At 41.8% G+C, this 72,089-nt stretch overlaps 3 protein-coding genes across 5 annotated transcripts; 2 read left to right on the plus strand and 1 right to left on the minus strand.

The window, feature by feature from the left end:
- The first annotated feature begins 17,223 nt into the window (after positions 1-17,223).
- LOC139578985 (claudin domain-containing protein 1-like) lies at positions 17,224-24,956 on the plus strand. Of its 2 annotated transcripts, none has more exons than XM_071407152.1 (5): positions 17,224-17,337; positions 17,877-18,456; positions 18,980-19,087; positions 22,323-22,460; positions 22,632-24,956. In XM_071407152.1, exons 2-5 carry the CDS (start codon positions 18,171-18,173, stop codon positions 22,847-22,849), a joined length of 750 nt encoding a protein of 249 aa, XP_071263253.1. In that variant the 5' UTR covers positions 17,224-17,337; positions 17,877-18,170; the 3' UTR covers positions 22,850-24,956. The 2 variants fall into 2 exon arrangements, with proteins under 2 accessions (XP_071263253.1, XP_071263254.1); XM_071407153.1 differs by lacking the exon at positions 17,224-17,337 and adding an exon at positions 17,340-17,736.
- A 1,319-nt stretch (positions 24,957-26,275) lies between these two features.
- Positions 26,276-36,776, minus strand: LOC139578984 (N-acyl-aromatic-L-amino acid amidohydrolase (carboxylate-forming) B-like). Of its 2 annotated transcripts, none has more exons than XM_071407151.1 (7): positions 36,460-36,776; positions 33,366-33,592; positions 32,381-32,576; positions 29,888-29,981; positions 29,654-29,761; positions 29,127-29,242; positions 26,276-26,690 (listed from the first exon to the last, which is right to left on the minus strand). In XM_071407151.1, exons 1-7 carry the CDS (start codon positions 36,526-36,528, stop codon positions 26,493-26,495), a joined length of 1,008 nt encoding a protein of 335 aa, XP_071263252.1. In that variant the 5' UTR covers positions 36,529-36,776; the 3' UTR covers positions 26,276-26,492. The 2 variants fall into 2 exon arrangements, with proteins under 2 accessions (XP_071263252.1, XP_071263251.1); XM_071407150.1 differs by having other exon boundaries at positions 33,366-33,595; positions 36,460-36,730.
- A 14,855-nt stretch (positions 36,777-51,631) lies between these two features.
- On the plus strand, positions 51,632-71,170 carry LOC139578986 (neuromedin-K receptor-like). Its single transcript, XM_071407154.1, has 5 exons — positions 51,632-52,144; positions 62,827-63,015; positions 65,588-65,738; positions 70,224-70,420; positions 70,675-71,170. The coding sequence occupies exons 1-5, from the start codon at positions 51,780-51,782 to the stop codon at positions 70,988-70,990; spliced, it is 1,218 nt and encodes a 405-aa protein (XP_071263255.1). The 5' UTR covers positions 51,632-51,779; the 3' UTR covers positions 70,991-71,170.
- Positions 71,171-72,089: the final 919 nt, after the last annotated feature.

Consider the following 72,089-nt stretch of genomic DNA (forward strand, 5'->3'; position numbering starts at 1 on the left):
GATGCACGGTGGCTAGGAAAAACTCCCTCGAAAGGCAGGAACCTAGGAAGAAACCTAATGCAGAAATAGGCTCTTAGGGGTGGCCAGTCCTCTTCTGGCTGTGCTGGATGGAGTTAAATTAACTGCCCAGTGAAGATCTCACTTTTAAAAGTGCATGTTCTCACATATCCAAATATATCCAAATAATGTTGTTTATTTGTCCAATACTTGTATTTGTGGCCAAAGCAAAAATTGGAAAAAAAACTATTCAAAATTGTATCTCAAACAGGCTGTTTAAAAAATGTTTGCTATTTCCTCATACAGTGTGAAGAACAAGTATTTGAAACACTGCTGATTTTGCAGGTTTTCCTACTTACAAAGCATGTAGAGGTCTGTAATTTTTGTCATAGGTACACTTCAACTGTGAGAGACGGAATCTAAAACAAGAACGTCAAGGTTGTTAATCCTCTTCCTCCTTTTCTGATACACTACATCAATGAACATCACTTTTGCAATATAAAAAATGCCAGAATATGCCACAGATTTGTTTATTTCATGCACTGCACTATGCCTGCTTTCAGTTTCTGTTACAGTGTCATACAGATGTTACCATGATAAAAGAAAAACCCTCTCACACACATTTTACTTTTTGGCGCAAGAAATAGTGCCTACGATTTCAACATTGATGACTAATACATATGTCTTCAAAATAAATAAAAACTTCTAACAATACTATGTTACCAATCACTACAGCTTTAACATCTATGACGTCATAGTGTGGAAGTACTTTTGCATGAAGAAAACTATAATAATCTACCATTTGGCCACCATTCACTTCTGTGGAGTATAGCCAGCATGATCCTATTTGTCAGGTGATTTCCACAAACTGTCATGACTCCTGGTACCAGTGCCATCAGATAGGCAAAGGTCATAGAGTTATAACTCTCTAACAACAACCTGCACCAGAAACCGAGCAACAATAAAAACCTAACAGCCAAGTTGTGAGTTGTTAATCACTGGCTGACTTACAATTAGGCAGAATAGGCAATTGGCTCAGGTCTCACATCATCAAGAGACCTCCTGATCTGGGCATCATAATTAAACATATAACAGTAATATTGTTTTTATATGTATATTCTCCACTTGAACCCCACCCATGCTGATATTCAATCCAAACCTCCAAAAGAATGAAGAATTGTTGAGAAGGATTATTGGGAGTGATAACAGTTTAATGAATCAGCATGACAATGTGAAGATAGTAACGTGCAGAGACCTTGACTGTGTGTGTGCGTGTGTGTTTGTTTGCCTGAGAAAGTGAAAGAGTTGAAGAGGTCACATGACTTTCAGTAACAGTAGTAAAACAACAGAGGAAACAACATTTCTAGCCCTCATTTCTGTAAAAACACAAGTTTAGGTTGAACTATGTTTATATGTTAGTGTTTTAAAAGACACTCAAATGAATGGTATCACTAATGTAATTGCTAAGCGTATTCCTATTCGATCAAAACTGTTATCGACACGTCTGGGGTAACACTAGTTCTAACCTCGACTCAGTAACCTCTAACCTCGACTCAATAGTGTCTCTGTGCTGCATTATTTGTCAAACAATGGTAACAGCGTGAAAATCCACATCAATCAATCAATCAAATGTATTTATAAAGCCTTTTCACATCAGCAGATGTCACAAAGTGCTATACATAAACATAGCTACCACTACAGTTTTCAAATCTATGAAAGGCATTGCAAAAGTAGGCTTCTCCTGACTGGCATGGAGCAACTGCGGACAATATCATCTCAAATGTTAAACCCCAGCACCTTTACCTTCGGCCATTGGAGTGCATTTGTCTACTGGTGGAGTCAGTATGTGAAAACTACTCTTCTCAAACATACATTACCAGTCAAATGTTTGGACACACCTACTCATTCAAGGGTTTTTCTTTATTTTTACTACTTTCTATATTGTAGAATAATAGTGAAGACATCACAACTATGAAATAACACATATGGAATCATGTAGTAACCAAAACAGTGTTAAAGAAATCAAAATATATTTCATATTTATATATTTCTACAAAGTAGCCACCCTTTGAATTGATGACAGCTTTGCACACTCTTTACATTCTCTCAAACAGCTTCACCTGGAATGTTTTTCCAACAGTCTTGAAGGAGTTCCCACATATGCTGAGCACTTGTTGGCTGCTTTTCCTTCACTCTGAAGTCCAACTCATCCCAAACCATCTCAGTTGGGTTGAGGTTGGGTGATTGTGGAGTCCAGGTCATCTGAGGCAGCACTCCATCACTCTCCTTCTAGGTCAAATAGCCCTTACACAGCATGGAGGTGTGTTTTGGGTCATTGTCCTGTTGAAAAACAAATGATAGTCCCACTAACTAAGCACAAACCAGATGGGATGGCATATCGCTGCAGAATGCTGTGATAGCAATCCTGGTTAAGTGTGCCTTGAATTCTAAATAAATCACAGACAGTGTAACAAGCAAAGTGTAACCACCCCCACACCATCACCCCTCCTCCTCCGTGCTTTACGGTGGGAACCACACATGCAGAGATCACCTGTTCACCTACTCTGCGTCTCACAAAGACACGGCAGACCAAATGAGAGGTTTCCACTGAGGTTTCCACCGTCTGATGTCCATTGCTTGTGTTTCTTGGCCCAAGCAAGTCTCTTCTTGTTATTTGTGTCCTTTAGTAGTGGCTTCTTTGCAGCATTTGAACCATGAAGGCCTGATTCACACAGTCTCCTCTGAACAGTTGATGTTGAGATGTGTCTGTTACGCATTTATTTGGGCTGAAATTTCTGAGGCTGGTACCTGTAACGAACTTATCCTCTGCAGCAGAGGTAACTCTGGGTTTTCCTTTCCTGTGTCTGTCCTCATGAGAGCCAGTTTCATCATAGCACTTGATGGTTTTTATGACTGCACTTGAAGAAACTTTGAAAGTTCTTGAAATGTTCCGCATTGACTGGCCTTCATGTCTTAAAGTAATGATGGACTGTCGTTTCTCTTTGCATATTTGAGCTGTTCTTGCCATAATATGGACTTGGTCTTTTACTAAATGGGACAATCTTCTCTATACCACCCCTACCTTGTCACAACACAACTGATTGGCTCAAACGCATTAAAAAGGAAAGAAGTTCCACAAATTAACTTTTAACAAGGCATACCTGTTTATTGAAATGCATTCCAGGTGACTACCTCATGAAGCTGGTTGAGAGAATGACAATAATGTGCAAAGCTGTCATCAAGGCAAAGGGTGGCTACTTTGAAGAATCTAAAATCTCAAATGTATTTTGATTTCTTTGACACTTTTTTGGTTACTACATGATCCCATGTGTTATTTCATAGTCTTGATGTCTTCACTATTATTCTACAATGTAGAAAATAGAACAAATAAAGAAAAACCCTTGAATGAGTAGGTGTGTCTATACTTTTGGCTGGTACTGTATATGTTTCTCGTTCTGTTACTTTGAAGATAAGGATTTATTTGATACCTTTAATCTGCAGGGGGAAATCTAATCCAAAGGGAATCCCCCGCATGTCCATTAAGGAACACCACCCTTTCTTTTGGTACTTTTGGCACAGCCATTTCCTGGAGTGTAGCCAGCACCATCCTCTTTGTCATGTGATTTCCATGAAGACTGTCCTTCTACTGCTACTAGAACAGGTGACAACATAACGAGTGAGCATCAACAGATCATTAGATTTGTGCAACACCTATGCTAACTCAGGTCGATGTGGCCACAAGTGTGGTTAATTTATTTTCGGAACTAGTTATTGGCCAATGTTTTATCATGAAAATGTTACCAAACACAAATGGTATATGCTTTAAATATTTAAGTGTTTATTTAATGAAGGGTGAATACAATGTCCATTCCATATATGCAGATAAAATAAATACACATATGTTTAAACATTATTTATTTTGTTCATTATCCTTCTGATTGGCTAGCCTTTTTGGTTGTCATTGAAAACATATTTCTAGATAGAAAAATAGTTGTTGTTACAATAAAGTAAGAAACACAGTAGTAGCCTACTCTTTAAACAACAATTGTATATCAAATTTATCAATAAAACCTCACAAACGGCACATTTATTGTGGTGAACTAAATCACATTGATTGGTGACCGGCTTATCGTGCACTTTGTTAGCTAGTACCAGGCAAGAGCAAAACAAGAAAAATGTATTTATAAAGCCCTTTTTAAATCAGGCAGACGTCACAAAGTGCTTATACATAAACCCAGACTAAAACATCAAACAGTAAACAATGCAGATGTAGAAGCACGGCTAGGAAAAACTCTCTAGAAAGGCAGGAAGAAATCTGGAGAGGAACCAGGCTCTGAAGGGTGGCCAGTCCTCTTCTGGCTGTGCCTGGTGGAGTTAAAGTAACTGCCCAGTGGAAATCTCACTTTTAAAAGTTAATTTTCTCTTAACTCATAACCAAATAATGTTGTTGATTTGTCCCATACATATTTGTGACCAAAGCATAAATTGGAGAAAAAACACTTTGAAAACCCCACCTCAAACTTGTACCTCAAACAGGCCATTTAAGAATCTCTTGCTATTTCCTCAAATAAATGATCTCCCTGAGGAGGATGAGCTGGCCAATCAGCCGTCTACTCACATTAATAATTTTAATGACCGGTATACGCCCACACAATTCCTACACAAAAAAAGCTGCTTTTTAACATACTTAATACCCATTTTTTGGAATGAAAACTATTTCACTCTTATTGTAAGTATTTATAGGTCATATTTTATAGAAGTATGGGAAAGACTGGACAGTTACTTTAACATAAAGAAAGGAAAGAGATGGCTTGACATTATTCATTGTGAATTCTCCCTCGGTAGGCTACAGTATCACCTTGGTTGGTATTTTAATCAATAAAGAATATATTATGTTGTGCAAAAACGAACACCGGTTATGGCTAATGAAATTGTTCTTTGTAAATTACAAAATCATTAACAGATATTGTTTGTATATTATTTCATACCAAGGGATAGATAAATGGAATCAGCCCTCCTCCACATGTATTGCTCCACGTCTACCCTCCCTGACACCTCTGAAAGGTGATGAAGGTAGCCCCATTCTTCACCCCCAGCTCTCCCAGGCTCTGGTGCCCCTGGACGGGCTTGCCGTTGTAGGCGAGGTTCAGGCTTCCCGTCAGCTCAGGCTGCTTCAGTAGGAAACTCTTCTGAAGTTTACCGATGGTGTCTGTGCTCTTGAGGACCATTGGGACTCTTTTGCCGTCTGAACCGTTGAGCACGGTGACAGTTAAACGGGAGGATCGGGTCGATTTATGGTCTTGGACAACCAGCAGAGAGGCATGAGTTGCGTTCAGGAATGTTGGATCGTACGGAACAGGGATCGGTGAGTCTCCTCTGGGACAATGCTGGCGCCTAACAGGTAAGGCCTTGGACAGAGAGAGAGGGGAGGGGGGGTAGAGAGATATAGAGAGTATGTGTGAGATGAGGGAGATATGTCATACATATAGGCTATATCATGAAGAACGTCGAGGTTGTAAATCCTCTTCCTCCTTTTCTGACACACTACATCAATTAACATCACTTTTGCCATATAAAAAAATGTAGGAGATAAAATAAGCAGAATATGCCACAGATTTGTTTATTTCATGCACTGCTTTCAGTTTCTGTTACAGTCAGTCATGCAGAAGAACAGAGTTTATACAATGCCTAACAAATATGAATTATAAAAGATTTCTCCCGTACACACATTTTACTCTTGGGCACAAAAAAAGGGCTATCACATTTTCAACATTTATGACCAATACATACAGTATCTCTTTAAAGAAACTCTAATCAATGCTATGTTACCAACCACTAAAACTTGAACATCTATGATATTATATTTTGGAAGTACTATTGCATGAAGAAAACTACAATAATGTGTAGAAAAACACCTAATAGCCTTACCATTGGCCATTGTAGCTGTGCCGTTGCCATTTTGCAGAGGGTTTGTGAAGAATATTCAGCAACCTTATGTTCCTCTTTTACCTTGAACTGTATTTATACTAAATCAATAGGGGAGGTCCAGAAGCTGCCGAAGCCAGAGGGAAGTCCCTAGCTCCCCAAATTCAAAGTGTATTCACATTTAGCCACCATTCCTCTGTCTGGAGTATAGCCAGCATGATCCTATTTGTCAGGTGATTTCCACAAACTGTCATGACTCCTGGTACCAGTTCCATCAGATAGGCAAAGGGCATAGAGTTATAACTCTCTAACAACAACCTGCACCAGGAACAGATAATGCAGAGCAACAATAAAAACCTGGTTATTGGGAGTGATACACAACATTTTACTGCATCAGCATGATAATGTGGCACAAACATGTGCAGAGACCTTGACCCGTGTGTGTGTGTGTGTGTGTGTGTGTGTGTGTGTGTGTGTGTGTGTGTGTGTGTGTGTGTGTGTGTGTGTGTGTGTGTGTGTGTGTGTGTGTGTGTGTGTGTGTGTGTGTGTGTGTGTGTGTGTGTGTGTGTGTGTGTGTGTGTTTGCCTGAGAGAGAACGGGAAAGAGATGAAGAGGTCATATGACTGTTAACAACAGTAATAACACAACAGTGGAAACAACTGCATTTCTATCCCTCATTTCTTTCAAATCACAAGTTTAGTTTGGACTATGTCTATACGTTAGTGTTTTAAAAGTCAATGAAATGATTGGTATCACTAATGTATTTGGTAAGCTTATTTCCTATTCGAGCAAAACTGTTATCAACAAGTGTCTGGGGTAACATGAGTCCTAACCTCGACTCAGTACTCAGTCCCGGTCATGCGTAATTGTCTGTGCTGCATTATTTGTCAAACAGTGGCAACAGCATGAAACTCCACAAAAACTTTTATTTGGGGGAACCCCATCCTCGTGATAGGGCAATATAATAATATGTTACCCTAGCTACTAACTCCACACAGTACAAACGTTGTACTGTATTGGGCATTGTGTTATCGAGAGACACTCCAAAGATGAAATTCAAATCAATGAAGTAAATTCCCAGAGATGAAACCTAGGTACCCATAAAACTCATGTAGTGAAACTCTACAACAATAACTTTTCACGCAGGTATTTTTTGTGCACAAATAGTCGTGATTATAAATATTTTTGGGGGACATTCTTTTCAAAACATGTATTTTTTACAAACCTCAGAACGTAGGCTACAAACTACTTGTGAACCAAATAAGAGAGCACAGAATACGCCTACCTGATTGCCATCCCCCTTAGAGGACAGTTTCTGATCAGGCGGATTTATCAAAGACAAGACCAACTTACAGACTGGACAATACAGACCAATGCATCATATCACTTCTGCCAATTGCTATTTACACCGTGAATAGTGAAATCTAAGCCAGCCTAAATATCTTATATTGAGGGATAATATGCTTTTAAATTATTTTTTTTATTTTTTTTTTAAATGTACCAAGAAAGATTATCTAATGTCATTGGCCGGTAATTTTGCTTATGTTAACCAAAACAAATTCTTAATACAAGTCATTTATCTTATAACAGCCGACTCTACTGAGGGCCGCGCCAACCAGATGGAACTCAACCTCCAGGCTGGCACAGACAATCTACTTTTACAAATCTGATCTACGTGCGCCGTTCCGGATTATGAGGGACAATCAGGATGATTGGGATGGTGAGACCCTGACCATGGCCTCCAGATTTGACTGTCAAAGGCATCCACCTGCTAATTGCTCATGGCCTATGATGGCATTTTCAATTAAACTTACACATTTTTCCATGTTCTGCAGAACAAAGTCATGGATATGGGTTTCTGCCATAGCCTGCTGGCTGCAACCTGGTCTCAGAGCATTTCGTATTGTTCTGTACGTAAGTCCGAGACACTCTATTTACTACTATATGTTACGTTTTGTATGGTATGTATTAATTTGTGCATGTCCATCACCCATTTAGTATGATATATTATATTATGAATAAGAATTTGTATTATATGTTACGAATTTGCAAAATGTACAATATGTTAGCTAGATGGCTAACTTTAGCTAGACTAGGTTTTAGAGTTAGGGTTAAGGTTAGGGTTAAGTTTAGGAGTTAGGCTAAAGGGTTAAGGTTAGGGTTAAGGGAAAGGTTAGCTAAAAGGGTTCACGTTAGGGTTAGAGGAGTGGTTAGCTAAAAGTGTTAAGGTTAGGGGAAAGGTTAGCTAACATGCTAGTAGTTGCAAAGTAACTAAAATGTAGTAAGTAGTTGAACATTTGCTAATTAGCTAAAATACTAATTGTTGTTAGTGATGCAATTTTATCTCGCAACCTTTGGGTTGCTAGATGTTCATATTATACATCTACCAATCCCCCCCAACCAACCAACCTACGTTTTTGCCTTAACTTACCATCTGTCTTATCTAACCATACCAAACATAACATATCATACTAATTTCAGTGTCCCGGATTTACATTTACTATGTCATGTCTATGAGACCAGGCTGACAAACACTGTGGCAAAAATCTGCTTTATGAGTGTGTGCGTGAGTGAGAGACGGGGACCAGAAAGTGAAAGTGCCTAGCTTGCCTCAGAACTCACGGCAGAGCTAAGATAAGGTACTTTCCACATAAAGTGAAAGTAAAGTCAAACTCTATAACAAGAACTTTTCCCAGGGGTATTTATTGAACACAAACAACAGTCTTGACAATTAATATTTGCTTGACGTTCTTTTCAAAACATTTATTTTTTACAAACACCAGAAAGTAGGCTCCAAACCACTTTTGAGCCAAATAATGTGTGGATGAAGAATCCTTATTTTGGACAGTTAGTATAAAGTAGGCTAATCATTATGGGTGCTTAGAGAGAGCACAGAATCCCCCTACCTGATTGCCATCCCCCTTACAGGACACTTTCGGATCAGGAGAAAAAAGAAGAGTCATCAGAGACATGACCTGTATCAGACCAACATATAGACTGGACAATACAGACCAATGTATCACATCACTTCTGATAAAAGCAGCAAATTCCTCTTTAATACCAATTTAGTTATTGAATATGTATTGGACACGTCTAATTTCAAATGCAGAATTGACCCCAATACTGATTTAGTCATAAACAGCTCTTACAGAGCAACCTAGTATAATGATTTGTTGTTATTTTATTGATATTGACAGATATAGGCATGTAGTAGTCTACATAATATTTATGAGCATTCCATCTTTACAATGGAGAAACCCCTGGGTCATAATAAACAAAACAAACTCAGATACACAGATTTTAAGTGCAACAGAGCACTTAACATTCACCACAGAGAGGGGCGGAGTCACCATCATGTAGATAGACCTGGTTGATTGAAAAACATGCTAAGAATATAACACCCTGTGTAAACAGTGAAATCAAGATATAGTTTGTTTCAACCATTCCATCCATCCAAAAGCATTGCTGTAAATGTAGAGTTTGAAACACTACCGCCTACTCAAGGTGACAAGAGATCTGGAAGTCAAGATCATGTTTGTTTCCATTTTTTGTATTTCCCACAAAATGGAGGTAGGAAACCCTTTCCGCATGGTGTCAAGCATCTGCACTGACCCACAGATCCTCATTTGTGTTGAAAGAGTCTGCTCATGCATTCCAGGCTCACATACCCATTGCGCTTAGCCATGTACAGCAGGCCCTGTTCAGAAACACCCTCTAGATAGACGTAGATGTGAAAGGATTAGATAGGTATGTGGAGATATTTCTTTTTTTACTTATACCTATCCATTTTCAAATGTACATAAAGTGAAGCGACTAAGGGGTAGGGGTTAGATCTGAACATCCAATCACAGAACCTGTGCACTCTGTTTACAGTGAGCTCCAAATGTATTGAGACAGTGACACATTTGTTGTTCTTTTGGCTCTGTACTCCAGCACTTTGAAACTATACAATGACTGTGAGGTTAAAGTGCAGACTGTCAGCTTTAATTCGCGGGTATTGTCATTTATATATTACCACACTTTTTGTACATACTGTAGTCCCCCCATTTTAGGGGACCAAAAGTATTGGGACAAGTTCACTTGCGTGTATTAAAGTAATCAAAAGTTTAGTATTTGGTCCCTGATTAGATCAAGCTTGTGACTCTACAAACTTGTTGGGTGCATTTGCTGTTTGTTTTGGTTGTATTTTGTGCCCAATAGAAATGAATGGTAAATAATGTATTGTGTGATTTTGGAGTATGGCACCTTACCCAAGATTTTGGGTGTGTCTCAATAGTCTGAAATGGCTCCCTAGCTTCTGTTCTCTGCTCATGCTGATCTAAAAGAACTTGACGGGTGAAAATAAATACCATAATGCTTCCACATACTGTAGCACTGTTGTATTGACTCTATGTCCCTGTCCTGTGTGTGTATGAACCAGTGATGATTCACTTACCCCTTACGATATGTCAGCTGACCAGGAGATGAGCCAAGTCCCGCCTATCTACCTCCGAGACTGTCTGGAGGGCGAGAGGTGGACATTTAAGCTTATCAACACTCTGTTGAGGGACTGGTTAGGAAGAACACTTCCACTCACAGAGAGGTGATAGGTCACATGTAACGGATGTGAAATGGCTAGCTAGTTAGCGGGTACGCGCTAGTAGCGTTTCAATCAGTTACGTCACTTGCTCTGAAACCTAGAAGTAGTGTTGCACCTTGCTCTGCAAGGGCCGCGGCCTTTGTGGAGCGATGGGTAACGATGCTTCGTGGGCGACCGTTGTTGATGTGTGCAGAGGGTCCCTGGTTCGCGCCCGTGTCGGGGCGAGGGGACGGTTTAAAGTTATACTGTTACATTGATGCTGTTGACCCGGATCACTGGTTGCTGCGGAAAAGGAGGAGGTTGAAAGGGGGGTGAGTGTAACGGATGTGAAATGGCTAGCTAGTTAGCGGGTACGCGCTAGTAGCGTTTCAATCAGTTACGTCACTTGCTCTGAAACCTAGAAGTAGTGTTGCACCTTGCTCTGCAAGGGCTGCGGCTTTTGTGGAGCGATGGGTAACGACGCTTCGTGGGTGACTGTTGTTGATGTGTGCAGAAGGTCCCTGGTTCGCGCCCGTGTCGGGGCGAGGGGACGGTCTAAAGTTATACTGTTACACACACACGACTTAGATGTTAAATATTTACATCCCCTTATCGGTTCACCGTGTAAGCAAAAGGGAATATGTTCCATCGTCTATGTTTATTTACATGTGCAAATTGTCCAACGATATTCATGTAATTTCTTGCCCCTTTTGGCTGTATGAAAGTTTATTTCCCCTCAGGCACACACATTTGTTCTTTGTTATTATGAAAGTAACTTGTGTAGAATGTATTTTTTCCTACTCATTCACCCCATCTCTTTACATTGCATATGCATATTTGGTGGGCTGATTGCATCCAGACTATATCAAATTCCGAACACAATGCATTTCCTGGCAGATCTGAACCTAATGCGAGCACAATATGATGTTTGTGCATCCAGACTTAATGCACCTTGGAGTGATCGGATAACAGAAGTCGCATTTAAGTGCCGGGTGTAGATTATCCATATCCATTACTTTGAGTGTTTTACTAAATTTATTTATTTTTGTGTTGCAGGGGCAGTCAAGAAATGGAATGGCAAGGCCACAGAACATGACTTACACAGAGCTGTGGAAAATTACCTGAAGCCTGCCCCTGGTAGAGCCGGGAGTGGTATTTACCACTGTAGCCTACCATAGGGGTGGTGTTTACCACTGTAACCTACCATAGGGGTGGTGTTTACCACTGTAGCCTACCATAGACCACCACGCCTTTAGCAGGCTTGAAAAGTGGCATTGATCTGTTTGTCTTTGTTTGATCCATTTGTTTGCTTCAGTTTTCAGTAATTGAATCCTTTGACATATTGTTGACTTAAAAATGTTTTTAAAATGCACTGGATGGGTCGAAAAGATATACTAAACTTAAATACCATGCACAATTTTGACATAGTGGAAGATACATACTGAATGTATGCTGTTTTTCATGCTAAGATAGACCAAGATATGTGTTGCTTTTGCACATACTTGTTCATTGGTTTTGCAAGTCGGTTGATTGGATTTGCAATATGTTGATGCCATTGATTAAAAGAGTAAGAATAGGATGCAATGTCCAACCCAAAATCTAAGCCTGTTTTACTCCATTGTTTGTAAAAAATAATTGTGAGAAGAAAAAAACAAATCGCAGTTGGTTGCATATATAATTACTATTACTAAATGTTACATGAAATGTAAATATTAAATATCAAAACCAAATGGAAACCCATTTGTAAATATGTATTGGCAATAACTCACTGAACCGTGATGCATGGATTTTATTTTTTTATTTTGTCAGGCTGGATGTTTGAAATATGAGTAGACATGACGATTGGAGTCATGCTTCTTCAGCAGTGGAATAAAGGCAATTAGCTCTTGAATGTTGTAAAGAAAATACTGTGTGTAAATACTGGAATGTTGTATGATTGTTGTCAGTGGCAAATTTTAGCATGTCAATCTTGGTGGGGCAAACTCCCCAATTTTTTTTAGACGCATGCCAGCAAAGCCACGTCACAACACAAAACAATACATTAATTGCACTAGAACAGTGACAAACGGTGCCCACAAACTGTTAGGGCCTACACAAAGCTGTCCGATCAGCAAAGATTTATTTTCAGCACCATGGAGTGAATCCTTACCACCTCTAAACCTGGCTATCAGCGGAGCCTTGTCTGGCAGCGAAACAGTTAATTCAGCCTCATTTACTGCCTTTAAAAAAAAACATAGCTGATATGGCTGACTTGTTTAAACAAATGGATTCTACAGACAATTGAGATGTACAAACTATGGCATAAGGGGACGACAAGCGTATAAGACGCAATCCGTAATTTCGATTAAGACATTAATGAGCAAGGTGGAACGGATGTAATCAATAAAACTATTTGTTCAGCACTTTTGAAATGTACAGCGACAGAATTCAGAACATGGTCAGAACCGTAGGATAAATAAAGGGGGCATATGAGCAGACAATGAAAGCTCTTTCAATTTTCGATGATTACATTTCTCTAAAACAGGCTATAGGCTACATGTGCACCACCAAGTCAGAACAGTAGGCTAAGTTATGAGGGGGAAAGGGATCAAATTATTAGGGTAAGCCACATGGGCTACTAACAGCTAACTACACAACATACACTTAGTATTACTTTCTTAGCTACAATATACATATCTCCCTGGAATATTGCATCATTTATGCAGCAGCATACAATACATTTTTGGACTCACCTTGTTGTGCTGTGCTCACTTGAACAGGAAGGTGGAACGGCGGTCCTTCTTGTGGGCAAATTTTGTCATCAAACTTTGTCATCAAAGTCTGGCATTCTCTGGATTTATGGTGCTTTCAAGACAACTGGGAACTCATGATGTCAGTGACCTTCAGGTCGGAGCTCAAGGAAGAGGCACGAGTTCCCGACTCGGAATTCCGAGTTGGATGAACGTATTTTACCAGTCGGAGCTAAACAGGATGCACCTGAGCTCAATTTCAAGTCACAAAGCAAATGGTCTGAATACTTATGTAAATACAGTGTTTCTGTTGTTTTTTTTATTACATTTGCAAACAATTCTAAAAACATGTTTTAGATTTGTGATTATGGGGGATTGTGTGTGGATTGATGAGGAAAACAAATAATTTAATACATTTTAGAATAAGGCTGTAACATAACAAAATGTGGGAAAAAGTGAAGGGGTCTGAATACATTCCAAATGCACTGTACATGAAAAGGCACAAAACTGTCTATATAAGGTCCCACAGTTCACAGTGCATGTCAGAGCAAAAACCAAGCCATGAGGTCGAAGAAATTGTCCGTAGAGCTCCGAGACAGGATTGTGTCGATGCACAGATCTGGGGAAGGGTAAAAAAAAAAAAAGCTGCAGCACTGAAGGTTCCCAAGAACACAGTGGCCTCCATCATTCTATAATGGAAGAAGTTTGGAACCACTAAGACTCTTCCTAGAGCTGGTTGCCCGGACAAACTGAGTAATCGGAGGACAAGGACCTTGGTCAGGGAGGTGACCAAAAGCCTGATGGTCACTCTGACAGAGCTCCAGAGTTCCTCTGTGGAGATGGGAGAGCCTTCCAGAAGGACAACCATCTCTGCAGCACTCCACCAATCAGGCCTTAAACGTAGAGTGTCCAGACGGAAGCCACTCCTCAGTAAAAGGCACATGACAGCCCACTTGGAGTTCACCAAAAGCACCTAAAGGACTCTCAGACAATGAGAAACAAGATTCTCTGTTCTGGTGAAACCAAGATTGAACTATTTGGCCTGAATGCTGGCACCATCCCTAAGGTGAAGCATGGTGGTGGCAGCATCATGCAGTGGGGATGTTTTTCAGTGGCAGGGACTGGGACACTAGTCAGGATCGAGGAAAAGATGAACGGAGCAAAGTACAGAGTGATCTTGATGAAACCTGCTCCAGAGTGCTCAGGACCTCAGACTGGGGCGAAGGTTCACCTTCCAACAGAACAACAACCCTAAGCACACAGCCAAGACAATGGAGTGGCTTCCAGACAAGTCTCTGAATGTCCTTGAGTGGCACAGCCAGAGCCCGGAATTGAACCTGATCGAACATCTCTGGAGAGAACTGAAAATTTCAAAAAAAATATTCTTTGCTTTGTCATTATTGGGTATTGTGTGTAGATGTATGTATGTATGTATGTATGTATGTATGTATGTATGTATGTATGTATGTATGTATGTATGTATGTATGTATGTATGTATGTATGTATATACAATACCAGTCAAAAGTTGGGACTCACCTACTCATTCAAGGGTTCTTCTTTATTTTTACTATTTTTTACGGTGTAGAATAATAGTGAACACATAAAAAATATGAAATAACTCATATGGAATCATGTAGTAACCAAAAAAGTGTTACTTTTGTTTTTAGATTCTTCAAAGTAGCCACTGTTTGCCTTAATGACAGCTTTGCACATTCTTCGCTTGGTGGGCTAAAAATCGGCACCTGCTGGAGGATTTTGGGCCGAGTTGAGCCTCTCCTTCGGCTCTTCCCCTCTGCCTTTACAGACAACAAGGGATCCTCCACCCTGCCTCCCACCCCTAACCCTCCCGAGAAGACTAGCATGACTGCCCAACCTGTCAAACGACTTCACAGCTCCCCATCAACAGGTAATAGAAAAATGACACTAGGCTGGTTTTAGTTTTGCACAAGAACTCTGCCTGGAAGATCTAACAGACGTTGACCAAGTAAAAAAAAAAGAAATGGGTAAAAGGAACATAGTTGGTTTCTATAGGTAAGATAGAGCCGATGGCATAAACATTTTCTTTGCCAAAAAGGTGACAGTGATTAAGAACTTGGAGGGAGTGAACCTTTTTTATTTTATTTCACCTTTATTTAACCAGGTAGGCTAGTTGAGAACAAGTTCTCATTTGCAACTGCGACCTGGCCAAGATAAAGCATAGCAGTGTGAACAGACAACAACACAGAGTTACACATGGAGTAAACAATAAACAAGTCAATAACATGGTAGAAAAAAAGAGAATCTATATACAATGTGTGCAAAAGGCATGAGGAGGTAGGCAATAAATCGAATAATTGGGAGAATCTTGATATTTGAACTTTCTTTACAATCAATCTCAATCCTTTTTGTATTATGAAATGTATTGATGTTCATTTCCTCTTTTGATCCCCCAAAAACTAGCGAAATGTAAGCAAAACCAAAAAGATATGCAGATATTTATACAACAGCTGAGTCTAATCCTGAATGCTGATTGGTTAAAACTCTGTTCCATTTGACTGCGCAATCCACTGTCTCATCAGCCCAGCCAGGCAATTTATAACCTCTCCACTATAAAAAGCATCTAGACATTATCTCACATTTATTTTAGACTAACATTTCATTTTCAACAGCGGATATTTGTATAAACCTTTCTGTCTGTCTCTCCGACATTTGCAACATTGTTTCAATATTGAAATTCGATCTCCTGCTGTTCCATAATATGAACGTGTCAGGACAAGACAGACAGGCAGAGTTTCACAGCCAGTCGAAATCATGAATCATGAACTTCCCTGGTCATCTCTACTGCCTCTGATCTGGCGGACTCACTCAAAACAAATGCTTTGTTTGTAATTATCTGAATATTGGAGTGTGCCCCTGGCTATCCGTCAATAAAAAAACAAGAAAATGGTGCCGTCTGCTTTGCTTAATATAAGGAATTAGAAATGGTTTATACTTTTACTTTTGCTTTTGATACTTAAGAACATTTTATCATTCAATTTACTTTTGATACTTAAGTATATTTGAAACCAAAAACTTTTTGACTTTAGCTCAAGTAGTATTTTACAGGGTGACTTTCACTTTTACTTGAGACATTTTCTATTAAGGTATCTTTACTTTTACTCAAGTATGACAATTGAATACTTTTTCCACCACTGGTGACTGGAACAGCCTTGTTTTCTTTGTGACACTAATCCAGCTGAAATATCCGCAGGTGGGTCTGGTTTGGTGGGCTTTGGACATACTGTACAGTACCAGTCAAAAGTTTGGACAAACCTACTCATTCAAGGATTTTTCATTATTTTTACAATTGTAAAAATTGCAGAATAATAGTGAAGACATCAAAACAATGAAGTATATAAACGATATAACCGCCATCGATAAAAGACAGTATACGTCTGATATACCACGGCTGTCAGCCAATCAGCATTCAGGACTCGAACCACCCAGTTTATAATAATAATTATATAGTTAATATAAGTAGACATGCAATCATAATTGACTGTAGTTCATGTAAAGCACACACAAGTTACCGGTGGCTGAAAACACGATCGTCGCGGGATGAACGAGTGAGAAATTGCAGGGCAAGGGCGGTCCATTAAAAAATCATTCCTTCTTCCCTCTCCCTGCAAGTGTAAACTCGTCAGACGTCACGATAAGTCATCAGAAGTGTCCACTTAATTTGAGGGCTGAGGGTATGTCTTTTAAGTATTTGGAATGTAACCAGTTTATAGAACAGCGAATGTGTAGGCATTCACAGAATCACGTTACTGTATAGAACGGCGAACGTGTGGCCAAAAACTACAAAGCCCACATGGTAGTGGTAACACAAGACGCTGTCTGATGATGCTGCTTTGACAAAAGAACCCACACCCCTCAATAGTTACCACAGCCACAAAGTCATAAACCCCTCTATATCTACAATATTCATAAAGTCAGATTTTAAACCTAACCTTAACCACACTGCCAATCTTATACCTAACCTTAAATTAAGACCAAAAAAGCAAATTTTTGTTTTCATGAATTGTTTTGCATATTTTGGACCAATTTTGACTTTGTGGTTGTGGTAACTAGTGAAAGCCTTAAATCATCCGGAAAAGGAACGCTATTGAGTGAGTTGAATAGCTATTTATTATTTGCTTTCAACGTTAGTATCGTTTAAATTCATCTGATAGCCATTACATTGGTCAATTATTTAAATGCATGTTGGTTTTGTTCATTCACAACAAATATATATTTTTTCAAGAAACATGCCACTGTCGTGGCGGTTTTGCACCAGTTAACGTTAGCTAGCTAGCGTTATTAGCCTTTGATGGCAGTCGGTAGATAAAAGGCAATATGTGAAATTCTTGCCACTTTGATACTTTCCTCATAGCAGGGAAATAGCGTTCTGTTTAGTAAGCTAGGCAGATAAATGTCATTACTTAATCATTATTACCATATGCTTATTTGCATTCGCCTTAGCAAGATACTGACAGCTATCTAACTCCGTTTAATTTGTGCTTATACAGGTAACTTTGCTGCTTGTTAGTTAACTAACGTTACAGGATCTTGCTATCGGAGCCAAAATGTGCCAGTCTAAGATCTGAATAAAAATTTAGTTGAATGACAGTTTACAATACATTTTCTTCTGATTTGTTCCCCTTCAAAGCAGTGAAGCTGGCCTACTTGGTGATGGTGGGGTTGTGAGAACCTGGACTACAAGGAAGGCACAGAAGACGACAGGCTGGGAAGTACTGAAACAACCATCATGCTCAGGAACTACACTGTCAATGTTAAGGACATTACTGCAAGGCTGCCAAGTGCTCACTGACTAGCTGACCTCTTATAGGGCCCTTTCCCCTACTTTTTGACTTCATAGGAGGGCACGAGTAGACACACTAACAAATGCAGTAAGAGGGAAATCATTTTCACCCACAAACGGACACACTCTTGAATTGAAACCATGGTGGATAACCGCTACGCTACGGCCCTGGTCATTGGCTCAGTTCTGAGTCTGCTGGCCACTGTCTATCTCTCCATTGCTGTGGGAACACAGCACTGGTACCAGTACCGAAGTCCGCCCGGCAACCATGAGGCCAGCAACGCTTCGGAGCTCCGCGAGGATTTCATCAACGGGGAGTTTGATGAAAAGACCTACAGCGACACGCTGTTCCGCCTCAACGGCACTCTGGGGCTGTGGTGGAGGTGTGTGCAGGCGCCAGGCCAGTCACACTGGTTCAAAGAGCCTGGTAAGAACCTACACACACACTAGAGTGGAGGAGCGGGGTCACTGACTAAGTCGCATTGGTTAAAAGCGTCAGCTAAATGGCATTTATTATATTACTATATATTATTGTGATTATATATAAATATATCATATTTATTACAGCGTTCATTGCAGGTGTTGGTACAGAAAGGGTGTGCTGGATACACAGGTGGACCAGCTACACGTAGCTGTGCCGGTGTTAAACACCATGCTAATATTGTATTATAATATAAAGGCCTCCATTTTTCTGATACCCACACAGGAGCAACACTGGGTTTGATATTAGTATAAATATTTGGTGCTTACTTCCAATGAGTCTGGGGTTCAATATGATCGCAGGTTGTCAACAATGCAGCTTTTTTAAAGGCAATTTCTGATTGAGCGGACATCTGCAGCGTTTAACCGTGAATGCAAACGTGTGAACATTGCCTTTAAAAGCTGCAATGTCGACAACCCACATCAGATTGAATCCCGGTCTAACTCTGTCTCTTCTCTTGTATTTTCAGATCCTAAACTGGTAACACAGTGTGTGAGCTTCACTCTGCCTCAGCAGTTTGTACCCAAGTACAAAGAACCAGGGAATCACAACACTGGGGAGGACCTGCTTCGGACATGTGAGTCTTGCCTTGCAGCCACACACACACACACACATACATACATACAGTGCCTTTGGAAAGTATTCAGACCCCTTAACTTTTTCCAAATGTTGTTACGTTACAGCCTTATTCTAAAATGGATTAAATAAAAAAAATCCTCAGTGATCTATACACAATACCCCATAAGGACACAGCGAAAACAGGTATTTAGAATTTTTTGGTAAAAAATGAAATAGTATATTTACACAAGTATTCAGACCCTTTGCTACAAGACTCGAAATTGAGCTCAGTTGCATGCTGTTTCCATTGATCGTCCTTGAGATGTTTTTACAACTTAATTGGAGTGCACCTGTGGGAAATTAAATTGATTGGACATGATTTGGAAAGGCACACACCTGTCTTTATAAGGTCCCACATCTGACAGTGCATGTCAGAGCAAAAACCAAGCCATGAGGTCAAAGGAATTGTCCATAGAGCTCCGAGACAGGATTGTGTCAAGGCACAGATCAGGGAAAGTGTACCAAAACTATTTCTGCAGCATTGAAGGTCCCCAAGAACACTGTGACCTTTCTTAAATGTAAGAAGTTTGGAACCACCAAGACTCTTCCTAGAGCTGGCCGCCCAGTCAAACTGAGCAATTGGGGGAGAAGGGCCTTGGTCAGGGAGGTAACCAAGAACCTTGTGGTTACTCTGACAGAGCTCTAGAGTTCCTTTGTGGAGAGGAACTCGGTAGAGATACTCTTAATGATCGGCTATGAAAAGCCAACTGACATTTACTCCTGAGGTGCTGACTTGCTGCACCCTCGACAACTACTGTGATTATTATTATTTGACCATGCTGGTCATTTATGAACATTTGAACATCTTGGCCATGTTCTGTTATCTCCACCCGGCACAGCCAGAAGAGGACTGGCCACCCCTCATAGCCTGGTTCCTCTCTAGGTTTCTTCCTAGGTTTTGGCCTTTCTAGGGAGTTTTTCCTAGCCACCGTGCTTCTACACCTGCATTGCTTGCTGTTTGGGGTTTTAGGCTGGGTTTCTGTACAGCACTTTGAGATATCAGCTGATGTAAGAAGGGCTATATAAATAAATTTGATTTGATGGGAGAACCTTCCAAAAGGACAACCATCTCTGCAGCACTCCACCAATCAGGCATTTATGGTAGAGTGGCCAGACGGAAGCCACTCTTCAGTAAAAGACACATGACGGTCCACTTGGAGTTAGCCTAAAGGCACCTAAAGACTCAGACCATGAAAAACAAGATTCTCTGGTGTGATGAAACCAAGATTGAACTCTTTGGCCTGAATACCAAGCGTCACGTCTGGAGGAAACCTGGCACCATCCCTACGGTGAAGCATGGTGGTGTCGGCATCATGCTGTGGGGGTGTTTTTCAGCGGCAGGGACTGGGAGACTAGTCAGGATCGAGGGAAAGATGAACAGAGAAAAGTACAGAAAGATGCTTGATGAAAACCTGCTCCAGAGCGCTCAGGGCCTCAGACTGGGGCGAAGGTTCACCTTCCAACAGGACAACGACCCTAAGCACACAGCCAAGACAACGCAGGAGTGGCTTCGGAACAAGTCTCTGAATTTCCTTGTGGCCCAGCCAGAGCCTGGACTTGGGTCTGATCGAACATCTCTGGAGAGACCTGCAGCAACGCTCCCCATCCAACCTTGACAGCTTGAGAGGATCCGCAGAGGAGAGCGGAAGAAACTCCCCAAATACAGGTGTGCCAAGCTTGTAGCGTCAGACAAAAGAAGACTCAAAGCTGTAATTGCTGTCAAAGGTGCTTCAACAAGTACTGAGTAAAGGGTTTGAATACTTATTTAAATGTGATATTTCTGTTTTTTATTTTTCATTGATTAGCCAAAATTAGAATAAGGCTGTAACCTAACAAAGTGGAAAAAGCCAAGAGGTCTCTCTGCCAAGAGGTTTTCCTAAGGCACTGTACATACACATAATGTATAAACATACTGTAGTTCAAACAAGGTTCACTAGTTTTATTTAGTTTAAGTTTTATAAAACATGTATTTTTCGTTTTTATATTATTTAGAATCCGTTTTAATTTTAGGGACAGAAAGTAGACTATGCGTGGGAGGCTAGGAGACTTGTGTTGCATAGTTTTTGTGTATTTTGAGATGTCACGTCTTGCCACTGTGGGGTAGAAATGCATCAGGTGATGGGTCAGGTCATAGGTTAGGTTAGGTTTTAAAGGTAGGCTCAGCCAGTGAGATGATGTAGATGCACAAAGTAAACAGTAGTAGTGGGTCAATTTCCTCAACAACCAGCAGCATTAAAGAGCGAGGCGAAACTTCTCAGCTGTTTTAGTCCCGTAGCTAACACGTTGTAGAAGCGTGAAGCGCACCCGTATACATGCACAGCAACTTTGTGTTAGAGCAAAGTCTTGCATCACGCTCCTCTCATTGGATGTGATCGAGTAGTAAGGCTAACGAAGCCGACTGTTCGATGAGTGAAGTCTGGGGAGGTGCATCTGTGACATTAGTGGTTTTCAAACAGCAAGGCTCAGATCAACATGATGGCAGTGTCAACATAGCTGCGATTGTTTATCATTTTTTTTTCTTTATAAATGTTGAAATTAACTTTTCTAAACCCCCATATCACACACTCACCAGCAGAAAACACAGGCCAAACGTGTACAATTAATTGGTTAGAGAGGTCTCAAAGATCACTTTGATTTGTATCCCCTGTTCTGCAGTTGCACCTCTGACTTCACTCCTCGACTTTCGTCTAGTCGGTTGCTTGAACCTTACCACTCAAACCCAATCTGTGACCAACCAGATTCAGAAGCTTGAAAACCCTGTTAGATTTTTTCCCAATTTTAGAGAGAGAAAAACAAACTGATTTTTTTTCTTCTTTTTGGAGTCGTATAATTTAAGTTTTTCAAACAGGTTTGTTAATTATTTTATTTCAGTTTCCGGATTAGTTTTAGTTTGTTTTCATTTACTATAATAACCTTGGTTCAAACTGTGTTTCATAGAAATGAGAGTTGGAAATTTGGTGGTTTCCACTGTTGATTGTTATTGTTACTGACATTCATGTGACCTTATCTCTTTCCCTTTCTCTCTCATCCAAACACACACAGAGACACAGCCACGCATTCGTAATAAACATTGGTTTGGCATTACAAAGCTCTTTCTTTAGATATTGTGTATTTGTCTACAAAACTATAAAAATAACTATTTGTACTGCACTTTTCTGACATTTCTAAATTGGTTTCTCTTGGTGTCTGAGCAGACCTGTGGAGGTGCCAGTTCCTGCTGCCTCTGGTTTCCCTAGCTTTGGTGTTCCTCAGCGGGCTCGTCGGTGTGTGTGCCTGCCTCTGCCGCAGCATCACCCCCACCCTGGGTGTAGGAGTGCTCCACCTGCTGGCAGGTTTGAGAACTACATGGATAATCACAATGCCTCTCAACTCCCTTAATCCCACCACACACAAACATTACACCCAACAACACATGTAAAAAGTACTAATGAAAGCTAAGGGATTCATGAAAGTCAAATGTACAATTGCATGAAGTTACATTCATTGTTGTCCTTCCCATCCAGCTCTGTGTTCCCTGGGCACAGTGTGCTGCTTCTTGGCTGGCATGGACCTGCTCCACAGGGAGGTGCTTCCCGACGGTGTGGACGGCTCCCTGGGCTGGTCCCTCTACCTGGCCCTCATCTCCTCACCGCTGCAGATGATGGCGGCCGCCCTCTTCCTGTGGGCCGCCCGGAGCCACCGCCAGAACTACACCCGCATGACTGCCTACCGGGTGGCCTAAAAAGACTGGGGTTTATTTTATGTGTCAGGATTGCGTTCAGTAAGAGCATAACGTTTTGAAATGGAAAATGTGAAGTTGTAGTGTTTCCAGTCACATGCAGACTCCAATTTGTAGAAGGCGAGATTGTTTCTATGAAATGGTTACGTTTCTAAACATTTTACAAACTGCATGTTTTACTGAATGTGACCCTAAACTAATCCTAAATTGCAGTCTACACAACAATGATTTATACTCCTGAGGGGTATCCTACGAAGCAGATTTGAGTAGTTAGCAAAGTAACTTTGGTCAAGTCCGAGTTCAATTCGGGATACCAGTCATACGAAAGTGGCTCACCTTTTAGCCAAATAGGTACATTTCTATGGCAACGAACCCTTCAGAACTAACCTGCTCCGGGGCAGACTAACTCCACTTACCCTGAATAAAATGACTGAGCCTTGGGTTGAGGACCAATGAAATCAGATTCCCTTCTATCAACGATTGCGTAGTCATCCCTTTCATTTGAGGAAGACGAATGATTCAATCATTTAATGAAATGTTTTGTCCGAATAAATTTCAAACTTCACGCAATGTAACACTTTTGTATAAAACGTCATACATATTTTGGGGGTGATTGGAGTGGGAAGAAAGTGCTTGTGCGTTGACGAGCACACCAAAGACGGAATTTCACGAGAAGTAATAAAACAAAGATGGCTGGTTAATATTGGAAAACCCTGAGTAGTTTTAGCTTGCTTCGTTGGATACCCCTCTGCTCTTGGAAGACCTTTGTATGTTCGCGTCTGTCTTAGCCCAGCACCTAAGCTGTTAAAGGTCCAGATCTGGGTCACGTTCAGGGGGGTGCAAAGTACTGAAACATTGCGAATAGAAATGTGATAATTAGAGCTGACATTTCTTACTCGTCATGTCAGAGTATCTGAAGGCTCCACAACCGTTGTGCCCTACTGAACACAACTCGAGTGATTTTGTGCGGAGCTGGGACGTGGCATGAAGAGCACCGGGTGGCCCAATGATTCACTCTGTAACAGCTACGCATTTACAGTGTTGTCATGGCAACCCTCCCCGTTACTATGCCTTGAATGACAGATTTTAGGGTGACTAAATCTTCACAACACCTTAACTACACCCCACAGGGTGGCCTAAACAATCACTTCACCTTAAGCACAACTGTTTGACAGCTGACACGAGCCAATAAAACCTCAAACGAGACATCACCTGTATAAACATATCCTAAGAGATTCATAGAGACAAGTGGTCAATTTGATTTGATTTGACGGTTAATTTGTCCCCAGCAGCACGTACTGTGTGTGCATCAGGTATAACAAAACCTGTGGTTGATTATGAGAAGGTGAGGTGCGTTATGTTTTTCTTGAAACCTTTTGTTTGTAGGTGCATCTTTAGCGATGCTTTTTTTTTTATTCAAGTAAACAACAGTTGGAGTCATAGTTTGCCTTTGCTTCTGTTGCCATCTCTACCATTTATGAATGAAAGCTTTTTGCATGACTGCATGGATAGATCATCCTAGCCTTTTTTTGTGGGTTTTCCTAAACTAAATATTTTTGTGGTTTTGTATTATGTTATCTATAGCGCGTTGTACTGACATGACCCCATTTGCCTACATTTCATTTTTTTAAATTTTATTTCAGCAGATGAGAATTTTCTGCTTAATTTTGTCTTATGTTGATTGAATGTCACCTATTGGAATGTAACCACTTCTTTGCCATTGTCGTCCATATTTGTTAACTTAAACTTTTTGAATGTAAAGACATTTTGTCCTGTTTTGACGCCACTATAGCTAACCTGTGTTTTGATTTTCCTCTTGATGTTTATATTTTTTCGGTTATGTTGAAGTAAGTGTAGTTACAATACTTAGGTTTTCTGAAGCCTACAGTGTTTTGAAGCCAGCTTGAAACTACCAATGACAAGACAACTGGCACTAACTCCCAGTACGCTTGGTAAATGAGCACTCAACAGATATGGTTTACCGGGACACATTTTATGAAGGGTGTTTAAATGTGTTGAAACACATTGTGTTTTTATATGTCACTATACCTAAAGCACACTGCTTATTTTTTTCCCCATAAGAATAAAGTAAACCTATGCAGACCTCCGGTCTAGTTGTCTGAGTGTTAATATCGTATGTGCGTGAGTGTGTTTCAAATAATTAAATGGTGTGTGTAACATGAGGAAAGGCCACACCTTAAACAATGTACATCTGCTTCAAATCTAACAAAATCATGGGCATTCATTTGGAGTTGGTCCCCCCTTTGCTGCTATAACAGCCTCCACTCTTCTGGCAAGGCTTTCCACTAGATGTTGGAACATTGCTACGGGCACTTGCTTCCATTCAGCCACAACTGCATTAGCGAGGTCGGTCACTGATATTTGGCAATTAGGCCTGGCTTGCAGTCAGCGTTCCAATTCATTCCAAATGTGTTTGATGGAGTTGAGGGTAGGGCTCTGCAAGCCAGTCAAGTTCTTCCGCACCGATTACGACAAACGATTTCTGTATGGACCTCACTTTGTGCTGAAACAGGAAAGGGCCTTCCCCAAACGTATACCACAAAGTTGGAAGCACAGAATATCATTGTATGCTGTGGCATTAAGATTTCCCTTCACTGGAACTAAGGGGCCTAGCACAAACCATTATTCCTCCTCTACCAAACTTTACAGTTCGCACTATGCATTGGGGTAGGTACCGTTCTCCTGGCATCCGCCAAACCCAGATTCGTTCGTCGGACTGCCAGATAGTGAAGCGTGATTCATCACTCCAGAGAATGCGTTTCCACTGCTCCAGAGTCCAATGGCGGTGAGCTTTACAGCACTCCAGCCAACGCTTGGCGTTGCACATGGTGATCTTAGGCTTGTGTGCGGCTGCTCGGCCATTGAAGCTCCCTACGAACAGTTATTGTGCTGAAGTTGCTTCCAGAGGCAGTTTGGAACTCAGTAGTGAGTGTTGCAACCGAGGACAGACGATTTCTACTCGCTACGAGCTTCAGCATTCGCAATCCCGTTCTGTGAGCTTGTGTGGCTTACTACTTTGTGGATGAGCCATTGCTCCGAGACGTTTCCACTTCACAATGACAGCACTTACAGTTGACAGGGGGAGGGCAGAAATTTTACACACTTACTTGTTGGAAAGGTGTCATCCTATGACTGTGCCACGTTGAAAGTCACTGAGCTCTTCAGTAAGGCCGATCTACTGCCAATGTTTGTCTATGGACATTGCTAGCTGTGTGCTTGATTTTATATACCTGTCAGCAACGGTTGTGGCTGGAATAGCCAAATCCACTATTTTGAAGGGGTGTCCACATACTTTGTATATATAGTGTACCTTGTAACCTTTTCCTGCATTAAACTATGTCAAAGGTGTCATCTGTACCTAGCACAATCTTAAATGGAGCAATGAAATGCAACTATGAAGACAACTAATTAAACAGAAAATGTACATGTTTAATTGAAATACTGGATTATTGCATTGAACTGTGCATTCTTTCACACACAGTATTCCTGAGGATATTTGGTGATGACTAAAAATAAATTGACAATGAGGTTAGACTAGTAAGTGCTTATTAAGGTTCTGTGCGTGTTTTCCCTTTAATTCTCCCGCTCTTCAGATTATCTCTCTTATCCTCCCCCTCCACCTTCATCAATCTCTCTTCACTTGCAAGGGGGGGATAGTGAGTGTCATCTTTCGTGCCAGGTGGAATGCAATACTCTTCTCATAGTATGCACACTCGTTCACAAAGTAGGGATGGAGGACTTCTACCCCTTCGTACTTCACTATCTCCCCAGAAAACATCAGGAACATGGGATCTCCCGGATGGAGGAGGCAGAAGTCACGGTCCTGGGGAGAAAGATTCACATCAGCATGCTTTGCATTTAGATAATGTACTAGGTCTATGCTGTGAAGGTATACTAAAATGAAAACAATGCCTTCCAACATGGAGAATGTTATCATTTGTTTTGTTTTAAACCTTCTAATAGGGGGGAAAGCAGAATGTTGCTTGAGAGTGATCAGTGTGTATAAGTAGTAGATTGAGAAGTCTTCCTGTTGGGAAGAAGGGAGTCCTAGTTGAAGGAAACAGATTATGGAGACTAGTGAAAGTAACAAAGTGAATGGTAATTGGCTTTCAGATAGCAATCCAATAATGCAATATCTTAGTAATTTGAAGAAGATTGAGCATTGGGATTGATATTAACTTAGAGGCCGCTCACTCTTCAAGGCCTGGTCCACTGCTCTCATGTTTAAGTCGTCTGTTGTTTGTGATTTAAGATAAGCTTCCTGTGGAACAATAGCTGCCAGTACACACTGAACTCAAAACAGGCTGTAAGAGACACAGTGGGGAAATTTGGGACATTTTGTACATAATTGTACGTCAATGCAACAGGTCAAAAAGATTAAGTGGGAGTTGTTTACTTTAGAAGATGCCCAATTCAGCTTTACGGGACACCGTATCATCTGATGTGTCTGAACAGTGCAGCATGCTATTCAGTTAGGATGCAATTTTGGAACTTCATTTTTTTTTTGTATTTATAAGAATGGAATTTATCTTTACTGCATATTATTGTAGGCCTATTTATTAATCTAAACCAATTCTTGAAATATTTTAAATGCATTTTGTTTCATTCTGCTGAGACATTTATGTTGGCTAAATTAAGTTTGATCTTTCTTTTTAATTATGTGCTCTGTATTTAACTTAAGATAAGTTATAAGTAACTTTTGTCAAATAAATATCTTTAGCCTATAGCTGTCATGTGTTGAGTATGGTAGGTAGCCTTTCTTGGTTATTTCTGCAATATAGACTGTTTAAATCTTCTGTGAAGGTTTTGTTTCATTCTGTTGAGCCATTTTCTGTAATGTTGTGTCTGCTTTGATATAATATTCTGCTCATATTTTCCCTATAAACAATGGTTTGACTTACTTTTGATATTGCCCTAATAAAATGTTGCAGGCCTATGATATGAAGGCAGTGCAATACGGCGCTCCAACTGACCCTGACAGTTGAACTTGAGGTGAGGAAGAAAGTTTTAGGCCTACCAGAGTTACTCCTATAATCTAACAATATAATGTTTATCTTTGTAAAAAAATATTATAAGAGCAAAATAACGAATTCGCCTCCTGTACGCCTATGTCTGTATAGCAGACGCAGTAGCCTATCTGACAAGGACAAAGAAATGCATGTCGGTGTCGTAGCATGCCGCCGGCATATCTCTCCCTCTCTCTCTGGGGCTAGGCTTAAGCTTCTCTTCCTTTATGTTTATTTTTAAATATTAATATCATATAGGTGGACACCTAAGCCTATACAATGCCCTGATGCATTTAGCGTACAAATCTCTGGCAGCTGAACCGTCAGGTGGACAATTATTGTTTTAGGAAACTAAAAAACAATATGCTATGAAGTTTTGCTTATGCTAAACATGGAAACAAAATGAATAGAGTTTTTGTCATAGGCTGTTTTTAAGGACATGTAAATGTGGCTAATTTGGCCATTATCCATAGTTTATTGTTGGCGTTGGCTGCGTGGGTGGACGCTCTAATCGGTTAAGCACCCAATGCATATGGACTACTGGTAAATTTCTCAAATGTTCGATAAATAAAAACCTTCCCAACTACTTGTCCGGCGTCAAATTGTCATGATCGGACACCCTGATATGTAGTATACTGTATAGGCTACAAAATAAACTTCCCAGTGACACTGATTCACCCAATGATGAAGAATAGGCTACTCACTGGTGATGGCCGATGAGCTCGTGACAATATCTCAAGATAAATTACTTTGAAAAACAGTGCTGTTCACTCAGAATCACTCAAAAATTGTTTCTAATTTTTCAGCAGTAGGCATTTACTTTTCAAACGGTAGGCCTACGTTTTTCTCGAAATTATATTTTGAAATTTGTGGTAGGCAAACTGGCAGCTGCAACCAACCATAAAAATATAATCCAAAAATGACAGTTCCCATTCATGTCAGAACTGGCAGCCATTGATAGTGTACAACACTTAATCCACAGCTATTTGTTAGAAGCTATTTATCCTCTGTGGCTAAATTATGCACTCTGGTTTAGTATTTAGAATTATTTAATTTATGTCTTTTCAGACAGGAGTAATATAACTTTAGGAGAAAACATTTTATTCTTGTTGCCTAATTATGGCAAAAGTATTTCAATTTATCAGGGGGTGCTGCAGCTGCTTCCAGCAGCTATGCATTGAAGGGTTCATTTACAGGACTTTAACCAACTGCAGGAAGATTCAATTAAATACAAGGGCAGGAGGTTCCTGAACCTGTAGTTGGGGATGTATGGCAGCAGTGATTTCATTGGTCTCTGGGTCTCTTGGGTAGTCTACACTCTTCACAAAGGTGTACACATCATCCACCTCGCCACCTTCAAAGGCACTTCCTGGTAGAGATAAGATGATGGTTTGTATTAGGTTAATGACCAGAATTGAATCGAAAATGTAATTTCTCTTGAAAGGGAACTTGTCTTGATACATACATATACATTATATACAAGAGCACAGGCCAGTTCGAGTACACAAGATAGGAAAAAATATGCAAAATACAATAACCACAAATGCCGTGAAGACTAACAGCATAGTGTTGAATGGTAGGCCCTTGTGCATGAAGGAAATCTAATTGTATCTGTTCCTGGTACGTGGGAGCTAGATGCGTGTAGGTATGAATGATGTTAATGCTATTCCTGTTGTTGACCAAGGCTGTAGGCCAGGTAGCGATGATCAAGGGTTGTGTATTCTGTGTGTAGGGGATGTGAGGGGTCAGCAATGTTTACCGTCGATGGGAGTTCAAGTACCTGAGTTGAAGCACTGGACCCAATCTAGTGTCTGGTCGACTGCCTCCTTCATGATGTTGAAGATGTCGGCTCTGACCACACCATGGGGTTGAGGTCCCACCTCTATCGCTGTGGAGTGACAGCATTAGAATGAATACAGTAAATGGGAAAAACATACAGAAAAACACTGGTTTCCTATGACAGGAAGAAGATTGCATGGCGAGTTTCCTATGAACACACAGCACAAGCACTTACAGAAGCCATGCTTGCCCAGGGAGTCCTGAGAGTAGGCATCAGCTAGTGGTAGATCCAGCAGGATAAACCTCACTGGCACTGAGGTTATCTTCCTCTGAGAACACAACATATTAACACTTTACACTCCCATATGACCCAGATTATAGCAGTCAGATGAAGCCCTTCTCACAGAAACCAGGTCAGATGGTGCATGCACTTCCCCTTTAAGACAGTAATAGAGTCATGTTGAAATTATACACTCCAATCAGTCCAGACAGCTAAATTAAGTTTCCATTCAATTGGGAACAGATTTTCATACGAATATTCTAAAAACTGCATAAAGAAAATATGCAAATTTTCCAACTAGTGGTATGTTTGCACCAAATGGACTTGTTGCAGATAAAACATTTGTGCGCGTTGTACTTTTTCGCAATGTGTTTCCATCACGTTTTAAACTCGGAAAAAAAACTGTTGCGTTAAATAGCAAATGTTCTTGGCACTCGCGCTCTAGCAAACCGCAGCGCACAACAGCTCGCAGATACAGTGCGGATAGGCTATGTGGGTAGGCTAGTCTACGTTATAAGGTTATTATGGATAAGAATGACAAATAAAAAACAAACGGCAGTCAAGCATCGATCATCATGTCACCGGAATAAGGCTCTCGATATTTATTGGAAAGGAGCATCAAGCACTTTCACCATCTGTAACCTAATAAACTGCATAGTTTCCCGAGTCGTAGTGGAGGACCACACCATATCACCGTGTGACTCCAAGTGTACTTATACATGATGGTTATTATATCAATATTTGCGCATTAAAAGGTGTTTCCACCGCCATTTCTTTACTATAATAATTTTTTGGGACACAAAAAGATCCCACCATATCGAAGGAACATTGATAAATTGTACCGAAACTTCCTGTTTCCATCGTCGCAGCTGTCATGATTTTTTTTTTTACACAGTGCTACTTTACTCGCATAAAAACTTGGATGGAAACGTGGTTACAGACAGCAACAGACAGAATAATTTCCTTCCGCTTCCAGACAGCAATGCTTCCAACCAGCATATTGTCTCAATGGCAGCAACAGTCAGATTAACCATCCACTTTCCCTTTAAAACAGATTTTTATTTTACCTTTATTTAACCAGTTAGGCTAGTTGAGAACAAGTTCTCATTTACAACTGCGACCTGGCCAAGATTAAAGCAAAGCAGTTCGACACATACAACACAGAGTTACACATGGAATAAACAAACATACGGTCAATAATACAGTAGGAAAAAAAGGGGGGAAAGTCTATATACAGTGTATGCAAATGAGGTAAGATAAGGGAGGTAAGACAATAAATAGGCCATGGTGGCGAAGTAATTACAATATACCAATTAAACACTGGAGTGATAGATGTGCAGAAGATGAATGTGCAAGTAGAGATACTAGGGTGCAAAGGAGCAAGATAAATAAATACAGTATGGGGATGAGGTAGTTGGATGGGCTATATTACAGATGGGCTATGTACAGGTGCAGTGATCTGTGAGCTGCTCTGACTGCTGGTGCTTAAAGCTAGTGAGGGCGATATGAGTCTCCAGCTTCAGGGATTTTTGCAGTTCGTTCCAGTCATTGGCAGCAGAGAACTGAAAGGAAAGGCGGCCGTTACATTGTGTTGTTTAAGTGTTCCCTTTATTTTTTTGAGCAGTGTAATTGGCTTTGGGGGTGACTAGTGAGATATACCTGCTGGAGCGCGTGCTACGGTTGGGTGCTGCTATGGTGACCAGTGAGCTGAGATAAGGCGGGGCTTTACCTAGCAGAGACTTGTAGATGACCTGGAGCCAGGGAGTTTGGCGACGAGTATGAAGCGAGGGCCAGCCAACGAGAACGTACAGGTCGCAATGGTGGGTAGTATATGGGGCTTTGGTGACAAAACAGTTGGCACTGATAGACTGCATCCAATTTGTTGAATAGAGTTTGAGGCTATTTTGTAAATGTCATCGCCGAAGTCGAGGATCGGTAGGATGGTCAGTTTTACGAGGGTATGTTTGGCAGCATGAGTGAAGGACACTTTGTATAGGAAGCCAATTCTAGATTTAATTTTGGATTGGAGATGCTTAATGTGAGTCTGAAAGGAGAGTTTACAGTCTAACCAGACACCTAGGTATTTGGTAGTTGTCCACATATTCTAAATCAGAACCGTCCAGAGTAGTGATGCTGGATGGGCGGGCAGGTGCGGGCAGCGATCGGTTGAAGAGCACACATTTAGTTTTACTTGCACTTAAGAGCAGTTGGAGGCAACGGAAGGAGAGTTATGGCATTGAAGCTCGTCTGGATGTTAATTAACACAGTGTCCAAAGAAGATCGATCTTAATTCCCTCGCACGGAAACAAAGTAACATAGGGAGCCTATTTGATGGCCCACATTGGGGGCTGGCAGTACAACTAAGGACAAGGGGACGTTGTTTCAAGGATCAGGTCTTGGATCACTTTCCCTTGTCCTTAATCCTCATTGAATTGAAACTCTGGTCACCTGGATTTGTCTATAGATGTGCAGAATGACACAGTCTTGGTCAGAGCAGGAGATGAGACTGAGGCCCATGTTGGCTGTGGTGTTGTGGAGATCACACACCAGGTCCATGGCCCCCACGCTGCCCTTGGGCCCCAGTAGAGTGTTCAGCTCCTGGGCTCGCCTCACCTCGTACGGAGTGGCGTCCGTCACAGGTGAACTAGGGAGGGAGAGAGGGACGGGTGTGGAGAGTGAGAGAGAATGGAGACAGAGAGGGTGGGAGAAGGAGAGAGGGTGGAAGAAGGAGAGAGAATGGAGACAGAGAGGGTGGGAGAAGGAGAGAGGGTGGGAGAAGGAGAGGGTGGGAGAAGGAGAGGGTGGGAGAAGGAGAGGGTGGGAGAGAGAGAGGGTGGGAGAGAGAGTGAACGAGTGTGTATACTAGAAGAAAGGTGTATCGCCTTGGCATGGGAGAATACCAACTACTCGTCTTTGCTGGTGAGAGACTGAGAGGAGGAAATAAATGCCACCAACTCTTTGGGATGTCATCCCTTCAGCTCTGTAGGGTTGAGTAAATCTTGAGTATCAATAAGTACTGAGAATGAATATGAATTATGATATAGTCCCATAAATGCAAAAACTTTAATAGACTGTTCAGATAAGTAGTGGCCTTGGTAGCCAGGCACATAACAGCCCAGGCTGCAAGGTTCAGAATATTCCAAAACAATATCCAAAGTTATCTGGAAATGTTGCCATGACCACATTGTTAATTTACTGACTCCACGGTGGAGGGATATTTTATTTGGAAGTTATCTTGTGTATGCTTCCTTGTCTCTTTACAATGCATTGTAAGATCTTGTCTTTGATTCATACAGTTCACACCTGCATAGTTCATTTGCCAACAGGTAAAGTGGTAAGAAGATATAATACATTTGTAGTTGTGGTGAACTATCCCTTGATGGATCACACTGATTGCATGTGTAGTTTAATTTGTGCTTATGGCAACCTTTACCTGAGTATGGCGTCGGTGAAACAACGGTTGAGGTCCACTTCGGTGTATCGCTTGCACATTTGGACGGCACGCGGGTTGGATATGACTGTGGTCAAGGTCGCCGACCCTACCTTCTCCAGCTTCTGCCTCTGCAACTCCCTCACCAGATACACGCCCGACATCTCGTTGCCATGGGTGCCGCCGCAGAGGGCGACGCGGGACTGCGCTGGGAGAGAGACTGGCTCCATCTGCTGGCCAGAGAGAGAGAGAGAGAGAAAGAAAGAGAGAGAGACGTATAGTAAAATAATAACCAAAGTGTAAGCAAATAGACATCTTTGAGCTCTCTATCGCATTACTCATTACCAGGGCCATGGTAGTGTGGTGAGCAGACATTTGCCTCAGCACTTTTCACCACTTCTGATTTAGTTTAATGAACGTAATGATCTGTTGATGAGTATTTTTGTCTTCTCATACAGGAGCAAGAGAGGCCTAGTTCATTGTTAAAACACATTTTTTATTTTAGCAGCCAGTGCTGCAGCACCCTCAGCACCCCACCCGTTAGCACCCCTAGCTATGAATGCCATACATTGTTAATCTTTCACTTAAATAATGGGTATAAACCAGAAAGACACGTTTTAGGCTAGGCCTACCGTAATTCATTACAGTTTTGTGGTTTTCAGCCTAAATAAATCACCTGGGGCAACATTACAGCAGGCTAAACTTGCCCGGTTGCTCAGTTCACTTCCCCCAGACAAGGTTCCAGAGTTTTACCCGGTTACAATCAGGAAGAAAATAAAATTGAACCACCACTCTGGGACCTGTGGTGCCACCTCTGCTCATTACATGTACAAGAGTCAGACAATGCCCTAAATAACCCCAGAGGCCCTAAAGGTATTCCCGGCTATTATGTTCACAGTCTACTATGGACAACTCTCCTCAATAAGACCATTACTTCTTCTGGTTCCGATGTCCCCTGGGGTGGTTAAGTGATTCCTCATGGGCTCCTTGGTCCAGGTTTACTATATGAACTGAGGCTTGGTAGGGTTAAGTTATAATTGTTTAGATTCCAGTTAAGGAGCATTGTTAGCATCCAAGCTGTTTACCATTAACAATGGTTGCACTAAAGCAGATTAGATACAGGCGTTTCTTTCTCGCTCTCTGCAAATGTCATTCATTAACTATGAATGCGCCAACCTTTACAGTTTTCGCAAGCTAGTGAGGGTCAGCGGTGTTATTTGAAACAATGGGTAGAGGATAGTGGGGTAAGTTGAGCCAAAGGGGTAAGTTGAGCCACCGGTGTTTCTAGGAAACCATACACAAAATTAATAATTTGACAAAGTATTTAGGAAGAGGTCATCATTTCATGGAGTCTGTGAAGGAAGAAACCAAAAGTTTGTTCCAAAAAACATATTTTCACGAAGTAAAATAAATGTTTTGTGTTAAAGGTTTCATGACGCTTATCTAAACAAAAGTAGATCATTTTAAGATTATTCTATTCATCAGTTGGGGTCTCTATAAGCTTCAATAGGAGGTCCGTAAACCTAGCATGAAATGACCATGGGGTAGGTTGAGCCATTGGCAAGTTGACCAAATTTAAGTGATTAGTTCCTATGCGTAATCCAAAGCATTATCACTGGGATATGAGGTAACAATGAGTGTTAAACGTGTTACAATCGTTTGTTAGGTGTTAAGCCTGTGTTAAAAGATACTTACAATTATTAAAAGACAAAAAAGTGATTATGTTGAATTGTGTTTGGCAAATTAAGATAAATATGGTCTTATAAAGGTAGTGGTTATATTTCATTCAGTACAGAAATGTGTAGGTGGCTTAACTTACCCTGTCCCACGGCTCAACTTACCCCATACCTGTGGTAAATTGTGCCAGGAGGCAGATTTTTTGGGACAAACTTTGTTTTCAAAACTGTAATGTTTACATGAATTCAATTGGTGCGGCAGGGTAGCCTAGTGGTTAGAGCGTTGGACTATTAACCGAAAGGTTGCAAGTTCAAGTCCCTGAGCTGACAAGGTACAAATCTGTTGTTCTGCCCCTGAACAGGCAGTTAACCCACTGTTCCTAGTCTGTCATTGAAAATAAGAATTTGTTCTTAACTGACTTGCCTAGTTAGATAAATGAATTCAATTCAAGTTGCATTTAGGTAACAACCATTGTAAAACTATTCTATGCAGGAAACTAAAGGCCTGACCTCATAGCTTCTATTCATTGTATGTTACTCATCCACAGTTAAAAAATTTGACTCAGATATCATATCACTGTTTTTTTGTGTCACTGGGTCATTGTAAGAGCAGGGGAATCATCTTCAGGTTTCTGTCTCTATCTCTGTCCGTCTTTGTCTTTCTCCATGTTATTCTCACTTCCCCTCACTCTAATCCCAATCTATCATAAATGATTCTACTCATCAGCTGCTCACCAGGACATTGATTAGCTGAATCAAGGTTAGAGCAAAAGCCTACATAACCAAGCTCTCCAGAATGGTTGGCCACCTGTGCTGTAATCTATAAGTGGCTTCTCCTAATGTATTTTTTCTGCATGGCACATTCTATGGAAACCAACTGTGAATAGAATTTAGCTATTTTCATAGTTAATGGTGTTTCTCAAATGTTCTATAATAAATATATAAAATGGCTCTCAGAGCTCATATTGTATAAATCCACCATGGTGTCACCATACACTGACAACAATGTTTACATCCTGAACTTCAACCCTCTGTCATATAACGTGTCTTGAACCCTCTGTCATATAACGTGTCCTGAACTTTAACACTTTGTCATATGAACAGACCCACTTTGTTTGTCTTCACTGTGCCAGAGAGCAAGGGAAATCTAAATTCCGGACAAACAGGCAAGCAGGAAATGTAACAGCTGATATACCAGTATGTGTTTTCCACCCACTCAGTTTCTGCACTTCAAGGCACACATATAGTATGTATACAAAACACCCCTCCCACAAACAAGTGTGCAGTCAAACCCAGACACCAGCTGTGCGAGTATACACACACACTCACACTCAATCACTAACATCCAAAGGAATCCATATGAGAGACAGGTAAGAACTCTAGACATGGTATAGAGAAAAGTGTAAGGCTAGCAGTCTTACCGTGTGGTGTGGGTGAAAGTTCCTTCCCTGGCTGAGACTACAGTCTCCCAAGTTATACTGAGCAGTCATCAACCTTTGAACTTTTCAACTAGCCCGCCCATAAGTGAGCCAAATTTCACAATCTGTAAACAAAGCAAACCAGGCACTACACCAGGACTATTCAATGCCAGAGGCAAGAAAGACCTGACACACACACCACGCAAACACTCGCAAGGGTGTGCAAAGACACATACACCACAACAGACCACGCCCTTAGCAAATCCCCAATTTTTACAGACAGAACTTTCTTTGATCTATCCCTCCCTTCTTTCCTTCCCCCTCTTCCTGGTGCCTCCTTCCCGTTAATGTTATTCTCAGATCAGATTTCAGTTAGCAACATTTATGATGTAATAGGAACTCCCTCTGCTGGTCCTGGACCACTGCAGTACGAAGTGCTGAGTCTCCCAGAGAGAAAGAGAGAGAGAGAGAGACAGAGAGAGAGAGGTAAGACATTGATTGTGATCTGAGCCATCATCATACATTTTTCATAAGTTGTTAGGTGCAAGGTTTGTGGGGGTAGAGGAAGGGATGGATGAGAAAGAGAAGGTTAGTGGGTGGTGGTGGAAAGGAAGGTTAGTGGGGGTGGGGGAAAGGAAGGGATGGAAGAGAAAGGCCAGTTTTAGACAACTGCAGTCCCACACCAAAATGCAAAGTCAGCAATTGACGCATCTTAATCTACTGGTGCTTGTAATTCATAGCTTTTTACTATGTAATTATCTTTTTAGTGTAATTTGGAGTAAATTCTTGCTAATGTCTATACCGTAAAATAAAGTTTTCCCTGTGTCAACTAATAACATTCTAAAGTGGGTGTGTTGTACCTCTAATGTGTTCCTAAATTTTCTTCCTCATTGCCCTCCCTCTTCGCCTGTTTTGTCCTCCTTTTCCATCTTCCTTTCGTCTCCACCACTCTCTCTTTCTCAAAAGCTGTAATTAGCCCACTAATCCTGTTGGGTCAGTCAATCACACATAAGACTCAAACAGGAGAGGAGAGACTAGGAGCAGAGGTGGCACCACAGAGATCGCTTCTTCCTGATGTAACTAGGTAAAACTCAGAACCTACTTGTAGCAGGAACCTCATGGGTTGCCCTATTGCCTGAGGCAAGTGAACTGAACATTTAGGAAAACAATAAAACTGTAAAGAATTCCAGTAGGTCTAGCCTAAAACTGATCTTTCTGTTTCATCCCCGTTGTGTACGTGAAAGTGGACAATTTATGGCAGCCGGGCAAGCTGAGCCTGCTCTGTGGTTGCCCCATGGAAAGTGAAGAATTGTGGTTGACCCATGGAAAGCACTCTGCTTTCTTTGTAGACGTGCATCATGCCCAGCCCGCGTAACCTGTGATTTCCATGAATCTAATTGGTCTGGACACACACAAAAATCAAATCAAAGTTTATTGGTCGTGTACACAGATTTGCAGATGTTATAACAGGTGCAGAGAAATTCTCCTGCTTCTAGTTCCAACGTGCAGTAACAACACCTAGTGATACAAGAAAATACACACATACAAGAGTACAAATAAAGAAATATCAGAAGGAGCAATTTCAGAGTCTGGAATAAAAATAAATAAACATGGGACAACATCCCTGTGGAACGTTTGACAAATTGTAAAGTCCATGTCCCAACCAATTTAGTCTGTTCTGAGAACAAAAAAGGGGTGCAAACTCAATATTAGGAAGGTGTTGCTAATGACTTGTACACTCAGTGTATATATACAGTACCAGTCAAAAGTTTGGACATACCTACTCATTCAAGGGATTTTCTTTATTTTTACTAGTTTCTACATTGTAACACATATGGAATCATGTAGTAACCAAAAAAGTGTTAATCAAATCAAATATATTTTATATTTCAGATTCTTCAAAGTAGCCACCCTTTGCCTTGATGACAGCTTCGCAGAGTTTTGGCATTCTCTCAACCAGATTCATGAGGTAGTCAACTGGAATGCAGTTCAATTAGCAGGTGTGCCTTGTTAAAAGTACATTTTGTGTAATTTCTTTCCTTCTTAATGCGTTTGAGCCAATCAGTTGTGTTGGGACAAGGTAGGGGTGGTATACAGAAGATAGCTCTACTTGGTAAAATACCAAGTCCATATTATGGCAAGAACAGCTCAAATAAGCAAAGAGAAATAACAGTCCATCATTAATTTAAGACATGAAGGTCAGTCAAGCCGGAAAATTTCAAGAACTTTGAAAGTTTCATCAAGTGCAGTCGCAAAACCATTAAGCTCTATGATGAATCTGGCTCTCAGGAAAGGAAAATCCAGAGTTACCTCTGCTGCAGAGGATACGTTCATTAGAGTTAACTGTACCTCAGATTGCAGCCCAAATAAATGCTTCACATTATTCAAGTAACGGACACATCTCAACATCAACTGTTCAGAGGAGACTGTGTGAATCAGGCCTTCATGGTCAAACTGCTGCAAATAAACCACTACTAAAGGACACCAATAATAAGAAGAGACTTGCTTGGGCCAAAAAACACAAGCAATGGACATTAGACCGGTGGAAATCTGTCCTTTGGTCTGATGATTCCAAATATCAGATGTTTGGTTCCTACCGCTGTGTCTTTGAGACGCAGAGTAGGTGAAAGGATGATCTCCACATGTGTGATTCCCACCGTGAAGCATGAAGGAGGTGTGATGGTGCTTTGCTGGTGACACTGTCTGATTAATTTAGAATTCAAGGCACACTTAACTAGCATGACTACCACAGCATTCTGCAGTGATACGCCATCCCATCTGGATTGCAGTTAGTGAGACTATCATTTGTTTTTTAACAGGACAATGACCCAAAACACACATCCAGGCTATGTAAGGGCTATTTGACCAAGAAGGAGAGCGTTAGAGTGCTGCATCAGATGACCTGGCCTCCACAATCACCCGACCTCAAACCAGATGAGATGGTTTGGGATGAGTTTGACTGCAGAGTGAAGGAAAAGCAGCCAACAAGTGCTCAACATATTCCTTCAAGACGGTTGGAAAAGCATTTCAGGTGAAGCTGGTTGAGAGAATGCCAAGAGTGTGCAAAGCTGTCATCAAGGCAAAGGGTGGCTTCCAAAATCTCTATTGGTGCTGCATTCATGAAGTATTCAGAACCCTTCCCTTTTTCCACTTTGTTACAGCCTTATTCTAAAATGGATGAAATAAAAAGCGTTCCTCATCAATCTACACACAATGATAAATGATAAATCTAAAACTGTTTTAGACATTTTCGCAAATGTATTAAATAAAAAACAAATACTTTATTTAAAGAAGTATTCAGACCCTTTGCTATGAGACTCAAAATTGAGTTCAGGTGCATCCTGTTTCCATTGACCATCCTTGAGCTGTTTCTACAACTTGACTGGAGTCCACCTGTGGTAAATTCAATTGATTGGACATGATTTAGAAAAGAAAAACACCTTTCTACAAACAGTCCCACAATTGACAGTGCATGTCAGACAAAAACCAAGCCATGAGGTCAAAGGAATTGTCTGTAGAGCTCCGAGACAGGATTGTGTCGAGGCACAGATCAAGGAAAGGGTACCAAAAAATGTCTGCAGCATTGAAGGTCCCCAAGAACACAGTGGCCTCCGTCATTCTTAATTGGAAGAAGTTTGGAACCACCAAGACTCTTCCTTGAGCTGGCCGCCCGACCAAACTGCGCAATCGGGGGAGAAGGGCCTTGGTAAGGGATGTGACCAAGAACCCGATGGTCACTCTGAAAGAGCTCCAGAGTTCCTCTGTGGAGATGGGAGAACCTTCCAGAAGGACAACTACCTCTGCAGCACTCCACCAATCAGGCCCTTATGGTAGAGTGGCCAGACGGAAGCCACTCCTCAGTAAAAGGCACATGACAGCCTGCTTTGAGTTTGCCAAAAGGCACCAAAATGACTCTCGGACCATGAGAAACAAGATTCTCTGGTCTAATGAAACCAAGATTGAACTATTTGGCCTGAATGCCAAGTGTCACATCTGGAGGAAGCCTGGCACCATCCCTACGGTGAAGCATGGTGGTGGCAGCATCATGCTGTGGGGATGTTTTTCAGCGGAAGGGACTGGGAGACTTGTCAGGATTGAGGGAAAGAAGAACGGAGCAAAGTACAGAGAGATCCTTGATGAAAACCTGCTCCAGAGGGCTCAGGACCTCAGACTGAGGCAAAGGTTCACTTTCCAACAGGACAACGACCCTGCACACAGCCAAGACAACGCAGGAGTGGCTTCAGGACAAGTCTCTGAATGTCCTTGAGTGGCCCAGCCAGTGTCCGGAATTAAACCCTATTGAACATCTCTGGAGAGACCTGAAAATAGCTGTTTAGCAACGCTCCCCATCCAACTTCACAGAGTTCGAGATAATCTGTAGAGAATGGGAGAAACTCCCCAAATACAGGTGTGCCAAGCTTGTAGCATCATACCCAAGATTATTTGTCCTCCTGTTCAATAAAATGGTGCCGGAAAAGGCGGCAGACGTTTTACGTGTCCCCAACAGATTGTGATTTTTGTTTTGTTTTTTTGCGTTGTTTGTAACTTGTTTTTTTAAACTTATTTTGAACATAATGTTCCCACTACCGTCTCTTATGACCGAAAATAATTTCTGGACATCAGGACTGCGATTACCAACCACGGACTGGCAGAATCCTTTTTTCCCTTTAATGAGTCTGACGAGCCCGACACGAACAATATACTCCTTCTCAGGAACAGGCCCAGATCCCCATGATTTGCGTGAAGATGAGGCGGAGAAAAAGGGGCCAGAGGGCGGGCTGCCTTCTGAGAATTCGTAGGCGATCGAATAAACCACCACATCCTTCCATTCTGCTAGCAAACGTGCAATCTTTGGAAAATACAATCGATGACCTACATGAAAGATTAAACTACCAACGGGACATTCAAAACTGTAATATCCTATGCTACACAGAGTCGTGGCTGACCGACGACCCTATCAACATACAGCTGGCTGGTTAAACGCTGTACCGGCAGGATAGAACAGCGGCGACTGGTAAGACAAGGTGCGGCAGACTATGTATTTTTGTAAATAACAGCTGGTGCCCGATATTTAAGGAAGTCTCGAGCTATTGCTCGCCTGAGGTAGAGTATCTCATGATAAGCTGTAGACCACACTATCTACCTACAGAGTTGATCAGTATTTTTCATAGCTGTTTACATACCACCAGTCAGAGACTGGCACTAAGACAGCATTGAATGAGCTGTATTCCGCCATAAGCAAACAAGAAAACGCTCACCTAGAGGTGGTGCTCCTAATACCCGGCGACTTTAATGCAGGGAAACTTAAATCCGTTTTTCTAAATTTCTTTAAATGTGCAACCAGAGGGAAAAAAAACTCTGGACCACCTTTACTCCACACAGAGACGCGTACAAAGCTCTCCCTCGCCCTCCATTTGGCAAATCTGACTATAATTCTATCCTCCAGATTCCTGCTTACAAGCAAAAATTAAAGCAGGAAGCACCAGTGACTAAATCAACAAAAAGGTGGTCAGATGAAGCAGATGCTAAGCTACAGAACTGTTTTGCTAGCACAGACTGGAATATGTTCTGGGATTCCTCCGATGGCATTGAGGAGTACACCACATCAGTCATTGGCTTCATCAATAAGTGCATCGATGACATTGTCCCCACAGTGATCGTACATACATACCCCAACCAGAAGCCATGGATTACAGGCAACATCCGCACTGAGCTAAAGGCTAGAGCTGCTGCTTTGAAGGAGCGGCACTCTATCCCGGAAGCTTATAAGAAATCCCGCTATGCCCTCCGATGAACCATCAAACAGGCAAAACATCAATACAGGACTAAGATCGAATCGTACTACACCGGCTCTGACGCTCGTCGGATGTGGCAGGGCTGGCAAACCATTACAGACTACAAAGGGAACAACTAAGAGCTTCCCAATGATACGAGCCGCCCAGATGAGCTAAACTACTTCTATGCTCGTTTCGAGGCAAATAACACTGAAATATGCATGGGAGCACCAGCCGTTCCGGAAGACTGTGTGATCACTCTCTCCGCGGCCGATGTGAGTAAGACCTTTAAACAGGTCAACATTCACAAGGCCGCATGGCCAGATGGATTACCAGGACGTGTACTGAGAGCATGCGCTGACCAACTGGCAAGTGTCTTCACTGACATTTTCAACTCTCCCTGTCCGAGTTTGTAATACCAATATGTTTTAAGCAGACCAACATGGTGCCTGTGCCAAGAACACTAAGGTAACCTGCCTAAATTACTACCGACCAGTAGCACTCACGTCTGTAGCCATGAAGTGCTCCTGAAAGGCTGGTCATGCCTCACATCAACACCATTATCCCAAAAGCCCTAGACCCACTCCAATTTGCATACTGCCCCAACAGATCCACAGATGATGCAATCTCTATTGCACTCCACATTTCCCTTTTCCACCTGGACAAAAGGAACACCCATGTGAGAATGCTATTCATTGACTACAGCTCAGCATTCAACACCACAGTGCCCTCAAAGCTCATCAACAAGCTAAGGACACTGGGACTAAACACCTCCCTCTGCAACTGGATCCTGGACTTCCTAACGGGCCGCCTCCAGGTGGTAAGGGTAGGTAACAACACATCCTCAACACAGGGGCCACTCAGGGGTGCGTGCTCAGTCCCCTCCTGTACTCCCTGTTCACTCATGACTGCACAGCCAGGCACGACTCGAACACCATCATTAAGTTTGCCGTTGGCACAACAGTGGTAGGCCTGATCACCGACAACGATGAGACCTGGCCGTGTGGAGCCAGGACAGCAACCTCTCCCTCACTGTGATCAAGACAAAGGAGATGATTGTGGACTACAGGAAAAAGAGGACAGAGCACACCCTCATTCTCATCGACGGTGCTGCAGTGGAGGATGTTGAGAGCTTCAAGTTCCTTGGTGTCCACATCACCAACAAACTAACATGGTCCATACACACCAAGACAGCCGTGAAGAGGGCATGACAAAACCTATTCCCCATCAGGAGACTGAAAAGATTTGGCATGGGTCCTCAGATCCGCAAAAGGTTCTACAGCTGCACCATCCTGACTAGTTGCATCACTGCCTGGTATGGAAACTGCTCGGTCTCTGACTGCAAGGCAATACAGAGGGTAGTGTGAACGGCCCAGTACATCACTGGGGCCAAGAATCCTGCCATCCAGGACCTCTATACCAGGCAGTGTCAGAGGAAGGCCCTGAAAATTGTCAAAGACTCCAGCCACCCTAGTCATAGACTGTTCTCTCTGCTACCGCATGGCAAGCGGTACCAGAGCGCCAAGTCTAGGTCCAAGAGGCTTCTAAACAGCTTCCCCCAAGCCATAAGACTCCTGAACACCTAATCAAATGGCTACCCAGACTATTTGCATTGACCCTCTCCCCCTTTTACACCGCTGCTACTCTCTGTTATCATCTATGCATAGTCACTTTAATAACTCTACCAACATGTACAACTAACCGGTGCCCCAGCACATTGACTCTGTACCGGTACCCCCCTGTATATTGTCTCGCTATTGTTATTTTACTGCTCCTCTTTAATTACTTGTTACTTTTATTTCTTATCCGTATTTTTTTAAACTGCATTGTTGGTTAGGGGCTCGTAAGTAAGCATTTCACTGTAGGTCTACACCTGTTGTATTCGGCACATGTGACTAATAACATTTGATTTGACTCGAGGCTTTCATCACTGCCAAAGGTGCTTCAACAAAGTACTGAGTAAAGGGTCTGAATGCTTATGTAAATGTGATATTTCAGGGGGATATTTATCAAATTTGCCAAATTTGATAAAAAAAACTGTTTTTGCATTGTCATTATTATTTTTTATTTTTTTAATTTCACCTTTATTTAACCAGGTAGGCTAGTTGAGAACAAGTTCTCATTTGCAACTGCGACCTGGCCAAGAATAAAGCAAAGCAGTTCGACACATAAAACAGAGTTACACGTGGAATAAACAAAACATACAGTCAATAATACAGTAGAACAAAAGAAAACAAAAAGTCTATATACAGTGTGTGCAAATGAGGTAAGATAAGGGAGGTAAGACAATAAATAGGCCATGGTGGCGAAGTAATTACAATATAGCAATTAAACAATGGAATGGTAGATGTGTAGAAGATGAATGTGCAAGTAGAGATACTGGGGTGCAAAGGAGCAAGATAAATAAATAAATACAGTATGGGGATGAGGTAGGTAGATAGATGGGATGTTTACAGATGGGCTATGTACAGGTGCAGTGATCTGTGAGCTGCTCTGACTGCTGGTGCTTAAAGCTAGTGAGGGATATATGAGTCTCCAGCTTCAGAGATTTTTGCAGTTCGTTCCAGTCATTGGCAGCAGAGAACTGGAAGGAAAGATGACCAAAGGAGGAATTGGCTTTGGGGGTGACCAGTGAGATATACCTGCTGGAGCGCATGCTATGAGTGGGTGCTGCTATGGTGACCAGTGAGCTGAGATAAGGCGGGGCTTTACCTAGCAGAGGCTTGTAGATAACCTGTAGCCAGTGGGTTTGGCGATGAGTATGAAGCGAGGGCCAACCAACAAGAGCGTACAAGTCACAATGGTGGGTAGTATATGGGGCTTTGGTGACAAAACAGTTGGCACTGATAGACTGCATCCAATTTGTTGAGTAGAGTTTGAGGCTATTTTATAGATGACATCACCGAAGTCGAGGATCGGTAGGATGGTCAGTTTTACGAGGGTATGTTTGGCAGCATGAGTGAATGATGCTTTGTTGCGATATAGGAAGCCGATTCTAGATTTAATGTTGGATTGGAGATGCTTAATGTGAGTCTGGAAGGATAGTTTACAGTCTAACCAAACACCTAGGTATTTGTAGTTGTCCACGTATTCCAAGTCAGAACCGTCCAGAGTAGTGATGCTGGACGGGCGAGCAGGTGCGGGCAGTGATCGATTGAATAGCATGCATTGATTTTTAATTGCATTTAAGAGCAGTTGGAGGCCACGAAAGGAGAGTTGTATGGCATTGAAGCTCGTCTGGAGGTTAGTTAACACAGTGTCCAATGAGGGGCCAGAAGTATACAGAATGGTGTTGTCTGCGTAGAGGTGGATCAGAGTATCACCAGCAGCAAGAGCGACATCATTGATGTATACAGAGAAGAGAGTCGGCCCGAGAATTGAACCCTGTGGCACCCCCATAGAGACTGCCAGTGGTCCGGACAACAGGCCCTCCGATTTGACACACTGAACTCTATCAGAGAAGTAGTTGGTAAACCAGGCGATGCAATCATTTGAGAAACCAAGGCTGTCGAGTCTGCCAATAAGAATGTGGTAATTGACAGAGTCGAAAGCCTTGGCCAGGTCGATGAATACGGCTGCACAGTAATGTCTCTTATCGATGGCGGTTATGATGTCGTTTAGGACCTTGAGCGTGCCTGAGGTGCACCCATGACCAGTCATGAAACCAGATTGCATAGCAGAGAAGGTACGGTGGGATTCGAAATGGTCGGTGATCTGTTAACTTGGCTTTCGAAGACCTTAGAAAGACAGGGTAGGATATATATAGGTCTGTAGCAGTTTGGGTCTAGAGTGTCACCCCCTTTGAAGAGGGGGATGACCGCGGCAGCTTTCCAATCTTTGGGAATCTCAGATGATATGAGAGGTTGAACCGGCTAGTAATAGGGATTGCAACAATTTCCGCAGGTAATTTTAGAAAGAGAGGGTCCAGATTGTCTAGCCCGGCTGAATTGTGGGGGTCCAGATTTTGCAGCTCTTTCAGAACATCAGCTATCTGGATTTGGGTGAAGGAGAAATGGTGGGGGCTTTGGCGGGTTGCTGTGGAGGGTGCCGGGCAGTTGACCGGTGTAGGGGTAGCCAGGTGGAAAGCATGGCCAGCCGTAGAGAAATGCTTATTGAAATTCTCAATTATAGTGGATTTATCGGTGGTAACAGTGTTTCCTAGCCTCAGAGCAGTGGGCAGCTGGGAGGAGGTACTCTTATTCTCCATGGACTTTAGTGTCCCAGAACTTTTGAGTTCGTACTACAGGATGCAAATTTCTGTTTGAAAAAGCTAGCCTTAGCTTTCCTAACTACCTGTGTATATTTGTTCCTAACTTCCCTGAAAAGTTGCATATCACGGGGGCTATTCGATGCTAATGCAGAACGCCACAGGATTTTTTGTGCTGGTCAAGGGCAGACCGGTCTGGAGTGAACCAAGGACTATATCTATTCCTAGTTCTACATTTTGTGAATGGGGCATGCTTATTTAAGATGATGAGGAAGGCACTTTTAAAGAATAGCCAGGCATCATCTACTGACGGGATGAGGTCAATGTCATTCCAGGATACCCCGGCCAGGTCGATTAGAAAGGCCTGCTCGCAGAAGTGTTTTAGGGAGCATTTGACAGTGATGAGGGGTGGTCGTTTGGTCGCAGACCCATTACGGATGCAGGCAATGAGGCAGTGATCGCTGAGATCTTGATTGAAAACAGCAGAGGTGTATTTGGAAGGCGAGTTAGTTAGGATGATATCTATGAGGGTGCCCGTGTTTACAGATTTGGGGTTGTACCTGGTAGGTTCATTGATAATTTGTGTGAGATTGAGGGCATCAAGCTTAGATTGTAGGATGGCCGGGGTGTTAAGCATGTCCCAGTTTAGGTCACCTAGTATCACAAGCTCAGAAGATAGATGGGGGGGCAATCAATTCACATATGGTATCGAGGGCACAGCTGGGGGCAGAGGGAGGTCTATAGCAAGCAGCAACAGTGAGAGACTTGTTTCTGGAAAGGTGAATTTTTAGAAGTAAAAGCTTGAATTGTTTGGGTACAGACTTGGATAGTAATGCAAAACTCTGCAGGCTATCTTTGCAGTAGATTGCAACACCGCCCCCTTTGGCAGTTCTATCTTGGCGGGAAACATTGTAGTTAGCAATGGAGGTTTTTGGTGGTTTTCCTAAACCAGGATTCAGACACGGCTAAGACATCCGGGTTGGCAGAGTGTGCTAAAGCAGTGAGTAAAACAAACTTATGGAGTAGGCTTCTAATGTTAACATGCATGAAACCAAGGCTTTTACGGTTACAGAAATCAACAAATGAGAGCACCTGGGGAGTGGAGCTAGGCACTGCAGGACCTGGATTAACCTCTACATCACCAGAGGAACAGAGGAGAAGTAGGATAAGGGTACGGCTAAAGGCTATACGAACTGGCCGTCTAGCACGTTCGGAACAGAGAGTAAAAGGAGCAGGTTTCTTGGCACGATAGCCTTAGATTCAAGGCATAGTGTACAGACAAATGTAAGGTAGGATGTGAGTACATTGGAGGTAAACCTAGGCATTGAGTAATGATGAGATATATAGTCTCTAGAGACGTTTAAACCAGGTGATGTCATCGCATATGTAGGAGGTGGAACAACATGGTTGGTAAAGGCATATTGAGCAGGGCTAGAGGCTCTACAGTGAAATAAGACAGTAATCACTAACCAGGACAGTAATGGACGAGGCATATTGATATTAGAGAGAGGCATGCGTAGCCAAGTGAACATATGGGTCCAGTGAGTGGTTGGGCTGACTGGGGACACGGCGATTCAGACAGTTAGCAGGCCGATGCTAACAAGCTAACAGTGGGGTATTATGGGGTATTGTGTGTAGATTGATGAGGGAAATACATATATATATATATTTTTTAATCCATTTGAGAATAAGGCTGTAACGTAACAATTTGGAAAAAGTCAAGGGGTCTGAATACTTTCCAAATGCACTGTATATAGCATATCCACTGAGTGTACAAAACATTAGGAACACCTTCCAAATATTGAGTTGCACCCCCTTTTGCCCTCAGAACAGACTCAATTCGTCAGGGCATGGACTCTACGCGGTATCGAAAGCATTCCACAGGGATGCTGGCTCATGTTGATGCTTCCCACAGTTGTGTCAAGTTGGCCGGATGTCCTTCAGGTGGTGGACCATTCTTGATACACAGGGGAAACTGTTGAGCGTGAAAAACCCAGCAGCGTTGCAGTTCCCAACACAAACTTTCAAAGGCACTTAAATCTTTTGTCTTGCCCATTGACCCTATGAATAGCACACATACACAATCCATGTGAAAATCATGTCATTGCTACATTGGCTGGACATACTATAGAGCAAGTTAAAGTGTACAAATATTTGGGTGTGTGGGTTGATGATAAGCTGAGCTTCACTGTGCATGTAGAGAACTTGACAAGGAAGCTCAAACTGAAAATAGGATTTTATTACCAGCATAAGGCTTGTTTTTCTTTTGAGGCCAGGAAGAAGCTGGTACGATGTACATTACTGTCGGTTTTAGATTTTAAAGATGTTATATATATGCAGGCCTCAGCCACGACCCTGAGAGCACTTGATTCAGTGTATCATACAGCCCTCAGGTTCATTACAAAATCAGAAACGTCTAACACATCATCGTGATCTCTAGCGCTGTTGGCTGGTCATAATTGACCTCGCGTAGGCTTAAACACTGGTATACACTGATTTATAAGGCCATATTGGGTAAAATGCAATTTTATCTCTGTTCTTTTTTTAGTCAGGTCAGTAAATAAATATCAATTACGGTCCCATTCTGATTTGCTTCTAACAGTACCAAAAATTAGAACAGGTCATGGTAGAAATAGTTTTAGTTACTTAGCACTTTGGTCCTGGAATTCTCTCCTGAACATTTTAAAATGTGATGATCTAGTTTCGTTGGTGGAGTTTAAACACTTGATCGATGTATATATCGTAGAAGAGTGTAATTGTTTTTAGGCTAGCTGTTTGTGTTTTTAATGTAATATGTAATTGTTGTACTGTATGTGTGTTTATAGTTTTGTTTAATGTTGTGTTAGTGTATGCAAGTCGTTTTGTCCGAAACGTTGTTCCCCCTGCTGCTATTGGACCAGGTCTCTCTTGGAAAAGAGATATTATCTCAATGAGAAAAAACCTGTATAAATAAAAGGTAAAATAAAAATGTCTCAATTGTCTCAAAGCTTAAAAATCCTCCTTTAACCTGTCTCCTCCCCTTCATCTACACTGATTGAAGTGAGTTTAACAGGTGACATCAATAATGGATCATAGCTTTCACCTGGATTCACCTGGTCAGTCTGTCATGGAAAGAGCAGGTGTTCCTAATGTTTTGTACACTCATTGTATGCCATTTAGCAAACATCCCAATCGACATACATTTATTAACATCCCATTGGTGAGAGACTAATCTCTATACCTCTACACCTCTCCTACACAGTTCTAGAAATGAGGCAGGTCAAAGGCTATGGTAACAACCTCTTACCAGCCATTCAATTCCAACTCCATTTTCTCCCAAGGCTAGCTACCATGCCACTTATACCAGGTGGCCTGAAAGAACCGATTGAACGGTCATTGTGTGAAACCACTCTGTCAAACAGAATTCGGAACCAGATAGAATCAGACTCATCTCCCCTGCTGTCGCATTCTGCAGAATGACAGACATTAAGAATAGTTGAGGAATAGATTAAGCCATTATAAACAGAGCAGAGCCTTATGGTTAAGTTTGCATTGTATTATGCGTTGGAAAAAGAGGGCAAGAGAGGATAGATATACAACTATTAGGATGCTCAATGTCTATGTATTGCCTTTTTAGGGCTTTTGTGTAAAGTATAGGAATGTGTGAGAGATTAACTGTTCCATCTTTCCCTTTCAGAGAATGGAATGTAATAGAATACTATACAATAGAATAGCTTCCATTTTTCTGTTGGGCCGGTGTGTGTGTGTGCACGTCTGTGTGCGTGCAAGTCACCCCACTCTATTCCCACACCACCACAAGATGGCCCTTTCAGCTCCCCATAAGTAATCCAGCTAGGAAGGAGCACAGAGAGTTATATAACTCATTAAAAGGGGCACATCAGGTGTAATCCTGCCTAATTGCCAGGGGAACCCATCAGGTGTAATCCTGCATAATTGCTAGGGGAACCCACCAGGAGAAGGGGAGAGAGAAGCCTAATTGGCAGGACTCCCTCTGCAGTGAACACCTGTGGTCGGGAACATTAATGTCTTAACGTCGGCGTGGCGTCATCTTTTCTACTTTTTATACTGAGCATGTGGATCAGTGGATAAAAGGCACTTTCCCACCTGCCCCTGTGCGTGTCCCAAATAGCACCCTATTCCATAGTGCACCACTATTGACCAGAGCACCCAAAGCTATTCACTATAATGGGAATGGGGTGCCGTTTGGGATGAAGCCCCTCTGTCCTTTCCACGCTGCTTAGGTGACACAAATGAGGACGCTTGGTGGTTTGGATGCTGTTGAATATCGAGGGGGGCTGTGTAGCGTTCAGATAATGTGACTTTTATTATGAGATAGAAGGTAATAAGTCACAACTCAAAAGCTGAAGCTTCAAAAATACATATTGGTTTGGTACTTTGAAAGTTCGATTGATTGTTTTGAAAGAGGGCATTTGGATCACAGAGTCAGTCCATCCCGAAAAGGTTGACATAGGCCTATTGGGAACTGCACTCATTTTGGTGGTAAGGCCTTGGCAGATGCATCTATTGAAAATCGATCTTGGGAATTAAGAGTTATTTAGGGTAAAAACAACACATTTCGGAGATACTAGACACATTTATCAAATATGACCGTTTAATAAACTTAGTCAATAAACTTATATTTTCAATACTTGCAGTGACAAAGGCCCTTTGATCACGGAGATGTACCATGAGTGAAATTAACGACTCAGTCAATGGAGGCAACAGATGTGGCAGGCCTTTAATCAGTGCCTGATGCGTGCATGTCGTTCATCGTGATTATGTAAGGCATTTATAAGTGACTCGCCATCAAACTCCATGCTTGCCATATGTTTATGTCTCGTTTGTATGAAAGCGTAGCTGAACGGTCTACAGTTCAAATGAATGACAGGTTGTTATTAGAAAGGGGAGTGGAGTGTGACGTGAGGGAATTTAATGGAACAACACCTGATTGATTCCCTACGCGCAGCGCACGACTGGATCCTACTGCTGCGCAGATCTCTAGGATACGTTCACTTATGCGTAGCGAAAACAAAGGATCATCTCTGTTTCCAAAGAACTGTTCGAAAATAATCGGTAGCCTATTTAAGTAGTACTCTATCATGTAGAGCAGAAGTTCCGCGCTCTTCAAGTGTCAATTATTTATTGGAGTTGTCACGACTGTCTCCCAAACGCGTTGGCCCTGTATTGACGGGAACAACAATATAAATGAAGAGGGACTTAAACGTGACCGTATTGAGCAGAGCACTTGCGCGTTTTGGTGCGCTGCGAAGGTGTGTGCCAATTCAACTGCTGCCACCTCCAGGCATTGAATCCAAGTAAATATCGTCAGGGTGACTAGAGGAATGGCTGCGGCAAACGGATCAAACACAACTAGGACCTTTACAAATCAGTTTGTACAACCGCCTTGGCGCATCGTGCTATGGTCGGTCGCGTACAGCCTTGTGCTCGCCGTGGCAGTTTTTGGGAACCTGATAGTGATTTGGATCGTATTGGCGCACAAGAGGATGCGGACCGTGACAAACTACTTTTTACTCAACTTGGCTTTCTCTGACGCATCAATGGCCGCGTTCAACACGTTGATTAATTTCATATATGCTGCTCACGGCAATTGGTACTTTGGAGAATCATACTGCAAGTTCCACAACTTTTTCCCAGTCACAGCAGTGTTTTCAAGCATCTATTCAATGAGCGCAATAGCAGTCGACAGGTGAGCTCTGGAGACATCAACTTCAATTTCATACATTTGGTGAATTGATTTGTATTGGCCTATATTAAATGTGACAATTTGTTATTATTTGTTTAACGCTACTCCGGTTTCATGTATAATAGCCTAATGTACTGATTCAATAACCAAACCCCTTAAATCAAATGAGAAAAAGGTAGGCCTAATTGTATGACAAGACACCCGATGTTGCTCAGATGCCACCATTTTCATACATCATAATAGCCTGGTATGCATGCTATGTATGGATACAGGTTCACACACACAAACACATGTGGGAAACCAACCCTCTCCTTACATTCTGTCAAAATGAGAATGAACTGAATGTAGCTTTAAATCCACTAATCTAGCCAATAAAGAACCTGCGACAAATTGTATGCCAAATGGCACCCCTTTCCCTATATATTGCACTACTTTTGAGCCCTATGCGTGCTGGGCAAAGGTACTGCACTATAAAGGGAATAGGGTTCCATTTGGTATGCATTCAACATTAGAAAACACTTGAGGTTCATGAGGATTTGATCACGCATTTCATTACTCAGTTGGTGTATAAAAAGAGCCGGAGTACTTCTAATGAGCTCCACTGTGCAGCCAACCTATCATTGTGGAGGTACGTGCTGATTAAATAATTCAATTGGAGTACCTGCATTGAAATAATGGCTTTGTGGCAAGAGTGCTTATATGAAAGCTAAACTCACACCAACACACATGCAATTTACCCTGCTGTGCTTCTTCTCGGGGCAAAACATCGCCGGGACTCATTTATCAGAGGTGCATTTGGACAAAAAAGATTAAATCTCACGTGTGCCAGTTTTCCTATAAAAGTTGGTATTTATCCATTTTGAAGACGGGAAAGTGTGTGGAGTTAAAGTCGGAATTTTACAAATACTTGGGTTGGAGTCATTAAAACTCATTTTTTAACCACTCCACAAATTCCTTGTTAACAAACTATAGTTTTGGCAAGTCGGTTAGGACATATACTTTGTGCATGACACAAGTAATTTTTCCAACAATTGTTTAGACAGATTATTTCACTTACCATTCACTGTATCACAATTCCAGTGGGTCAGAAGTTTACACACACTAAATTGACTGTGCTTTTAAACAGCTTGGAAAATACCAGAAAATGATGTCATCGCTTTAGAAGCTTCTGATAGGCTAATTGACATCATTTGAGTCAATTGGAGGTGTACCTGTGGATGCATTTCAAGGCCTACCTTCAAACTCAGTGCCTCTTTGCTTGACATCATGGGAAAATATTTAAAAAATCAGCCAAGACCTCAGAAAAAAAATTGTAGACCTCCACAAGTCTGGTTCATCATTGGGAGTAATTTCCAAACGCCTGAAGGTACCACGTTCATCTGTACAAACAATAGTACGCAAGTATAAACACCATGGGACCACGTAGCCGTCATACCGCTCAGGAAGGAGACGCGTTCTGTCTCCTAGAGATGAACGTGCTTTGGTGCGAAAAGTGCAAATCAATCCCAGAACAACAGCAAAGGACCTTGTGAAGATGCTGGAGGAAACAGGTACAAAAGTATCTATATCCACAGTAAAACGAGTCGACAACCTGAAAGGCCGCTCAGCAAGGAAGAAGCCACTGCTCCAAAACCGCCATAAAAAAGCCAGACTACAGTTTGCAACTGCACATGGAGACCAAGATCGTGCTTTTTGGCGAAATATCCTCTGGTCTGATGAAACAAAAATAGAACTGTTTGGCCATAATGACCATCATTATGTTTGGAGGAAAAAGGGGGAGGCTTGCAACCGAAGAACACCATCCCAACCAAGAAGCACGGGGGTGGCAGCATCGTGTTGTGGGGTGCTTTGCTGCAGGAGGGACTGGTGCACTTCACAAAACAGATGGCATCATAAGACAGGAATATTATGTGGATATATTGAAGCAACATCTCAAGACATCAGTCAGGAAGTTAAAGCTTGGTCGCAAATGGGTCTTCCAAATGGACAATGACCCCAAGCATACTTCCAAAGTTGTGGCAAAATGGCTTAACAACAAAGTCAAGATATTGGAGTGGCCATCACAAATCCCTGACCTCAAAAATGTATGGGCAGAACTGAAAAACCGTGTGCAAGCAAGGAGGCCTACAAACCTGACTCAGTTACACCAGCTCTGTCAGGAGGAATGGGCCAAAATTCACCCAACTTACTGTGGGAAGCTTGTGGAAGGCTACCTGAAATGTTTGACCCAAGTTAAACAATTTAAAGGCAATACTAACAAATACTAATTAAGTGTATGTAAACTTCTGACCCACTGGGAATGTGATGAAAGAAATAAAACCTGAAATAAATCATTCTCTCAACTACTATTCTGACATTTCACATTATTAAAATAAAATGGTGATCCTAACTGACCTAAGACAGGGAATTTTTACTTGGATTAAATGTCAGGAATAGTGAAACTGAGTTTAAATGTATTTGGCTAAGGTGTATGTAAACTTCCGACTTCAACTGTATCTCCATGCATATCTAAGACCATGCATACTCAGAACTTCTAGTGGTTGATCAACTGTATTGCAAGCAAATATTGTTATTTTGAGGAACATTGAGGTGTTTGATGCACAGGAATTATAATAATGGTAGGCTAATAAAAACACTAAAACGTATGCCTATATAAAACAGATCCATTTGCCATTTGGAAGAAGATTACATAGCAGCATCTCACCTAATAGCCTGTATTTACTTCAATTATATAGGCCTAAATCATAATCATATAGCAAGGCATGTCTCTACTTTTCTGACATAACTAGTTTATTCCCTCTATACAACAAATAGAAGGCTACCATTTATCCATCGCTCATTTAATAGCCAACCATGCTCAAAAGTAAATAGACCGGTAGCCTATGACAGTAACATTAGGCTGCAATATTGCTGTGCGACAGGAGCGCGACATATACTATTTAATCTCAGAGCCTAGACCAAGGCAGGAGATAGAAACACAATCATGTATTGACAAACAAAATATTGAAAAACAATTTGTCTTTTGCATAGAAGCGCGGGCTATAGGCAGCATGTACTTTTAAATTGTTCAATCGACAATCTTGCAGAATGTGCAGCCAGTGTTTGGCAACTGCTATAGGCGGCCTAGGCATGCATTTTTTGTTTAAAAAAAAGTCACCGCTAAAGCTTAAAACATTCTGCCCACACCTCAACAGAAACATCTGAGGATTTCAGAAAATGTATCATGTGTTGGATAGATGTCTGAAAAGGTTACAGGAGACGGAAATGCAAAGTGTCCCACTTTTCAGAATTCAGTCAAATAACGGTAGCCTGCTAATAATTTGGCGCAGTGCATTATTTATGACAGTTTTTTATAACCTTAACATCAAAACAGAAATAAATGAGGCCCCAGGTGTCTGGAGGTCAACTCTATACCTTTACAAGTTGTGTTGCACAGTAGGACTGCAGTCCAACATCTCTTTTCATCTGACTTTGAAGTTAGTCAAAGGAGTTAATCCGCACCTGCATGGGCATGACCACGACCTGACCACTTATAGGCCTACTGTGGGCCTTTGATACACAGAATCAAAGACAGAGCACCCACACACACACAGCACAGGTATACTCTCACACACACACACACACACACACACACACACATACACAGGTAAACTCTCATGCACGCACATACACACACACACATAGGGACAAGCAGACAGACGGAAAGGTAAGGTCTGAGGATGAAACCTGACAGTCTAGCAGTAAATCCTGGGGAAATGGATTCTTTGTATGCTGGAAACCAAATAAACAGCACTGTTGGATCCAATTAAAGATAGACTGGGAAGAGTTAAAGAGTCAATCAAACAGAACTGGCTCCACATGGGGCATCCTTTGTTTTGAGTACCTGAGCAATCTGAAATTGGGCACAGACACACACACACACACCTTACTATCCTAATGGTGGCCGCTCCAGAGAAGATTGGTCTTTTATTTACTGTTTGATTTGACATCGTAGTATTTCAACCTGGTCTCTGGCTTTTGTCAAGAAGAGCTTGTTTAACTCACATTCGGAAAATGGAGGCCTCAATGTTTGACAACACTTAGAACTCTCCAGTGAGACAGAAACAATACTCGCATCTCATCCTCTTTTTTGTCGCTTTTATATTTGATCAAACACAGCCACCGCCAAATATTTTTGTAAATGAGACCTTTAAAGAATGCAGTTGTACAACAAGACATTTCCTACTTGGCACAGATGTCAATTCAACGTCTATTCCACATTGGTTCAACGTAATTTCATTGAAATTATGTGGAAATTACATTGATTCAACCAGTGTGTGCCCAGTGGGTCCTGCATACTAAATTGTATGCATTAACTGTAGTTATGTTGTACGCTCTATTCAACCATTTGTTAAAGTCTAACCTCTAAAGCAAGCAGTGTATGGAGGAACAAAATACCAAATCAACCATGATCTTTGAACTTTGACCTAATATCCTTTCACCGGAGACGGAAGAGGAAGCGAGACATATCACTGGGTCCTTATACAGTCACTGAACTAAGTAGACCAGACCCAGCTTCGGTCGTATTGGTGTCTATGGGAAACACACACAGTTAAGTAAACTGTGACAATGTTTTTCAATGGTGAACGGCCTGAGTAAGACATCTTCATTTATCCACCATCTTTGCTTTCACCCCCTGACTGACCTCTTGACCTCTTGAATGGTTATAGAGACTGTTTTAGAGACTGATGGACAGGGTCTGGTAGTGCTCCAGTCCTCCCTGTCAGAATAAGCAACAGAGGACTTCGAAAGTACATCAAGTCCTGTAGAAATGGCTCTATGGTTATTGTGTGTAACCTAATTTATGTTTCTCTAACACCGCGTGTCATATCTTACCATTCTGATAGATTGGAGGAAAAAAGTGGTTGTAACGTTAATCATTTGGTTGTTATTCCATTGGTTACCTCACGGCAGATGCCCCAGGAGCAGAGTGGCCCATACTCATTGAATATGGCACATTTAAATCCTAGAGCAAACACTAGTAAAACCTTTCTCGTGAATTACCTCATTACTGAGCGCAAAGTTGATTGCATTTTTCTCACTGAAACATGGCTGTCTTCAGACTGTAGTGCCGCTCTTATTGAAGCCTCGCCCCAGAAAAGGGGAAAAGGTGGGGGGGGGGTTCAGCCTCCATTTTTTACTAATGCTCTCAGCTGTAAGGGCATTTCATTTGACGACTTTGGGTCTTTTGACCATCCTGCTATACTGTTTAAATGTCAGCCACCAGTGCTGGCTATAACCCTGTCTAGGCCACCAAAGTACTGCCTCGCATTATTTTTTTACTGATGTCTCTGAAGAATTGTCTGTTGTCCTTGAGAACTATGATAAAATGATTGTGTTGGGCGATTTTTCATATTCATGTTGGCAAAGAGACTGACTCCAAGGCCATTGAATTGATTAATCTTTTGAGCTCTACGTACTTTAGCCAACATGTTACTGGGCCCACCCATAACTGTGGCCTTACTCTGGGCCTGATTATTACAGAGTGGCTTTCTATTGACAAATCCTCTATTGTTTATGTTGCTTTATCTGATCACCATTGGTGTATTTTTTTTAATGTTTTTGGTGCCCATAGCGCAGGGTAATACTGAACACATTAGAAAAAATGCTATCATACCTCTGAAGTTTGAGTGTATGAACAATACACCATCCCCTATTCTGCCTTCCTCTTGGGATGATTTACAGTCGAAGTCGGAAGTTTACATACACCTTAGCCAAAGACATTTAAACTCAGTTTTTCACAATTCCTGACATTTAATCGTAGTAAAAATTCCCTGTCTTAGGTCAGTTAGGAACACCACTTTATTTTAAGAATGTGAAATGTCAGAATAATAGTAGAGAGATTGATTTATTTCAGCTTTCATTTCTTTCATCACATTCCCAGTGGGTCAGAAGTTTACATACACTCAATTAGTATTTGGTAGCATTGCCTTTAAATTTGGTAGCATTGCCTTTAAAATAAATTTGACCCAATTAACTTGGGTCAAATGTTTCGGGTAGCCTTCCACAAGCTTCCCATAATAAGTTGCGTGAATTTTGGCCCATTCCTCCTGACAGAGCTGGTGTAACTGAGTTAGGTGTGTAGGCACACGCTTTTTCAGTTCTGCCCACACATTTTCTATAGGATTGAGGTCAGGAGTTTGTGATGGCCACTCCAATACCTTGACTTTGTTGTCCTTAAGCCATTTTGCCACAACTTTGGAAGTATGCTTGGGGTCATTGTCCATTTGGAAGACCCATTTGTGACCAAACTTTAACTTCCTGACTGATGTCTTGAGATGTTGCTTCAATATATCCACATAATATTCCTGTCTTATGATGCCATCTGTTTTGTGAAGTGCACCAGTCCCTCCTGCAGCAAAGCACCCCCACAACATGATGCTGCCACCCCCACAACATGATGCTGCCACAATCGTGCTTCACGATTGAGATGGTGTTCTTCAGCTTGCAAGCCTCCCCCTTTTTCCTCCAAACATAACGATGGTCATTATGGCCAAACAGTTCTTTGTTTCACCAGACGAGAGGACATTTCTCCAAAAAGTTAAATCTTTGTCCCCATGTGCAGTTGCAAACCGTAGTCTGGCTTTTTTTATTGCGGTTTTGGAGCAGTGGCTTCTTCCTTGCTGAGCGGCCTTTCAGGTTATGTCGATATAGGACTTGTTTTACTGTGGATATAGATACTTTTGTACCTGCTTCCTCCAGCATCTTCACAAGGTCCTTTGCTGTTGTTCTGGGATTGATTTGCACTTTTCGCACCAAAGTACGTTCATATCTAGGAGACAGAACGCGTCTCCTTCCTGAGCTGTATGACAGCTGCGTGGTCCCATGGTGTTAATACTTGCATACTATTGTTTGTACAAATGAATGTGGTACCTTCAGGCGTTTGGAAATTGCTCCCAAGGATGAACCAGACTTTTTCTGAGGTCTTGGCTGATTTCTTTTGATTTCCCCATGATGTCCAGCAAAGAGACTCTGAGTTTGAAGGTAGGCCTTGAAATGCATCCACAGGCACACCTCCAATTGACTCAAATGATGTCAATTTGCCTAGCAGAAGCTTCTAAAGCCATGACATAATTTTCTGGAATTGTCCAAGCTGTTTAAAGGCACAGTGAACTTAGTGTATGTAAACTTCTGACCCACTGGAATTGTGATACAGTGATTTATAAGTGAAAAAATCTGTCTGTAAACAATGGTTGGAAAAATGACTTGTGTCATGCACAAAGTAGATGTCCTAACCGACTTGCCAAAACTATAGTTTGTTAATTAACAAGAAATTTGTGGAGTGGTTGAAAAACGAGTTTTATTGACTTCAACCTAAGTGTTTGTAAAATTCTGACTTCAACTGTAGTTGATAACTTGAATAGAAAATTAAGGCCAATCATTGATGCCATAGCTCCAGCAAGGTTGAAAAAGGCCACATCAAACGGAGTGAGGAAACTTTCAAATTTAAGATAAATTGCAGAAAGGCAGAGCGGAAGTCGAGACAGTCAAAGTTGCAGGTCCATTATTCTGAGAGAGCAACTTGGCATATATAACAAGGCAATTTGAAATGCCAGACAAGCTCATTTCTCTAACCTGAACACCAATTATCAGAATAATTTGAGAGTGCTATTCTTGACAATTGATGGGCTGATAAATCCTACCCCCGCAAAACTATATGAACTTTCCTCCACATCTAACTGTGATGAGTTTGTGGCATATTTCAGAGATAAGATAACATAACATTGGGCTGGGTATCAGTCAAGCAAGACCTGATGAGAAGTGTGATGATATGTGCCCTAGCCTACCACGCAAAGGCACTATGGAGTTAATTTCCCTGGTTGACACAGACATGCTCAGGAAAGTGATATCACAACTTAAGCCTTCTACCTGCCTTATCGATCCTATACCCACCACATTCTTCAAAACCGTCTTTAATTACATATCTGAAGTACAAGCTATTGATAATCACTCACTCCACTTTCCCCACTGCACTAAAAACTGCTATGGTGAAACCCTTCTGAAGAAAAGTAATCTAGATTCTTCAGCTCTTAGCAATTTCCAGCCAATCTCCAACCTTCCATTATTGAGCAAAATAGTTTTTTTATTAAACAGCAAAAAAAAAATCTAATCTGGTTTTCTTGCCCACCACAGCACAGGACAGCCTAAGATAAAGTGACAAATGATCTGAGAGTCAACACTGACGCTGAACAGCTCTCTGTCCTTGGGTGTGGGTTGGTCTCTCCGGTCCAGTTCTAAATTGGTTTAGGACCTCTTTAACCGGTCAAGAGTTTTTTGTCAACCTTAGTGAACATAACTCAGAGAAAATACATATCCCATGTGGCGTTCCACAAGGTTCGATTTTCGGTTCAGTACTGTTCAGTTTATATGTTGCCCCTTGGCACCGTCATCAGAAAGCACAACATTGATTTTCACTGCTACGCAGACGATACACAGCTTTACACATCTGTGTCACCAGAGCATTTTAGCTCCGCAGATAAATTATTAGACTGTATTAGTGATTTAAATACTTGGATGGTTCACAACTTCCTCCAGCTAAATCAAGATAAGACCGAGGTACTTATTATTGGAGCCAAAGCACACAGAATCTGTCCGCATATTTTAAATAACGGTCAAATAAGATAAAACACCAGGTAAAAACGTAGGTGTCATTTTAGATTCTGAACTAAATTTCGAATCACACATTAGAAATGTGACCAAATAGCTTTTTACCACCTGAGGAACATTGCCAAGGTACGGACGTTTCTCTCTTAGGCTGATACAGCGACACTCATCCATGCTTTTATTAAAAGCAGGCTTGACTACTGTAATGCTCTCCTGTCTGGTTTACCAAAGAAATTGGCCAACTGCAAAACATACAGAACGCTGCAGCATGGCCAGATGGAGAGCACACATTACACCGGTTTAAAAGTCTCTGCACTGGCTGCCTGTGAGTTTAAGAATTAATTTTAAAATGATTCTATTGGTTTCTAAATCAATCCACAATTGTGCACCCCAATACATATCAGACATGCTTTTGAGTTATGTACCCAGTAGGTCTCTCAGGTCCTTTGGCATTGACCTTTAAACTATCCCAATGCCCAGGACAAAGAGGCATGGAGAGGCAGCCTTTAGTTACTATGCCCCCAGCCTCTGGAATAGCCTGCCAAAGAACCTGAGGGGGGCCGAAACTGTGAACATACAGTACCAAAGTTTGGACACACCTACTCATTCAGGGGTTTTTCTTTATTTTTACTATTTTCTACATTGTATAATAACAGTGAATACATCAAAACTATGAAATAACACATATGAAATCATGTACTAACCAAAAAAGATTATTCAAAGTAGCCACTCTTTGCCTTGATGACAGCTTTGCACACTCTTGGCATTCTCTCCAGCTTCACCTGGAGTGCTTTTCCAACAGTCTTGAAGGAGTTCCCACATATGCTGAGCACTTGTTGGCTGCTTTTCCTTCACTCTGCGGTCCAACTCATCCCAAACCATCTCAATTGGGTTGAGGTCGGGTGATTGTGGAGGCCAGGTCATCTGATGCAGCACTCCATCACTTTCCTTCTTGGTCAAATAGCCCTTACACAGCCTGGAGGTGTGTTGGGTCATTGTCCTGTTGAAAAACAAATTTGGACTCATCAGACCAAAGGACAGATTTCCACCGGTCTAATGTCCATTGCTTGTGTTTCTTACCCCAAGCAAGTCTCTCCTTCTTATTGATGTCCTTTAGTAGTGGTTTACTTGCAGCAATTCGACCATGAAGGTCTGATTCACGCAGTCTCCTCTGAACAGTTGATGTTTGAGGCTGGTAACTAATGAACGTATCCTCTGCAGCAGAGGTAATTCTCGGTCTTCCTTTCCTGTGGCGGTCCTCATGAGAGCCAGTTTCAACATAGCGCTTGATGGTTTTTGCGACTGCACTTGGCTGAAACTTTAAAAGTTCTTTCAATTTTCCGGCTTGACTGACCTTCATGTCTTAAACTAATGATGGACTGTTGTTTCTCTTTGCTTATTTGAGCTGTTCTTGCCATAATATGGACTTGGTATTTTACCAAGTAGAGCTATCTTCTGTATACCAACCCTACCTTGTCACAACACAACTGATTGGCTCAAACGCATTAAGGAAAGAAATTCCACAAATATACTTTAAACAAGGTACACCTGTTAATTGAAATGTGTTCCAGGTGACTACCTCATGAAGCTGGTTGAGAGAATGCTAAGAGTATGCAAAGCTGTCATCAAGGCAAAGGGTGGCTACTTTGAAGAATCTCAACCATAAAATATATATATATATATATATATACTCTATTTTGGTTTGTACATGATTCCATATGTGTTATTTCATAGTTTTGATGTCTTCACTATTATTCTACAATGTAAAAAAAATAAGAAAAAAATAGAAAAACTCTGGAATGAGTAGGTGTGTCCAAACTTCTGACTGGTACTGTATTTAAAATATATCTAAAAACACACCTTTTTAGCTTTGGGTGCTTTTAGGGTGCTTTTTTAGTCTTTCAGTTTAGTAAATATTTCTGTTTTTATTTTCATCGTTTTTTTATTAATGTTTTTTCCTGTGAAGCGCATTGCGTCACATACATGTCTGAAATGTGCTATATAAATAAAGCTTGCTTTGATTTCATCTGACATCTTTGCAGGTACATGGCCATCATCCACCCGCTGAAACCCCGGCTGTCGGCCACAGCCACCAAGGTGGTGATCTTGTGTATCTGGGCGCTGGCCGTGGTGCTGGCCTTCCCCCTCTGCTTCTACTCCACCATCCGCATCCTGCCCCGCCGGACAATCTGCTACGTGGCTTGGCCCCGGTCATCAGACGACTCCTTCATGTGAGTGAGACACTCCGGGTGCATCTCAATAGTCTAAAGTGGCTTCCTTGACTCACCTCCTCTTGTTCCTCTTCGCTGATCTGAAAACAGTTTTGGGTTGATTGGTAATGAAACTGTATAAGGTGAACTTGCTGCTGGTGGTTTGGGTGTGGGCTAACGTGGTGTTGCATTGGTAAGAACACTGGGAGCTGGAGGTACATTTCAAACAGGCTAATTCCCGGTGTATTCATATACTAAAGAATGTTGCTAGGATAAGGAATGGTTTTCTCTAGGAATCAACAATTAAATCACTTTATTTATCAATGTAAGGCAGGGCTCTTTCCCTAATTCCTGGAGAGCTACCGTCCCGTAGATTTTCACTCCAACCCTAATCTAGCGAACCTGATTCTAATAATTAGCTGGTTGATAAACTGAATCAGGTTAGTTACAACTGGGGTTGGATTGAAAACCTACAGGAGGGTAGGTCTCCAGGAACAGGTTTGGAGAGCCCTGATGTAAGGCAAATAACTTGGCCAATTATACAGGCACTAGTCCAAAGCACATACATCCAAATATACTCAAAACTCAACAGTATCCACAATATGAAAAAGGATCTAAGTAACATAATCAATATCTACAAACAAACCTACTTAGGCAATGCAGTTACTTAGATACCAACAAATAATATGATCAATAACGGCGCATAGACAATCATATAAAATGTGCTCAAATCAAATGTACACGATAAAGGAGCACAAACATATACTGAATAAAAATGCAAACGCAGCATGTAAAGTGTTGGTCCAATGTTTCATGAGCTGAAATAAAAGTTCACAAATGTTCCATTTGCACAAAAAGTTTATTTCTCAAAACAAATGTACATCCCTGTTTGTGAGCATTTCTCCTTTGCCAAGATAATCCATCCACCTGACAGGTGTGGCATATCAAGAAGCTGATTAAACAGGATGATCATTACACAGGTGCACCTTGTGCTGGGGGCAATAAAAGGTTACTCTAAAATGTGTAGTTTTGTCACAGAACACAATGCCACAGATGTCTCAAGTTGAGGGAGCACGCAATTGGCATGCTGACTGCAATGTCCACCAGAGCTGTTGCCAGATAATTAAATGTTAATTTCTCATAAGCCACCTCCAACATTGTTTTAGAGAATTTGGCAGTACGTCCCACAGGCCTCACAACCGCAGACCATGTGCAACCATACCAGTCCAGGACCTCCACATCCTGCTTCTTCACCTACGGGATTGTCTGAGACCAGCCACCTGGACAGCTGATGAAACTGTGAGTTTACACAACTGAAGAATTTCTGTATAAACTGTGAGAAACCGTCTCAGGGAAACTCATCTGCGTGCTCGTCGTCCTCATCAGGGTCTTGACTTGACTGCGACGTCCTAACCGACTTCAGTGGGCAAATGCTCACCTTCGATGGCCACTGGCACGCTGGAGAAGTGTGCTCTTCACGCATTAATCAGTTCTCAACTGCAGATGGAAGACAGTGTGTATGGCATGTCGGAGAGCAGTTTGCTGATGTCAATGATGTGAACAGAGTGCCCCATGGTGACGGTGTGGTTATGGTATGGGCAGGCATAAGCTACGGATAAAAGACAATTGCATTTTGTCGATGGCAATTTGAATGCACATAGATCCTGAAGGCCATTGTCGTGCCATTCCTCCTCTGCCATCACCTCATGTTTCAGCAGGATAATGCATGGCCCCATGTCCCAATGATGTGTACACAATTCTTTGAAGCTGAAAATGTCCCAGTTCTTCCATGGCCTGCATACTCACCAGACATGCCACCCATTGAGCATGTTTGGGATGCTCTGGATTGACGTGCACGAGCGTGTTCCAGTTCCCACCAATATCCAGCAACTTCTCACAGTCATTGAAAAGGAGTGGGACAACATTCCACAGGCCACAATCAACAGCCTGATCAACTCTATGTGAAGGAGATGTGTCGCGCTGCATGAGGCAAATGGTGGTCACACCAGATACTGGTTGGTTTTCTGATCCACGGCACTACCTTTTTTTCAAGATATCTGTGACCACAGTTGCATATCTGTATTTCCAGTCATGTGAAATCCATAGACTAGGGCCTAATGAATTTATTTCAATAGTTTCCTTATATGATCTGTAAGTCAATAAAATCGTATAAATTGTTGCATTTATATTTTTGTTCAGTGTGCTTTGAATAAACGCGTCCTTGAATAATTGTTTGTATCAACTGGAATTAACTGAAAGTGTGTCAGGTTGCCACATTGATTGCATACAGGTTCATATAAGGTGGTGAGTGTCCCGCTTCTGGAGAACTGGGTGGTGATTGGGTAATTGGAATGTCAGTCCGTATGAGTAGGGGAATTTCATACACACAGGATATCTAGCTAGCCTAGATAGATAGATAGATAGATAACAAGTGCAGACTAGTTAACGATGAGAGCAAACTAGACTAATGAATATAAATGTGAATTAGATTAAATATAATTTGCAGAATTACTATGTTTTCCATTACATTCACAGGAATGCTCTGCTTTTCCTTCCCGACAGCTATCTATTCTTCTATTCATCTGGTATACAGGTATCATATCATTGTGACGGTGCTGGTGTATGTGCTGCCCCTAGTGGTGATGGGTATCACCTACACCATTGTGGGCGTGACGCTGTGGGGAGGAGAGATCCCGGGGGAAGCATCAGATAACTACCACAGCCAGCTCACAGCCAAGAGGAAGGTAACGCAAAAATACAACTCCATTATACACATAACGTCCTTTGGTAAAGCATGTGTATTCCATTTGTAAACCAATGTGTCAACCATTAATTGAATGCAGTAGATTCAGCCATTCATTTTAACTGGCATAGTCACGAGACGTCCCAATTGTCTTAGTTTCATTCACTCCAGTTCATTTGGTGTGAGAAGTAGAATACTGTAGGCCTTTTAAAAATGCGGATGGGAAAATAATTTCTGCAAACAATAATAATAATAAACTGAATATGCGCTTCTGGTGGATTTGAGGGTTTTTCCGTGTTTGACCCAATACATTGTCATTACAATAATTGACGTAGCTATACCATTGAAATGAATAACTGACACTGTACATGGCACAATGATCTCTCTGTATTCCCCACTGGATTTGGCTACCCATCAGGTAATCCAGCATTATGCAGGCAAACAACAGAGATTGGTCTCCTCTTTAGAGATGACAATGCATTCTATTAACTGGACACAGTGTATCTCATCATTGATCTTCGATTGGAGTCCAGGCTCCGTATGTATCAAGCGTCTCAGGGTAGGAGCGCTGATCTAGGATCAGGTTCCCCCTGTCCATGTTATCTCATTCATCGTGATCTAAAAAGCAAAACTGGTCATAAATCAGCACTTCTATTCGGGAGATGCTTGATATATATGGCCCCTGGTCCCCACAGTTATCCATAAGGATTCAGGTAATGTGAACCCGTATGACTAACATCTATTAGGCCAGATGTGGGTTTAACAGATGTGGGTCAGATTATAGAAAGGCAACGGCCAATCCGACAGGTCTAGATATGGGAATTATTGGGATTATTCCAGGACACCCTGTGAGTTAACCCAGACTGTATTTCAGGGTTGTTATTGTTTTATTCATGAGGATTACACTCAGATTACGGGGGATCAGCACACCTGGTTCTTTGTTTTGGACAGATAGCCGAGGCCATGAAACCGTAATCATTTACAGTGATTTATCCAGTGATGTAGCCTGTTATCCTGCCTGACATTTGACCTCGGCATCAGCACGTTTGGTGTTGTTACTTGCTCTTACCTTATTTCAGAACTGGTTCTCTTTTTGATTTTTTGTTGTGAAATGCACCTCATATAAATTTGATTTAGTTTGAGCAACGCAGTGATGGAGGGTTAGTTAACCTTGCACTTGTACACAGTTCCAATTCCTCAGCGGGTTTGAATGGGCCACAAATACAGACTAGAAGTCATTTAGGATAAAAGCGTCTGCTAAATGACAGTATAATTTTTTTATTGGATTAGCCAATAAAGTCCCTGCCAAACTCTTTTTACCGTAGCTAGACGAGGGCTGAGAGAGGTTCATTAGGCTGATTGTCACCCATTGTCAAACCGTCAGGTCCTACTCGGTGGTTAGTTTAAAAGTAATTGTTAATGAGGTCACTGATCTGTTCCCAGCCGGCTCAATTTACCCATGCTGTGACATCTTCAGCAGACCACCAGTGCTCTCGCGTCAACTACCTGTGACCTGCTGTGTCATGCGTCATGGACACCCATGGACATCCTGCTTTATGTAGCTCCGAAGAGGATTCTACCAGACACCGTTTGCTCGTCATTAGACTCAGTGTCCCAGACACGCTGTACATACCAAAGAGATGACACGTCTTCATAAGCTTTATGCCACATTATTAATCATCCAGAAGATGCAGGTGGAGCTAGTTGATCCTTGATTATAAGATCCTAATTGTTATTGTTCATAAACAAGGTAACTGACAGGTTGATTGATCACTTGATTATCCTTTTCTTGTTGGAGGTTAATGACTGAAGTTTGACCTGCGTTTCAATGTGATCCCTTGTCAAAGCTGTGAAACCACTTTAAAAAAGCCAAAGAATGTAAATGCTGATTTCATAACCCGAAGAGTGCTTTGGAATGTTTTCATACATGAAAACATTAACTATGAACCCCTCTAAAGAGCACCTTCAAATTCATTCACTTAGCCTAACTTGTTTAACCCCAACAGCTGTCGTCTAATGGCTTTTGCCTTTTTTGGAGTTGTGTTCATGTTTGCACCAACAGACAATCACGACCAAATCATTCATCGTCACATGCCCTTGTTGTTGTTCTCTACATGACTATCCTTAGTCTGTGATGAAGGCCTAACACCAGCTGTGAGTCTTCTCCACCAAAGTGAGATTGACTTCAGAGCTCCTACATCAAGGCTATTCAATTCCGACCTTAAGAGGCTGAAGTATACAGCTAGTAGTAGTTAAAAGGATAGTTCGGCCAAATAACAAAATGACATATTAGTTTCCTTACCCTGTAAGCAGTCTATGCACAAGGTAAAAGAGCAATCCATGCTTTGGTTTTGTTTACATGGCCACTATCTCCAAATGCAAACTTATTTTGCATTCTTGGCCCATAACCAATGCAAGTCAATATTCCTGATGTTAGCATAAACATGACCAAGCCCAGAGACATGCTGTAGTTAAATCTAAGTCTTTAGGATGTCTATATCTGTGGGATGTTATATCGGTATATAAAGCCTTTTCCACCATTTTAGTGCTTCGCATGCAACGCCACTGTACATTAGTTTCCCAGACACAGATTAAGCCTAGTGCTGGACTAAAAGGTATGCTCAATGGAGAATCTCAAAGGTTTAGCGAATGTAGGTTAAATCTAAAGAGTAAAGTGACAGAATAGAATCTATATGAAAGGCTTTGGGGAGTTTCTTTGAGCTCAGACTCTTTGACTGACAGACTGACCATTCATTGGAGATCACAATCACTAATGCTCTATGGCTGGCAGCCATCTTGTCACATGACATTATGAGCATAGTTCAGTTGATTAGACTATGGCTGAGTTTCAAACTCATAAAATACACACCCTCGTCCACTTGCCCTCGCCTTATGACCTTGGGGGAATCCCCGTCACCATCTTTGACATCGGTCCAAACGATTAGTTCGCAACGTAAGCCCCTCAGCCCTCGTTTTTGACCGAGTTTGCGAGTGTACAATTATGTTCACTTCAGGGCCATAATTCAATTCGCGATGATTGTACATCCGCTAAGAAAAGTCAGCCGAAACTTAAAACCTCAACGTCAATATGGATGGGTCAACATTCAAGTGTAAGTAAAAACGAATGTATAAAGGTTAGAAATTGTGCTACTAATGCACATGACGGCACAAACACGGCTCGTAAAAGTAATGATGTTTTTGTTTGGTTAGCTTTTGGAAATTGTAGACATAAAACATTCTCCTTCTGCAGATGTTCCAGCTAGGCAGGCTAACGTTAGTTAGCTAATTAATTGGCTAGTTATCATACGGTAGGCGTATATTCATTATATAGTTAATCAAAGTAGACATGCAATCATAATTGACTGTAGCGCATATAATGCAACCATAGGCTGAAAACATAATCGTCGCGGGATGAATGAGTGACGAATTTCCAGGCAAAGGGCGGTCCATTAAAAAATCATTCATTCCTTCCTCCCTCGCCCCTTGTTCTGCAAGTGTATAGTCGTTATCAAAAGTGTCCACTTAATTTGAGGGCTGAGGGGATAGGGTGTGTCTTTTAAGTGTTCGGGATGCAGCCTATATCATGAGATGATCTACCGTACCTGCTATAGTGATGACACAGTAGTGACACAATAGTGAACACAACAGTGAGGATACATGGACAAAGATCTTCCTCGCTGACAAGACGGACAAAGTGCAGTTTGCATTGTTCAGGCGTGTCTGAGCTTTGATTTTCGTGTAGTCTAGTTTAAAGAGACAAAAGTCCAATTCTATCAGATGAAATTTGTCAGAACTCCTCCATACAAGGCAACAAAGTACAAACTTTTTGAGAACGCCGATCTGATTTCAAGTTTCGAAATGCTCTTTGAGGATTTTAAATGACACAATCAGTTCATGGAATTCACAGGATCTTTGAAGTGAGTTGCTTCCTTCGTGATGGCTCTAGATTGTCAGGTTATGGAATACACTTAATTCTATTGTGGCTCTACCATCTCAAATGTATCACACCGTTGGACCATCAATGGTAGTCCTGACCATTTATGTGTTAATAAAGCAATTCTATTTTGAGGTTGTGTGAATGGCTCTTTTGAAAGGGGTTGTCATGATGAAAAAATTATATCCTAAATTGCTGTGGCTTCTAGGACGGAATGAAAACGCCAACCTGATGATGAATCAATCATGGTGCCCACACTTGTGAGAATCTATTGAGCATCACACATTCTGTCCATCTCAGAATCAGGCACTCTGTGAAACCTAACATGAGGTGGCTGACCAAATGTTGATTTTTGATCGACATCTTGTCTCAGAGCTACACAGAATAAAGACAATGTACTTTCTTTTTCCTCTTTCGCTCTCTCACTCCTATTTTCTTATTCTCTCCTCTTTCTCTCATTGCTTTCTCCCCCTCCCTCTCTTCCACCCTGTGTCCCCCATCCCTGTCGCTCTATTCCTCCCATCCTCCCACTATCCCCTTCCCAACCCCCAGGTGGTGAAGATGATGATCATTGTGGTGGTGACCTTCGCCCTCTGCTGGCTGCCGTACCACGTCTACTTCATCGTGACGGGCCTCAACAAGGCTCTGATGAGGTGGAAGTCCATCCAGCAGGTCTACCTGTCAGTGATGTGGCTGGCCATGAGCTCCACCATGTACAACCCCATCATCTACTGCTGCCTCAACAGCAGGTAGGATCCAGCACCTGGGTACTGTTAAGAAGGCACCAAAGCATACGATGAAGATAAGCCGTACCCATAACTAATTTATATTTTCTGGTTAAAAAAGTTGTTTTCTTTGTTCCTAGGTAATCCCTGGCTAGATGGATAAGACTAGATGAGAAAGCTACCAGTGTACCTTCTTTAGAATTCATAAGCCACCTCTCAAATGTTAAATATCTAACAATAAACTCATCTGTCTGGTTTGGGTTGTGGTTTGGATACAGGTTCCGGGCGGGCTTCAAGCGGGCGTTCTGTTGGTGCCCGTTCGTCCGGGTATCCAGCTATGACGAGCTGGAGTTGCGCGACAACACCACCCGCCACCGATCCGGCCACCAGGGCAGCATGTGCACCCTCTCCCGCGTGAACACTGGGACCAACAGCACCAACAATCGCCAACACAGCATCAAAAAGGCAGTCTCCAGCTGCCATGGCAATGCCAGTGTTAACGGAGATAACAACGGTAACCATGGCAACCAACCGGAGGTAGCCAAGTCCAACCTTTACAGTGACCCCGATGTGGCCGACGATCGGTTCTCCTGAGATGTTTATGATGACCACGACCACCTTCTAGAATGTTCACGAGTGGTTTGGAAAGTCGTTGTCAACATTTCGCCTTCCGAACTTCCCTCAAACATTTATTTCAAGTATTTCATGCGAGTTTGTTGCAAACGTGGTTGTTCTGTATAAAGTATTTTCTGCTGGCTTGATGCAGTGAGATTCCTTCGATTTTATTTGTATTTTGCTTAGCTTTCGAAAGCATTTTGTTTCTGCCTTTTCTCATTTCCAAACCCCCCTCACGACACTGACTGGACATCTGGTAGGCTGCTGTTTCGACGGGCAGATTCGTGACATCTGGACTAAGCAATGAAGGCAGAGCTTACCAGTAGTTTACCAGTGTGGGCATGAATCTATTACTCAGGCAGGCTCCCCTTGAAAGATTGTTAGGAGGGGTTGGTGGTTGGGCATATATATATACAGTGGGGAGAACAAGTATTTGATACACTGCCGATTTTGCAGGTTTTCCTACTTACAAAGCATGTAGAGGTCTGTAATTTTTATCATAGGTACACTTCAACTGTGAGAGACGGAATCTAAAACAAAAATCCAGAAAATCACATTGTATGATTTTTAAGTAATTAATTTGCATTTTATTGCATGACATAAGTATTTGATCACCTACCAACCAGTAAGAATTCCGGCTCTCACAGACCTGTTAGTTTTTCTTTAAGAAGCCCTCCTGTTCTCCACTCATTACCTGTATTAACTGCACCTGTTTGAACTCATTACCTGTATAAAAGACACCTGTCCACACACTCAATCAAACAGACTCCAACCTCTCCACAATGGCCAAGACCAGAAAGCTGTGTAAGGACATCAGGGATAAAATTGTAGACCTGCACAAGGCTGGGATGGGCTACAGGACAATAGGCAAGCAGCTTGGTGAGAAGGCAACAACTGTTGGCGCAATTATTAGAAAATGGAAGAAGTTCAAGATGACGGTCAATCACCCTCGGTCTGGGGTTCCATGCAAGATCTCACCTCGTGGGGCATCAATGATCATGAGGAAGGTGAGGGATCAGCCCAGAACTACACGGCAGGACCTGGTCAATGACCTGAAGAGAGCTGGGACCACAGTCTC

This window comes from Salvelinus alpinus, chromosome 6, assembly GCF_045679555.1.
Source record: "Salvelinus alpinus chromosome 6, SLU_Salpinus.1, whole genome shotgun sequence".
NCBI classification, from domain to species: domain Eukaryota; kingdom Metazoa; phylum Chordata; class Actinopteri; order Salmoniformes; family Salmonidae; genus Salvelinus; species Salvelinus alpinus.

Excerpts from the sequence above, each read along its gene's own strand:
- LOC139578985 (XM_071407152.1), top strand. The coding sequence starts at position 18,171 with ATGGTGGATAACCGCTACGCTACGGCCCTGGTCATTGGCTCAGTTCTG. Across the intron at positions 18,457-18,979 it reads ACACTGGTTCAAAGAGCCTG|ATCCTAAACTGGTAACACAG; the intron begins GTAAGAACCTAC and ends TTGTATTTTCAG. Across the intron at positions 22,461-22,631 it reads AGTGCTCCACCTGCTGGCAG|CTCTGTGTTCCCTGGGCACA; the intron begins GTTTGAGAACTA and ends CTTCCCATCCAG.
- LOC139578984 (XM_071407150.1), bottom strand. The coding sequence starts at position 36,528 with ATGACTGCTCAGTATAACTTGGGAGACTGTAGTCTCAGCCAGGGAAGG. Across the intron at positions 33,596-36,459 it reads ACTTTCACCCACACCACACG|CAGATGGAGCCAGTCTCTCT; the intron begins GTAAGACTGCTA and ends CTCTCTGGCCAG. Across the intron at positions 32,577-33,365 it reads TTCACCGACGCCATACTCAG|TTCACCTGTGACGGACGCCA; the intron begins GTAAAGGTTGCC and ends CTCCCTCCCTAG.
- LOC139578986 (XM_071407154.1), top strand. The coding sequence starts at position 51,780 with ATGGCTGCGGCAAACGGATCAAACACAACTAGGACCTTTACAAATCAG. Across the intron at positions 63,016-65,587 it reads TCATCAGACGACTCCTTCAT|GTATCATATCATTGTGACGG; the intron begins GTGAGTGAGACA and ends TCTGGTATACAG. Across the intron at positions 65,739-70,223 it reads AGCTCACAGCCAAGAGGAAG|GTGGTGAAGATGATGATCAT; the intron begins GTAACGCAAAAA and ends CCCAACCCCCAG.